This window comes from Thamnophis elegans, chromosome 4 (assembly GCF_009769535.1).
Source record: "Thamnophis elegans isolate rThaEle1 chromosome 4, rThaEle1.pri, whole genome shotgun sequence".
Taxonomy (NCBI): Eukaryota; Metazoa; Chordata; class Lepidosauria; order Squamata; family Colubridae; genus Thamnophis; species Thamnophis elegans.
The window spans coordinates 58,612,218-58,684,306 of NC_045544.1; the positions used below are offsets into that span (position 1 = coordinate 58,612,218).

General features: G+C 37.8%; 3 protein-coding genes across 5 annotated transcripts in view; all 3 read right to left on the bottom strand.

Moving 5' to 3' along the window:
* Positions 1-22,001: 22,001 nt before the first annotated feature.
* On the bottom strand, positions 22,002-32,257 carry SOD2 (superoxide dismutase 2). 2 transcript variants are annotated; one of them, XM_032215816.1, is made up of 5 exons: positions 32,041-32,257; positions 29,541-29,743; positions 27,988-28,104; positions 23,981-24,160; positions 22,002-22,728 (listed from the first exon to the last, which is right to left on the bottom strand). In XM_032215816.1, the coding sequence occupies exons 1-5, from the start codon at positions 32,073-32,075 to the stop codon at positions 22,586-22,588; spliced, it is 678 nt and encodes a 225-aa protein (XP_032071707.1). In that variant the 5' UTR covers positions 32,076-32,257; the 3' UTR covers positions 22,002-22,585. The 2 variants fall into 2 exon arrangements, with proteins under 2 accessions (XP_032071707.1, XP_032071708.1); XM_032215817.1 differs by having other exon boundaries at positions 32,137-32,255.
* Positions 32,258-38,534: 6,277 nt separating this feature from the next.
* WTAP (WT1 associated protein) lies at positions 38,535-58,768 on the bottom strand. Of its 2 annotated transcripts, XM_032215077.1 has the most exons (9): positions 57,696-58,767; positions 57,332-57,500; positions 54,549-54,586; positions 54,410-54,465; positions 52,053-52,111; positions 49,774-49,901; positions 46,855-47,033; positions 41,594-41,748; positions 38,535-39,747 (listed from the first exon to the last, which is right to left on the bottom strand). In XM_032215077.1, the coding sequence occupies exons 3-9, from the start codon at positions 54,576-54,578 to the stop codon at positions 39,164-39,166; spliced, it is 1,191 nt and encodes a 396-aa protein (XP_032070968.1). In that variant the 5' UTR covers positions 54,579-54,586; positions 57,332-57,500; positions 57,696-58,767; the 3' UTR covers positions 38,535-39,163. The 2 variants fall into 2 exon arrangements, with proteins under 2 accessions (XP_032070968.1, XP_032070969.1); XM_032215078.1 differs by lacking the exon at positions 57,332-57,500 and having other exon boundaries at positions 57,696-58,768.
* An 11,181-nt stretch (positions 58,769-69,949) lies between these two features.
* The window catches only part of LOC116507570 (acetyl-CoA acetyltransferase, cytosolic-like), a 46,439-nt gene continuing 44,299 nt past the window's right edge, over positions 69,950-72,089 (bottom strand). The window contains 1 exon segment of the mRNA XM_032215791.1: positions 69,950-70,269. Within this exon segment, the coding sequence (XP_032071682.1) occupies positions 70,102-70,269 (168 nt within the window). The 3' untranslated portion in view covers positions 69,950-70,101.

Genomic DNA, 72,089 nt, shown 5'->3' on the forward strand with positions numbered 1-72,089 from the left:
CCCCGCTGATCTTCTTTTGTTGACTTGAACAGGAGAATGGAGCTGGATAACAGGTTGGTGGGGTGGGGAGGGAAATGGGGATTTTGTAGTATCCTTCCCCTGCTACACCCACCAAGCCAAGTCCACCAAGCCACGTCATGCCCACCAAGCCAAGCCCACAGAACTGGTAGTAAACATTTTTGAATCCCACCACTGGGATATTGGTCCTTCTTCCAGATTCAGATGTAGCTGTTTTCAAGAATATTTTTGCAATCCTTCAGCTGTTAATCCATAGGAATGTTAGGACTCCAGCTTGAATGATTTCAGTCTTTCCCATTTGAATATAATTGCATGAATTTTGCGGTGCAATGAAAATTTAAACAATAGAATTATCCTTGCTTTGGATGACTAATAAAAGATCCATGATTCTTTAAAAGGATAATGTTTAAAATGCCTCGGTGATATTATAATACAAAACATTCTTACCTAAAACATCTGGATTAATGATCCAGAAACATTATTTGTGTGTGACCTTGAGTCAATTTTTGACTCCTGGCAAGTCCCTGCAGTTTTCTTGGCAATGTTTTACAGAAATGGCTTGCCATTACCTGCTTCCTAGAACTGAAAGAGAGTGGCTGGCCCAAGGTCACACAGCCAGCTTTGTGCTTGAGGAAGGCCTAGAACTCATTGTCTCCCAGTATATAGCCAGAAGCCTTTTCCTTTACTCTACACTGGTTCCTTAAGCATCCTTAGGTACTGTAAGAGAAAATCAAACTCAAGATGAAGTGGATGCAAATGGCCTAGAATGAATGACATGCTTCTTGTAATTCTGTGTCCTGCTCATGTACTGAGTCATCCTATTTGTCCATTGGTGGTGAAGACTGTTCTTTGCATTTGGACATTCTTGCATCAATTATATTCCTATGCAATTATATTCCTATGCATAACTTCCTTAAAAAGTATTACATTTTTTCCTACATCCATTAAATCCAGTTCTGAGCATAAAGGGATTAAGGAAATCAGTTTTACACAGAGAGACAAAAATGATGAAGAAGTAGCTTTGCTTTTTGACATTGTCATCGCACATCATTTCTGTTCCTGAAAGCTCTTCCAGAATGTGTAAAATTATTCACCTTAATAGGAAAAGTAACACACACGGTGAGTTTCTGAATGCACAAATGTAGCATATGTTGGCCTTCAGATATGGCAAAAACAAAAAATAGTAGTTGAAGAAAACATAAAACTCTCTTTCAGAGTCCCAAGCAGATATGCAGCAGAAAATGAACAAAAGGCAGATTTATTTTTGGCAGTAGAAAAGAAGTCATTTAGTTGGTGAACAGCCCACAAAACGGTCTTTTGGCAGGATATGAATGTGCCTGGCTTATGTTAGAGCTCTTAGGCAAATATATGGCCATGACAGCGATAAGAAATTATTGAAAAAATAATCACATATTCCAACCAATGAGCCAGTTTCTCCATATACAGTACTTGTACAAATTGGTACATTAAAAGTTTTATGCAATATTTTGCTTTATTCTTAAGTTTTAGAAGTTTGTCTAAAACAACATCAAAGCTAAGGGAAAAGGAACCAATGATGGAGAATCTTAATCAAATATCAAAGTCTCTAATCCAGAATTGTAAAATAACTGTTAAACATACATTTCCTATTTTTCTGTGTTTCATAGAGTACTCTATGAATTATTTTTATTTGAGAATGAAGGGTCATTCTCTGAGCTTGTGGGATGGTTTTGGAACATTTCATTACCAGGATAGGTAACATCTTCAGCAGAGTTTAGGGGGAATAAATATATAAATATTTTTATTTATTATACAATATCTTTTGAAGGTTATTCAATATACACCTGTATCCTCCATGCCTTGCAACTATATCAATTTACCAAGGCCATGCACCTTTCAAAAATGATTTGAACAACTGGTTCAGACCCTGTGCAAGAACAGCACCTCTCAGCTATTCATTAAAATAGACAGCTTTTTATCTAAGCTTCTGCTAGGGTTTAAAAGTGGTGTGTTAAGGACTTGACTCATTAAAGTGAATGCCATTTCACTAAGCCAATTCTACCTGCCTTGGTTGGTTTTACCCCTTTATAATTACATAGAGGATAGATGAATAATAGATGGATGATAGATAGGTATGAGAAAGAAAGCCTTAGATATGTTGGTTTCATATCTATGCTGACCTAAAATATGCAAACTAGACTGCTTTGCTCTGTATTGGCATTCATTAATAATGGCATCTGAGATTTGATTAGAGATTGAATCCTATTTTCTAAAATATCTACCTCATAGTGAATATGTTTACTTTTTGACTGCCCAGCCATTAAGCTAAATATTACACTAAATCCATTGTTGGCAAACCTTTTAAAATTGTGGTTAATTTGAAATTGCAGCCAAGAGCCAAGAATTACTGCACTTGTTAAGAATTTTATTTCTATTAACGCTTTATCTCCACACCCTGTCTCTACAAAATTCAAATATACACAACCTGGAGTGAATCATGACAGAAGAGTAAACAGTTTGAAATGTTTTCATCCTCACCATGGTCTCCTTCCAGATTTTGCCTTCACATTGTTGCTATGTTTTTATTTATTTACAACTCCCTCTACCCTGCTTTATTTATGCCAAATTTAAGCAGTTTACAAAAGAATCCAAATAAATAACTGTGCTATATATAAATAATATTTCAGAAAAAACAATAGTAACAACAGTCATGAATCATCAGCAATGCCCACACCCATCCTAGATACATACTGTGCATCATCAATTCTTCTGTTAGAAATAACTTCCTAAACCACCAAGTTTTCATGAATTTTCTGAATATTAATAATGTGGATGGTAGGCTGTTTTGTAGGGATGGTGCTAGGAAAGGATCATCAGCAGAGATTAAAAAAAATAACAAAAAATGGGTTAATCCAAATTCTGCTCTGTGGCTGGACAGTAAGATAGTAGAGAATTGGCCCATCCCAAGAGGTCATGGATCCAAAGTTGACTCAGTTTTTTCATACCACAGCATGAACGAAAGCCCCGGGGAAGCAGTTTTCATTAACATACTGCATTCATCAGCCCAAGCATGCTGAAAACCCATTTTGCAACTGCTTTTCTTATGTTGTCCAGTTCAAGGCTTTTTGGAACAAGACGTGAGATTCTTGTTGGCCAAGTCTAGTTGCTTTTTCAGTTAGCTGTAGCTGAGATCATGTCTCAGTTATAGCTTGCGGGCAGGGTGGGGAGAAAAAGGAGACAAGAGAAAGAGTGATTTTATTTTGTTCTGAATTCTATCATTTCTTTTTCAAGTATTGTATTGCTAACTATACAAACACAGTTCTTGCAAGCTGCTCTCGGGATAATTTGATGGATATCCCCAAATTCTAATCCTTTCTACTTGTCTTTTGAATAGCCTATTAATCTCTTTCCCCTATGCTTTTTTGCTTTATGTTCATTACTATGAATTCTATACTTTTCAGACTTTGACATCTGTTTCTTTTACTACTTACCAAGATTAGATAAATATAAACATAGATCATAAAAGAAATTGCTAATTGGTTTAATTGTACCTTAAATAATACATCTATAAAACTGAGGGTCTACCTAGAAAAGCCATTGCATGACCTTCTTAACACAAAATCAGGAAAAAATAAAAGTCATTTACCCCACTAAGCCTTTTGTTAAATATACAAACAACTGAGATAGATAGAACTTCTAGAAAACAATATAACCTTTGAGACAAATCTGTGAGATTAGCTCTACTGAACTACATCTGAACAGGATTCTGCTCACACAGCCAAACTAATATCTCTGAAAAACTCACCAATAAGACACTGTTTGTCTTAATATCCAGTGTACTGAGGTGCACAATAAGCTGGTGCCTTCCTGTTATTTCAGAGCTACAATTGACAAAATTACTCTGCTCCCAGATTAATAGTTGTCCTGGGTTTGATATTTAGTGGCATTATAATCACAGGACAGTTAGAAGGTACTATGATGGGAAACATTTTTTTAAAAGTGCCATCTGGGTTCAATCAACACACTGGCTCATATTGACAGACAAGATTAAATTTTACTAAACACATAAAACTAAAACATGATTGGAAAGTTTGTGGTTCAAAAGGTTGTGTAAACCTAGCCATGTGACATACTGTCTCCAGAGAAGACACCCCTTGCACTTTTTGTGAATATGTTTATGAAAATAAAAACAAAACAATCAGGTGGTACTTAATATGGATTTGTGTATTACACTAAGCCATATGCTTTGTTTATTTTTGGCTTAGTGTGATATACAAACTAGCTTACTATGAATTGGCATAAAGGGTCTTCTGGTACTTGAAGGGTAGTCATAGGAAGGTGGAATAGACTTATTCTCCAAAGCATCTGACAAAAAGCAAGGCAGGTCCCCCATGCTCCAAGACCATGAAAGATTTTGTTTAGTGGTGCCGAGATCACATTTGCCAGATCCTTCAGAAACCTGGAATATAATCCATGTGATCCTGGTGATTTGAACTCACCTAGAGTTGATAGGAGTTTTTTAACCAATTTCTTACTCTATTTTGATCTGCTTGAAAGGAAGGCAGGTAGACCTAAAGGTAAAGGTAAAAGTTCCCCACATACATATGTGCTAGTCATTCCCGACTCTAGGGGGGGCGGTGCTCATCCCAATTTCAAAGCCGAAGAGCCAGCGCTGTCCGAAGACATCTCTGTGGTTATATGGCCGGGATGACTAAACACTGAAGGAGCACGGAACGCTGTTACATTCCCACCGAAGCTGGTTCCTATGTTTTCTACTTGCATTTTTTACATGCTTTCAAACTGCTAGATTGGCAGAAGCTGGGACAAGTAACGGGAGCTCACTCTGTTACGTGACACTAGGGATTCAACCCAACAAACTACCAACCTTTCTGATCTACAAGCTCAGCGTCTTAGCTACTGAGCCACTGCATCCCTTTTAGGTAGGCCTACATGTGGCTAGATATTTGCCCAAAGAAAGTTGCAACCCAGGTGAACATGCATACATTCAACTGTATCTCTCTCTCCCTCTCTCCCTCTCTCCCCCGCTCTCTCTCTCATGGATATCATCATTTTTTAATTTGTTAACCACCCCTGTTTTGTCCATTTTTTGTCTTTTAAGTCTACTTAAATGAGGCAAGGAAGAATTGCCCACATTTAGAGTTCCTAGTGTGCCACTACATCAGTTCACATGTGTGTATTTCCTCCTACATATACTTAATAACTTCAGTTATTACAAACAGGCCAATTCCAACATATATCATTTTATTGGAGCAATTTCTGAAATGCATATATATTATGTTTCAGGAGTCACATTACAATTAGCTGTTTTATTTTATTTGAAAAACTAAATTGTCCTCTGCATTGTTCATGAAATCTCTTACCCTTTCCTTAAAAAAATAATATTAATAAACTATCTTCTTGCCCTAAAGCAATACTCTTATTATTTTGTGCCTCTGATGAAATTATTTGCATATTTCTTAAAGCCTGTGTTGCAAGATAAGCGATCTAAATATAGCTGTCTCCCACTATGACCCATGAAGCTTCAGCAAGGCCCTCCCCCCTCCCTTTTCATTATAAGAAGATTGTGTGGGGTTTGTCTAGGAAAAATAAATTGAACTAAGAAAAACAAATCTGGTCTTTTAAATCATCTGCAAAGGTCCTAGATCATTTGGCTGTCATCATCTTTTGAGAACCACATATTGTCAGGGTGTTTGTTTACCATTCATAGATGCTTGCCCAAAATCCTTAAAGAAAACATCTGTCCAGAAAATTGCCTTGTACATATGCACTGAATTTATTTATCTGCCTAAGAAGTCCCCAGCTAAGAAGTCTATTATGTTCTATCTTTCTGCATTCCTCTCAGAGATTGAATCCTTTGTGTTGCCTCATTTTTGTTTCTGAGAGGTCAATGTTCTGGGCACCCAGTGGTAACTTTCTTATTCCTGGATCCTGAATTCTCCTAATGTTAACTGGTTGTTTCTTGAAGCAGTGAGTTAATATTACAAAAGAAGCTAACAATGTTTGAACAACAGTTTTCTTGGAAGAAATGTCCATCTGGGTTCAGTTCCAAGTGGGGAAAAAGACACTGGAAACATGGAGGCTGTTTGGAAAGATGATTTAATGGTGGACAGGATGACATGGCTTGAGCTTCTGAGCAAAATCACATGACTTGAGTTCCTGAGCAGAAAAGGGAAAGGGATGCTGAAAGTCCCTTGGTTTTATGCCCTCTCTGGGCCCCACTTCCTGTTCCTGTGTAAGAAATGTATTCTGATTGGTTGTCAATTCCCAGGGGGCAGGGGGGTCTTAGCTAACTTTGCAGGCTGTCCTGAGACCCAAGCTTTGTCTTGCTGGCTGATGTAATCTTCCCAGGTGCCATGTGGTAAGGTGGGTAGAGAGTTAATCCTATCTTTGTTATGTAGAAGAGACTGGCTCAGGCCTTAATGGTCCATTGACAAAGGTGGAGGGGCACCGAGTCTGCCTCTCTGAGTTTATATATATAATATTGATAAGGAATGAATATTAAGTTCTATGTTGTTTTTCTAACATAATTTTACACCATGAGGCAGGTACAACCAAAACCAAAATTCATATCTAAGCATGCATACATTCCCCACCCCAGCCTAGTCATTATTTCTTGGGGGTTTTATTTGCTGTTTCAATTTTTTTAAAAAAAAAACCTTCTGTCTTTTGAGCTGATCAAAGACTGTTCCAAGGTAATACTACTATTATTACCAGTAGCTCTTGGGGGGGGGGGATTTTCTCTATATCCACCCTCCCTCTCAGACTGATCTATTAAGGCCACAAGAAAATTTGAACATATTTTTGGAAATACATTTGTATTTATTAGTTTGTCAAACACATATAATATAGCAGGTATTAATATAAACATGGATATAAATGAAAGAAATGAATACAAATAGATGGGGACAGTAGGACAGGGATGTTAGGCACGCTGGTGCCCTTATGCACGCCCCCTTTATGGACCTCTTAGGAATGGAGTGAGGTCCATGGTAGACAGTTTGATGTTGAAGCTGTGAGGGTTAGAGAATGTAAATTAAATTAGACCAGACCCTTAAAAATAAGCTGCTTCAAGAATCTTTTTAGAAGTTTTTTACCCAAAACAGTCAACATGCCTTCAAGAGATGTCAGAATTACAAGAACTATGCTTCAAGTTAGATATCAAATTTGGGGAGTCAGCAGTTCCCTTTCAGCAATATCCTTGCATTATCCTAGTTTGCTAATCTGTTGGATACTTCAATTTTTTTGATCTACATTCTACAATGCTACATTTTTTAAATATATAAGCAGCAGATACCTAGATTCAGAAATTGTTAAGTGGGAGATACTGGAATCACGGAAACACCACAAGTACCTGCAGAACCATGTAGTTTGTGGGAAGTTCGGCATGGTCTAGAATGGAAACCAAATGTAATGAAGTCCCATTCCAAAACCAGTGAACACTGCATGTCCAGGTTGGGTAGTTTCCTTAGTAAATTGTGAGAAATCTGTACATTGTTATTTCTTAGTGTCAGCAAAATGCTTGACAAAATGCATCATGACAATCTGATTAGTAAGCTAATTAAGTATAGCCTGAGAGCAGTACAATTAACAGACACATAACAGGTTTGAACTTTCTTTGGGTCATCAAACATATAACAGCATCCAGAAAGGAAGTTAAGACCTGTTTTCCATCATTCTAGAATGAAAGACATGGAATAATAAAATGCAGATTCAGATTAAATGTTCAAAATAATAGAAACAGTAGTTTCTCACTCACCCAGAAGTGTCAGAAAGTACAAAGCCATGGAAAGACAAGAGAAAGGGCTAGATCAGGGATGTCAAACTCAGTTTCATTGAGGACCACATAAGGGTTGTTATTTGACCTTAGGGGCCTGGGGTGGGCGTAGCCAGGTGGACATAGCCAGCTCAACATCATCACTCGTGTTGGGCATGCCTGTTGCAGTTGTCCCGTGCTCTGTTTTCACTGGCAGAGGGTTGCAGGAGGCCGTTGCAGCCGAAAATGGAGTTTGGGAGCCCATTTTTGCTGGCAGAGGCACTGCAAGCTGATCCTTCGTTGTTTCCAGGGCAGCTCCGCAGGCCAAATCTAAGCATTCCACAGGCCAAATCCAGCCCGCAGGCCTTGAGTTTGACACCCCTCGGCTAGATAAATCAAACACTTAACCAGAATAGCTCACTGAGGGGACCTCTTTTGGTAGTACTCTTGCCTCTTGTCACATTGTCTTTGACTTTTGGAAACATCTCCTCAATTAGTGTAGTTGGACTAGGAATACTCAGTACATATCAACTCCCCACTGCTTTTATTAGCTTTGAAATAACTAAAACAACATGCCCAAAGGACAATTAGAATTAAACTGGGTTCAAGACAGTTTGGCTGCTGCCAAATAAGTCTATTTTATATACCCTGAAGGCTTGTTTGTGGTGAGCAGAGCTGAAGTCACATTCAACCAAACATGCTGGATTAGGAGAGGGAAATTATCTATGTGCTGTTTCTGCATGTTAGCTTGGCTTGACTCATGGCTTTACATTAAGAAGCATGTTTCTTTTTTAAAAGTCAAAATGAAAGTTCAAATAAATAAACAAAAACCCTAGCGCTGCTCTCAATCTGTTTCAGATCTCCAGAAAAAAACAAAACAAACTAGGAAGAAATGCAAAGATATATAAGGGAGTGGAGAGAGAGAGACAGCGTGAGTTGCAAAGTGCCTTATTCATATTTATCCTCAGCTGGCCTTGGGCTAACTGTGACTCTCTAAGTATCCACCTACAAGCAGAGGTGGTATTCAGCAGGCTCTGACCAGTTCTGGAGAACCGGTAGCGGAAATTTTGAATAGTTTGGAGAACCGGTAAATGCCACTTCTCACTGGCCCCGCCCCATCTATTCTCTGCCTCCTGAGTCCCAGCTGATTGGGAGGGAATGGGGATTTTGCAGTTACCTTCCCCTGGAGTGGGGTGGGAATGGAAATTTTACAGTGTCCTTCCGCTGCCATGCCCACCAAGCCACACCCACCAAGCCATGCCCTCAAGCCACACCCACAGAACCAGTAGTAAAAAAAATTGAATCCCACCACCTGCCTACAAGTAATCCTCAATTTACAACCATAGTCTGGATTAGAATTTCCATAACTAAGCAAGGCAGCTGTTAGTAAGTGGTGTCCAGTTTTATGATCCTTTTTGCTACAGTTGAGCAAATCACTGCAGTGATTAAGGGAAGCTGGCTTCCTCTGTTGACTTCTCAGAAGCCGTCTGGAAAGGTTGTAACATGACCCTAGGATGTTGCCATCACTTTAAATCTATACCGGTTGTACAGCAGCCAAATATGACTGCGAGGATGTTGTGACAATCATAAATGCAAGGACTGATCACAAATCACTTTGTAACTTTGAATGGCCACTAAATGAATGGTTGTAAGTCCTTTACCTGTATACCATTTCCAATGAATCAGGGGTGGGTTGCTGCAGGTTTTACTAACAGTACGCAACTCACATGCAACGCGGGCTGAACCGGGCCAAACCGGGAGCAAACCACCTCTGCAATGAATGATTAAGAAAATGACCCAATCATCCATGTTAGGCTACTAAATTCACCAACAAAAAGAAAAAGAATCTTTAACAAATTAAAGAAATTAAAACTAAATTTAATCTGCCAACAAGAAGTTCATATTAAAAAACAAGACAGTGAGCTGTTAGAATACCCCAAAATTGGGAAATTATATTCTTCATTAGCACAGCAAAAGAAGAAAGGGGTGGCTCTATATATTAAAGAAACAATAAAGGCTAGACAATTTTTTGCAGATGAAGAGGGGAGAATACTGATGGTGGAGATAACAATAAATCAAAAATAAATTTTAGTGATAGGGATATATGCACCCAATAATAAGCAAGATGGGTTTTATGGGAAACTACATAAGAAAATAATAGAATTGTAATATGAAAATATCTGTGTGGTTGGAGACTTTAATGCAATTGTGGATACAGAACTTGACTATATGAGTAGTAAAATAGGTTTAAAAAGCCAGGAAAACACTTCCAAAAGTTTTCTTTAAAATGACTGAAGAACTAGGAATGCAAGACATATGGAGAGAGAAACGCCCTAAGCAACATCAATTTTCTATTCAAATAAGCATAAATCCTGGTCCAGAATAGACATGGCATGGATGACACCAGAACTGAAAGCATGTGTACAAGAGACAGTAATAGAACCCAGTGTTTAGGCAGATCATAATCCGATGAAAATAGTATGGAAAGAACAAAAATGAAAATGGAGATGGACGTTAAACCAAGCAATATTGCAAGAAAAATAATTCATACAAAAGACGGAATTGAACTTTTTCTTCAAAGAGAACGGGAAGGAAAAGATCTCTCTACAAACTGTATGGGATAAAGTTAAAGCATACACACAGGGACTAGCAATAATGTATATGGGAAAGAAAAATAAGAGGAAGAAACAAAATAAGATAATGTTAGAAGAAGAACATAAAATATTAGAACTAGAATTACAGAGAGAACCACAAAAAAAAGGAACTGAAGAACATTAGTAACTGGAATTGAAGTAGTATTTGAATCTACTATTTTATTAGTATAATCTTGCTCTAAGTCTAACTGGGCAGGAAAATATTTTGGGGAAAATATGGGTTGGGAATGAAGTAGTTACACTTAAGTCAGTTAATTGTTTTTTAAAACATTTGGAAAATTACAAAACAAACTTAATTGACCAAAAACAACTGAATGTCACTACATACCTGGTGTTGCCTGGTGCAATCTCTGGAACTCTGGTAGGCTTTCATGTCTGAGACAGGACTAGAACTCACACTCTCCTAGTTTCTAGCCTGATGCCTTCACCACTAGATCAAACTAGCATTTCTCTAAAGTTCTGATAATCCTTACTGGACTGTTTGCTGACACCAGGACTGAAAGGTTGATGAATTATGGATTTGTATATAGATACTAAATGGGATCTGGGAAGAGGAAAGATTTGTTTGTATACTTAACTGGGGTGAAGAGTTCTTGAGTTTGTTTATATTTACTCAGAAGTTACTTCTTTATGTATTTCTTTTTCTTATTTTCTTTTTTGCATTTTTTACACTTACTAAAAAATAATGTTCTTAATAAGGTCTTTCAATTATTTCATCATTTTCACTCACCTATGGTATTTGTTCTATAGCAGTGTTTCTCAACCTTGGTGACTTTAAGCGAGCTGGGGAATTCTGGGAGTTGAAGTCCACAGGACTTAAAGTCGCCAACGTTGAGAAACACTGTTCTATAGCATAGAATATATATATTAGAATATATTTATATATGCATCAATGTACAGTATGGACAGTATCTAAAACACTGCAAAGACATCCACTTCTCTTCCCTCTAAATCAGGCATGTCCAAAATCTGGCCGGGGCCAATTGTGGCCCGTTTTCAAATTTTGAGCAGCCCACAGCCTCTTCTCCCTGCCAGCTCAGCTGTCACTCATCCCCGCTGGCCGGCGTTTTTTTCTTCACTGCACATTAATGTTAATGGTTCAAAGAATGTCAGGCTGAATGGTCAGTCCCACACATTTTCACCTCACCAAATCTGGCCTTCTTGCAAAACGTTTGGACATCCCTGCTCTGAATGGATTAATAAAATATCATGACCCAGGAATATTTTTAGTTGTAATTACTGGTATTTAATTAAGAAGTAGAGGGAGATAAACAAGATGCCCATTGCTTCTTGTCCTAGTGGGGAAGTTTCTCCTCTCACCCAGTAACTTGCACACTTAGAGAAGTTTGCTATTTAATTTATCAATTTAATATTAATGGATAAAATTTTAAGGTCTTGTTCTCCCTCCTTTTTATCTATAGAGCTGATGAACTGCTAAGCCTTTGAAACAGAATCTTTGAAACAGAAGAATAAGACAGTTAGTCAACCAAATTAAAAGAGTTTTTGATGGAGTAGGTAATATTATGTTCCATTGACTAACTACATACTTTAGCATTTCTTTATTGCCTCAGAATTTTGAAACAAAAGTTTTTGGCTTAAAAACTAATGCATATTTTCAAAGCACATCTGTACACACCTAGTGCAGCGTGATAAAATGTGTTTTAAGCTGTTTCCATTTGTTCTGTTTTCCAAAATTATAATTCAATCTCTCATATCATTCAAGGGATTCCATAATGTCTTGTTGTTTGACCTTGCATGATAGTTTTGAAAAACATATATAAACACACATGTGAGAAAGTATTTTGGCTGCAAAACTATCATTCTTTTTATATTTAAATCAAAATCACATGGAAAGTGTATTTATTGCAAAGGAACTGTTCAGAGCCTCTCAAAGAAAAAGAAATGCTTTAGCAGATGTTTCCTCTCAGAAGAAAATGGATTAGAAAGCCAGGAAGAACTCATCTTTGCCCAAATTAATCTCTGAGTGGAGAAACTCTCTGATATTCAGAAAACACAGAGACCCATACAGCATGCAATAACATTTACTATGAACCATTATCTATCATTATTTAGGCTAATGCTGCAAAGCTCCCCTCAGTTAACATAAAGATTTCAACAGATCTAATTCAATCAAAATCTCTCTGGGAATTAAGAGTCCATTACGATACATACTCTTCAGCCATTTGTCCTATTTCATTATGGGAATCCATTATGGAAACTTTATCAAAGGCAGTCACGCTCTTTGTTTTGAACATGAGGCTTGCTCTGGAATCTTCTTTCCCTACTTCTAGTTTTGCTCATTGGTAAGCTGTATGCAGTGGTGAAATTCAATTTTTTTTTACTACCAGTTCTGTGGGTGTGGCTTGGTGGGTATGGCAGGGGAAGGATACTGCAAAATCCCCATTCCCTCTCCACTCCTGCCGGTTCTGCAAGTTATTCAAAATTTCCTCTACCGGTTCTCCAGAACCTGCTGAATTTCACCCCTGGCTATATGTTACTTAATTCCTACCATCATTTCTTAGGATCTTTGTCTACCACTATGATCAGGGACGTGCAGTCAGGGGAGGCGGGGCCTCACCAGTGTCATGAGGAAAAGAAAAGAATTTTTAAAATAATTAAAAAGGCTAAGGTAGTTGCTGCCAGACTCCAGAGTCATAGTGGCTTAGTGCTAACTATAGGGGGAGGCGAGAGAACTATGGGCCTCCTTTGCATAAGGAATTTTTCACCTTTTAACCCTTGCTCAGAGTTAAGCAAGGGTTAAAAGGTGAAAAATTCCTTATGCAAAGGAGGCACGTGATTCTCCCGCCTCCAGATCGGGGAGCAGCCAATCCTGCCTTACCTAAGTAAGTTGCTTTTTTATTTAATTTTTTACATTTTCATCATGGCGGGCGGACAAAAGGAGAGTTGAAATCCACAGCTGGAAAAGGTATGTGGATCGGATGGAGGGAGGGGGGGATTCAAAATTATTGTAATTTAATTTGTAATTTTTTATTGTGAGGAATTTGTGTGTGTGTGTGTGTGTGTGTGTGTGTGTTTCTTTCTTCACAGCAGTGGGGTTAGAGGAGGCAGGGGGCAAGGTGGCGGAGCACGGCAGCGACAGAGACGTTCTCGCTGCTGTGTCCAACAGGCCATACACGTGAGACGCCTGGCCTGTTGGACACAGCGGTAGCGGGCTGGTGCTTGCTTTCTTCTGCCAGGCCCCTTGGACCCGTGTCCAGCCCACTGGAGCTCGCCGCACCGGGGGAGGAATGGGCTGGGTGGGCTGCCTGGCTGGGGAGGGGATAATCATGGCCACTCAGGCCCTGGCGGCAGGGCTTTAAAATGGCGGCAGGGCTTTAAAGTCCGCTCTATGGCAGACAGCGCTGGGACTTTAAAGTCCTGCCGTCGGGGCCTTGCCGCCACTTTAAAGCCCTGCCGCCGCATCCCGGGCAGCAGGGCTTTAAAGTCCTGGCACCATCCGTCATAGAGGGGGACCAGGTCCCGCTCTATGGCGGACGGTGCCAGGACTTTAAAGTCCTGCCGCTGGGGCCCTGCCACCACTTTAAAGCCCTGCTGCCCAGGACGTGGCAGGAGGGTCCCAGCGGCAGGGCTTTAAAGTCCTGGCGCCATCCACCATAGAGCAGGTCCCGGTCCCAGTCCTGCTCTATGGCAGATGCGGCACCGGGGCTTCAGCAGGGCTTTCGCGCTTGCCTCACCGGCCATGAAGGTCACCGCACGTCACTGACTATGATATCTGATGTCTACCATCATTACTGCTATCTGTGATGTTTAATACATATTTCCAAGGCCAAAATACCTCGTCTGTTGTCTAGAAACAGGTATGTGCCTTGGATCTATAAAAAAGAAAAGTCTTATACCTGTTGAGGTACTTCTTTTTCTTGCTTGCTTCTATATTTTGGGTTTATCTTTTAACTTTGTAAAAAAAACTTCTATCTATCTATCTATCTATCTATCTATCTATCTATCTATCTATCTATCTATCTAACTATCTATCTATCTATCTATCTATCTATCTATCTATCTATCCTTCCTTCCTTCCTTCCTTCCTTCCCTCCCTCCCTCCCTCCCTCCCTCCCTCCATCCATCCATCTATCTATCCATCTATCTATCTATCCATCCATCCTCTGTCTAACTATCTTTGTGTGGGTGCGTGTTTACAAAGTTAAAAGATAAACACAAAAATGCAGAAGCAAGCAAGAAAAAAAAACAGTAGAAAGCAAAGATAAATAAAACAAAAAACCTAAAGAAGCATCTTCAGATCTTTTTCTACAGCAGCATTCTTGAAACTATTTTGTCCCTTCTAAATTATGTTTCCCTTCTCCATTTATTCAACCCTTATTAAATGCTAAATATAGAAATAACCAGTTTATTTTTATCCATTTCCAGCAAAAAGTCCATAAAGGGTTTCTAGTCTTTCATAAAAGTAGTTGTTCCTTCCCCAATCAGAAGCCAAATAAGCCATTTCTGCACATTTTACCATCTTCACAATCCATTTTTATTGTAGATATTTCTATATTCTTTTATCTTTATGCACTTGGCTGTGAATACCATATACAAAAACCAGTCATCAATCACTCTTTCCTAACTGATTATCCATTAGCCTTGATTTTATTTAAATTTTAATTTATACCTTCTTTTCTAGGCCTCATGCAACCTGGGGCTGCCTCACCTAAGCGTTTTGAAAAATATTCTCAATTACATAAGTACTAAATTATTTAATTTATTTAATTTATTACTCTTCTTAGCTATGAATTGTTTTTCTTTTGTGCAGGGTGTGCGTGTATGTGACATACTAGCAGACGTCAAGGTAGGGTTTTCTGATACACAGAGCTCAAAAGCTTCACTATCACTGCTATAAGCCAAGTAATGTAGTCAGTAAGGTGCATTTCTTTAAGATATTCATTGTACCCTGAAATTTGTTTGTTCCTTTTTTCCCCCAGGTAAATATAGTTATTCTGGGTGCCCTCAACTAGCTATAATCCCTGGATTCTTTGGGAGAAACCAAACAATTAGTGTAAATATATAGTACAGCAATGTGAAAGAGAATAGCAAACAAGCAAACTGATACCAAATATAATTATAATGTTCTCCTTTTTCCCTAGAAAAATTATACAAAAGTTGAAAAATGTTCATGTTTTTCACCAAATGAAAACTCCTTCTGCAGCTTCTGTGAAGGGCTGCCTGTTAGGCCATTGTGTAGAGCACAGGTGTTAAACTTGTTGCGTCACCTTGCCATCATGTGATGTTTCATGACATTTTTCCCATTCGCGGAGCTGGGGTGGGTGTGGCCTACATATGACGCATCTGGCCCACAGGCCACCAGGTTGATACCCTTGGGTAGACTAAAAACCTGTCACACAACTTTCACTTCTTAGCTCACACTGCATCACACTCCTTTACCTCCCATTCAGTCCTGATCTCTCTCTCTCTCTCTCTCTCTCTCTCTCTCTCTCTCTCTCTCTCTCTCTCTCTCCCCCTCCCTCCCTCCCTCCCACCCTTCACATCAGTGTTGACTCCTGACAAGTGTCTGAACCAGTCCTTGCATTTTTCTTGGAAATATTTGCATAAGTGGTTTGCCATTGTCTTCTTCCTAGGCCGGGCCAAGAGAGAATGGCTGGTCCAAGCTACCCAGCTACCTTTATGTCTTAAGGTCAAACTAGAACTCATGGTCTACCAGTTCCCAGAGTGATGCCTTTAACCATGACATCAAATTGACTTCATTGCCTACTTTCATTTTAGCAGAAAGGCACTTAAAAAGAGATGGAGTGGGAAACATTGTTGTTAACCTATGATTAATTACAAACCCATTGCTTGCTCTGAATAAAGTTAAATCAAAGAAATCGGTGAAATACTTCAGTCTTTATACAACCCAAGCTTCTCAGGGGTTAACAGGCCAAACCCTTGCAGTTATTCCACTACTTTGTTCATTCACGATGTGGTGAGTTACTATAACTGATCCAAAATGACACACACATTTGGCCCTTTCAGGAATTTCAACAAGCTTGGAGTCTTCTGCATAGGTAAGTTGCAGCTTGTAACGATGGTGTACGTTGATGTCTGGCCCTGATTGCTGACTTTCCAGGCTACCATAGTAGTGTGTATTTCATTCCAAATTGGCTCATGGAAACTACTGATGTATTTTCAGACTGTTACTATGGCTTACTTTACAAAAGGCAAAGTAAGTTATTTTCCAAGGCAAAGGAAAAAAGAAGTTTGGATGCTAAACAACTGTCTCTCCCATAAAGACTGCAGGATTTTTGGGAGGCGTATATGTAAGTAGGTTTAGGAAAAGAGACTTGCTTTGTTCTCAGTGTCCCAAATTCCTAAGCACTGAACTGATTGGGCTGAACTAGTCTAGATATGGCACTCATGTGTATGGAAACTTCCATATATGTCCCTTGCATTTGCACTTAGTACATTTGCACTAAGATTCCAAGACAGTATTTTGCTTTGCATAAATATTTCAAGTACTCTGTGATATTGATGTTGGCAACCACTCCTATCTATAAATGGCCCTTGTTAGTAAGATGGATTTCACACTTGTGTTCTACAAGCCATATTTTTGGTGGAAAGGACCTGTCTTTTGGACTAGGTTTCTATCAAACCAACAGGACGAAGGAAATTAATGCTCATTGTATAGGAAGGAATATTACAGATAAATGACATAATAAACATGAATATATAATATACTTACCTTGTTCATTGGTTCTGAGATGCAGACTACTAAGAAAGTAGAAATATTTTCACCAGAAAGACTCTTAGCCTAAGATCTCATGATACACTAAAACTACAATAGTCCACAGGAATTGACTAATTTAGGTTTTTTCCCAGTCTGGTATCCTTCCAAAATTCTGGTTTAGAAAACTAGCATGTAAAAAAATTCCATCATGATCACTTACAGGGGAAACCAAGTAGCATTCTTGGTGTCACATTTTTTAGTTGCATACAATGGAAATGATTATATCACTACACAGTTGTCACTAAATCAGGTTGGATTTCTATTGACTATAAGTAGAGTGTTCATCTTCTTGGCCTGCTTACTTTTCTTTAAGAGTCATACAAAGATACATCTTTAGTTCTACTGATTTTTCTATATTCTGCCTTTTCTTCAATATTTCCAAAGAGGGCAATATGCATGGACCACGTGAAGACTTCATCCTGCAATTTGTAGCCCCAGGAGGAATCTGACACTTCGCCAAAGTGTATATCAAAGCAGTCTGATATCAACAGCACATTTTTGCGCCCCTGTATGATAAAAGCAAAAAGTGAATCATTCCTACCTTAAAATCTGCTCCAACCTGCCCCATTATCTTAGTGATTGAGATGGTATATATACCATTGATAGAGGTCCAGTTAAAGTGGTTGAGAATTTGGGGGGCCCCACCAAATGTTGTCCTGACTCATCAAAGCACATATGAAAAAAAAATCCTTTCATGTGTCAAAATAATAAAATAAAGTGGCAAAAAAATGTGTCTACAATTTTTTGTTTTCAGAAAACCTCAAGTTCTAGTGGAAAGGATCAAATAGAAGATGTGAATGTTTCTTCTTCAAAACAGTGAGAACAATTAACCAGCTTGCCTTCAGGCATTGTGAGTGTTCTATCACTGGACACTTTTAAGAAGAGTTTGGATAGCCACTTGTCTGGTATGATATAGAGTCTCCTGTTTGAGAAGGGAGTTGGACTAGAAGACTTCCAAGGACCTTCCCAATTCTGTTATTCTGTTAAAACCTACACAATCCCTCTCAGTCTTACAATGAAGTACATCTAGGGGGAAAACTGATGTGGATGGCCTGGATGCAGCTCCTCACTTGATTGGCAGCCTTCATGCCACCAGGGAATGAGGTTTGATTGACATTACTTCATGACACATGTAAAGCGATTTCTGACATTACCCATTCATTTTTGTGATGGGCATCCATGTCTCTGGAAGTAGAATCATCATGTGTCTGGCCCACCACTTGCCCCAAAAGGTAAGATTTGATTCAGCTAAGATCATGGATCAGGGAATACAAGAGATTATCCCAACAGGATTCTTCCTAAATGAAAAAGACCACAGCCTAGAAAAGCAGTTCACCTAGACATGACCGACTATGATCCTCAAGCAGCATCAGAGGCCCTTGCTTCATTTCTTCATCTAAAAGTGGGAGAAGCTTAATATAGCTAAAGCCAACCAAAACCTGCTAATAATCTTGTGAAAGTATAAAAACAGTACTAGAATAGCAAGATATTGATAAAGGATATTGCATACGGAAAGAAACCTTGCCTTAAGCCTCACAAGTTGGATTGGTCAAGCATAGAGGCCAAGAAATTCCCCATCCTAAATTTAGATTTTCAAATAAATAGATTTGGTCAGTTTGTCAGCTATGTTTTTTTAATATAATATTTGCATGTGTAGCAATTCTGCACATGCATATATTTTAAAGGATCAAGAATCTTTGGTGCCTTTTCAATTACCTCTTTCCTGTTTTAAAGCTTCTGAAGTCTTACAATTGTTAATTATGTTTAAAGATATAGGCTAGACAGTGTGGAAATTTCAGTTTTTAAAAATAGTTATAAACATGGAAAGAAATGCATGATGACAGCACGAGGAAGCTTGTGTGCACCCCCAAACAGAAAAATATCCAGAGAAATATGAGCTATTTATACAAGTTGCTATAATATCCAGGCTAGACAACCATAACCAGCTAAAGAACTCCCTCTACTGATGGAAAGTTCATACATTTGACTATGCAGTGTCTGCGTACATTTATTTACTAGGTAAAGCTTGCAAATAACAGAATACGCATTATCTCAGCTGGTAAAGTATTACGCAACTCTTGATTTACTTTATTTACAATCCTGAAAAGTCTCTGAACTTACTTCCAGGGATCAGAAGACTGCTGCCTTTAGTCAATTTATTTGCAATTTTATTCAATTTAAACATAGGTAAGAATTTGTGTGTAGTATTTTGTAAATTATTCTGCAACAAAAGCCCTATGGGACGTTAGTATTTCAGTTGGTTTAAACTTATGAGATCATACATTTCTGTTTACCAAACTGGTTTTGGAACATCAGTTGAAAGAATACACTTTAAATAAACAAGATCCTATTGTGCTTGTAGTGGATGAAACAACTTTATACATGAATGAACAAGACAATGCCATTTAAATTTTTTTTTAATATGATTATTAATGGGTAAAATATTAGAAAAATCAGAAATTCCAATTTCGCAGATTCAATGCTTTTACAGCTGAAGCCACACTTTGTTGTTGTTATTCGCAAAGTCATATCCTACCCATCGCGACCCCATGGACAACATTCCTCCAGGCTTTCCTGTCATCTACCATCCTCATTTAAGCTCAAGCTAACTGCTTTAGTGACTCCATCCAGCCACCTCATTCTGTCGTCCCCTTCTTCTTTTGCCCTCAATCTTTCCCAGCATTAGGTTCTTCTCCAGTGAGTCCTTCCTTCTCATTAGGTGGCCAAAGTATTTGAGTTTCATCTTCAGGATCTGGACTTCTAAAGAGCAGTCAGGGCTGATCTCCTCTAGGATTGACCGGTTTCATCACCTTGCAGTGCAAGGGACTCACAGGAGTCTTCTCCAGCACCATAGTTCAAAGGCCTCAATTCTTTGGCACTCAGCCTTCCTTATGGTCCATTTTTCACAGCATACAACTGGTGAAACCATAGCCTTGACTATATGCACGTTTGTTGGCAGGGTGATGTCTCTGCTTTTTAGTATGCTGTCTAGATTTGCCATCGCTTTCCTCCCCAGGAGCATCTTTCAATTTCTTGACTGCAGTCCCCAAGATACACACCCTTGAGATCCTCAATCCCAAGAGGATTTCAGAGAAGAGACATGTTCCCATTTTTATGCCATTTTTATTTTGTCAACACTAAAAAGAGAACTTTCATTGCAGCCACTCACTGAAAACTTCATTTGTTTAAAAAAAGGGCAGATATTGAAAACCATCTCTCTCCCATTTGAAAAAAATCAAGAGCTTCTACTTGGTTGCAAGTTACATATTTTTTGTCTGTGATTACATACATACATACATACATACATACATACATACACACACACACACATACACACACACACACACACATATACATTAATGCCAGACCTGCTAACTGAAAAGGAATGAGGGGGGAGGTGTAATATGATATCTCTGTGAATAGAACCAGCTGTTGGCATTGATTTAGGCAAAATCTTTGGATATTGTTGTTCCAAAGCTCCTCCATTCCCTAGTAAGTCTTTATAAATAGGGTTGCTGTATTCCGGTCCTCAATTCTGGGATAGATATTTATTCTTATCTATGTCAATTGAGGCAATGGGGAGAGTGGATTGAAAGCCGTTAAAATAAAAAAATGATAAAATCTGTTTAGCCTTTAACAGGTTTCCTGTCATAAAATATAGTGTATCTTTCCATTTGCTGAGTTGGATAACTAATATTCACACTTCTTCAAGCTTATGCACACACTTTCTACATTTGTTGACCTGACAAATTAGTATTTAAAAATGCCTATAACTTATTACATTAGCCAAACAGAATTTCTAAGTATGGTACAGCACCGCCATCTAGTGGCAATGTTAAAGACTTTCTGCTACCTTTACATAATAGAAAATCAACCATCTCTACATACTGTATACTGATTTGTAAATTCTCAAAGGGATGGAAGTCTACTATACTCAATCCAAGAGCAACAGACATAGCCATGGCCTCCCTGTTTGATGATCAGGTTGCATAAACACTTGAGTTAACATTTTGTACTCATTCACCCTCATGGCTTTACAGAAATGACTTAAGGAACACTTATAAAACACACAAAATCCACATCTTGTACTTCCTAGACAACTGAATCCCCTCCCTGCTTCTGATATATAAGTGATATGGATTAATGTTTTTTAGATCGTTATAAGGTGCACAGAATCATTTTCATGCTCTAATTTTTGGTCATTTATATATATAATTTACATCTGTTGATTCAAAAAACACTTATTTCGATCTTATATTTTTCATCCATACTCATTGCATTATCTATCCTAACATCTGCTGCAAATTTGGATTCTCAGCCAACAACACAGCATGATCTGCATACAAAAATGCACACATATTCATGTCCCCAAACACATCTCTGGTATCAAAATATTACTGACACAAATCAAACCTTGGCTTGTTCCCTGCTCACAGCTGAACCATTTGTCAGGCATTCTATTTAGTCTATTGTATTCTGCAACCAACTTTCAATATCATATTTATGTGCAATGTTTTATAATTTAAGCCTATTCAGCTTGCCTTATATCTAAACCTACAATTTTTTCATTTTCACTTTTTCCATATTTTATAAAGTATATAAGAATGTGACATTCTGAATTTTTAACAACCATTTTCCCAAGCATACTCAATACACCAATCCCCATAGTTTTCGCATTTAATCCTAAAGTTCTTTCATTCTAAAATGGTCCATTAGCATTATACATGTTTATTTAATGACTTAAGAGTCATTTTGCACTTTTATTTTTGGAGCGTCTATACAATAGTGAGATATATAGTAGACATAGCAATAAATGGATATATTTCACTCAAAGACACAAAGTGCAAATTACATCTTTAATCCAATCAATTTATTTTATATACTTGATACTGATTTTCCTCCTTTCAGAAGCTCAAATTTCACAAGTTAACTTTCTATATTTACCAACTTACAGAGATTTTGAATCTTTATAATGAACATGCCAAATTTTTATCATTAACATGAGTGTAACAGTATAACTTATTTAAGTACCGTGAAGTTCTTGATACATAACTTTTCAAAAAATCTAATTTATTAAATGTTCTCTAAATTTTATTTCCTGGACTCTTCCTCAAATTGCAAGAAATTATTCAAAAGCATTCAAATTCCCATGTTACTAAAAGGAATTTAATTTGTAATCCATTTTTAAGTTTTAGAAATTTACATTCTTTCAGAAAATCGGCTAACTCGTTTTTTAAGAGAGACAATTAGCACTTCAAACCTACACGTTTGCCACAATTAGGTTCAAATTAGCTTGATAGAGAAGACTTTCTGGTGATGTGATATTTTCAGTGATGGAATAATTAGCAATTGAACTGCAACATATTATGAAAATAATCTGAGGATCACTTAGATCTTGTTTCTGTAAGATTTTCTGTTCTATTATTTGCAAGCTGTATATCTTGAAGATACATTTTCCCAGTTGATCACATTCCATATAGCTTTGAGATAGTCAGGTCTAACATTTTTATATTGAAGATAATATGCATGTTCCCATACATCAATTCCCAATAGAGGAGTCAGTCCTAAAAAAAGAGGAAAAATATTGCTAAAATACTGCAAACTTTAACAAGTTATTGCCACAAACATACCCCCAATCCCAATTTTAAAAAAAGCCTATAGGACTATTACCCAAATAAACACTGACCACCCAGTTACTAGTACTAGCTTCTTTCAATGGCATATAAAACATACTTTTCAAAATGAACCTATTTCCTGACAGGTTTAATTACTCTCATTACACACCCATCATGCCTCTTGGAAGGAACTACAGGTAGTCCTTGACTTATAACAGTTCATTTAGTGACCGTTCAAAGTTACAATGGCACTGAAAAAAGTGACTCACTTAACAACTGTGTTACTAACTTAACAACCGCTGTGATTCACTTAAGTGTGGCAAAAAACCTTTGTAAAATAGGGCAAAGTTCACATAACAAATGTCTCATTTAGCAACAGAAATTTTGGACTCAATTGTGATTGTAAATCAAAGATTACCTTCTTCCTCTAGGAAACAGTAGTGTTTCTCTAAATACGCTATTGCAAATTATAAAGGTGTAGAAAGAAGAGTTATTTTGTTAATCCTAGAAAGTTGTAAAAATTGTGTTTTTGTCTTAAGACAGAAAGAGAAAGCAAATGCTCCTCTTATAGATACAGAAAATACCTCCTAAAATATTCTTATTCAATGCAAAACAGGTTCAGGTTCAAAACAGGTGGTCAGCCACCACAAGACTGAAATGAGAAGCTGGAAAGAGAGACTAAGTTATTTCTTACCTGCAGGGAAGAAGCAGTTTGGAAATTTTTCCACCAACAGGTATTATTTTATATCAATGTCTGAACATCAATATGCCTACAAACATTGCTCGTGTCTGGTTTACTCTGTTTTCTTATCCGAACTGCTATGCAAGTGAGACTGTCAGAAACTAGTTCGTCTCATGAATAAAGCAAAAGCATTCACTAGTGAAACACAAGCAGAATCATCAAGGCTCATATTGCAGCCATGGTGGCACAGTGGTTAGAATGCAATATTGCAGGATGACTCTGCTCCCTGCCTCGAGTTTGACCCAGACCGGCTCAATGTTGACTCAGCCTTCTATCCTTCCAAAGTTGTAAAATGAGGGAGTGTTGGGAGCAATATGCTGACTCCGTAAACCATTCAGAATGCTGTAAAGCAGTATATATATACTGTAAGTCTAAATGCTAATTGCTATTGTTTTATTCCTTCTGCAGCTAAAAATGGTCTTTAACAGATGTAGTCAACTTCCACCTAGAGAATCTTACCTGTGGTTCCCTGGAGAGGGTCCTGATTGGAACAGGCAGCAATCTGGAGTCTATTAGATTCTTTATTAAAACCGAGCCATCCCCAACCTGAGCCTTGGACACCAACTGAAACAGCTGTAAGTTTCTCCTTAAAACTTGCAAATGAGCCAAAATCACGTTTAATGGCTTCCAAAAGCTCTCCTTAAAATGAGAAATATATAAAGAGTCTGCATTTACATAGCACTTGTCTTTTTTTAAATCAGGTAGCCCAAACAACTATTTCAGATTAATTCCAAAGACAGTTGGTGTAAATAAATCAACATAATCTTAACCAAGGTGAAGAAAATAAAAGCAGCCTTAAAAAAGTACATATTTTGTTATGTTCCTCCCATCAATTCAATGCAATATTAATCATAGTAAGACATCCATTATCATCCGGATTATAATTGTAATTTATCAAGCTGCCTCCTAATCAAGATTAGAGAAGGATATGTTAGTTAATGGTAATTGTTTAGCAATGCTGCTACTATAATGCTGATCCACCAGAACAGTAAGCAGCAAAAGTCAAGAGCTATTTCGTGTTTGTAAAAGAAGGGATATCAGAGGTGGTATTCAGCAGGTTTTGACCAGTTCTGGAGAATCGGTAGCAGAAATTCTGAGTCATTCAGAGAACCGGCCTCTAACTGGCCTCGCCCCCATCTATTCTCTGCCTCCTGAGTCCCAGCTGATCGGGAGGGAATGCAGATTTTTCAGTAACCTTCCCCTGGAGTGGAGAGGGAATGGGGATTTTACAGTATCCTTCCTCTGCCACACCCACCAAGCCATGCCATGCCCACCAAGCCACGCCCACAGAACCGACAGTAAAAAAAATGAATCCCACCACTGGGTTCTATATCTAGGAGGAGCAGCATCTGGGTAGAAGCCAAATTTGGGCAAATCATAATATCTAATCGGAGGCAGTATAAATCTGGTATGGACATCTCCATAAAAGGAGCAACGAAGAACATATTTTGTAGTTTCCACTTCTTTGGAATCACAGGGGCAGAGTCTTGGTATTTTTTTATCTTTACCATCCAATACTGCAGGAGGAGAGTTTGACATCGGCAAGAAAGTTTTCTGATGGCTGGGTATTTCTAGCCATGTAAGGTAGATGGCAGAAGAGACAATATATCTATTGCATACTGGTGACAGGAAGCCAGGGGCCTTCTCTAGGTCTGTTTGCCTCTTTGTATCCTTTATCCCTTGCTTCAGGGCATGTTTCACCTGATCATATTCCATTTTAAGAACTGAGGCGGGAGATTAGCCAAGATTTAAAACATTAGATTCAACAGCCTTGAATCTAACAGATTGAAAATTGTCCTAAAGAATGAAAGATGCTAATTCTTGAAGATATAACTTGAGTTTTAACCAAATGTTTATAGAAGTTGGGCACTCTTGACTCAGCTTTTATCTTACCTGTCTATAGTTAGAATAGAATAACAGAGTTGGAAGGGACCTTGAAGGTCTTCTGTCCAACCCCCTGCCTAGGCAGGAAACCCTACACCACTTCAGACAAATGGATATCCAACATCTTCTTTAAAACTTCCAATGTTGGAGCATTCACAACTTCTGAAGGCAAGTTGTTCCACTGATTAATTGTTCTGTCAGGAAATTTCTCCTCAGTTCTAAGTTGCTTCTCTCCTTGATTAGTTTCCACCCATTGCTTCTTGTCCTACCTTCAGATGCTTTGGAGAATAGTTTGACTCCCTCTTCTTTGTGGCAACCCCTGAGATATTGGAACACTGCTATCATGTCTCCCCTAGTCCTTCTTTTCATCAAACTAGACATACCCAGTTCCTGCAACCGTTCTTCATGTTTTAGCCTCTAGTTCCCTGATCATCTTTTTTGCTCTTCTCTGCACTCTTTCTAGAATCTCCACATCTTTTTTACATCATGGCAACCAAAACTGGATGCAGTATTCCAAGTGTGGCCTTACCAAGGCATTATAAAGTGGTATTAACACTTCACGTGATCTTGATTCCGTTGTAGATGTGTAGAGAGCTGTTCAGGTGAATTTAGACTGTACCCTCTCCAGAGAGGTGAAACATGAAGCTGGAGGGGCAACCAGAGTCCCTTAAAAGAACTGGGCTAGCAACGCAGCCTGAAAGAGCTTAAGTGCAGCTGGAACATAATAGTCTCCTTTGGATCAGAAAAAAACAAGGGACTGTCAGATCTTTGTCCAGTACCAGCAACATATTCCCATGGATTTTCCTCAAACCAGTGGCACAAATGACAACTCCTAAATACTTAATGTGAATCACTTGTTTTATTATTGGCCATTAATGCTCCATAAACAAAGCTCCGGCCTTTTGGTGAAAGCCATAATCTTGATTTATTTCATGATTATCAATTGCTGTATTGGACCAAAAGAATTTATGAAAGCAAACTAAAATATTGGTATTAAAATGACATAAATGTTAATACCAATGTTTTGGTTTGCTTTCATAAATTCTTTCCTGATTTCTAATTTATATTTTTTGAAAACCATATAGAGCCGTGGTGGCGCAATGGTTAGAGTGCAGGCTACTTCTACTGATCACAGGCTGCCAGCAGTTTGGCAGATCGAATCTCACCAGGCTCAAGGTTGACTGAGCCTTCCATCCTTCTGAGGTGGGTAAAATGAGGAGCCAGATTGTTGGGAGCAATATGCTGACTTTGCAAACTGCTTAGAGAGGGCTGTAAAGCACTGTGAAGCAGTATATAAGTCTAAGTGCTATACAGAAATATTTTAGTTGCCACTAATAAATATGTCCCAGCATGGCATCTGAAAAGATGCCCCACCTCTAGGCCCATGAATTTGCAGACACTGTAAAACTAGCTCTAATATTAGTAACATGAAGAATTTTCTTTGTTAATAGACCCTGAGAACATGGATATCATCGAGGCAGAAGACAGAACTTTTGTATCTATATAATTATTATTTCTCATACCAGACATTATCATTGTGTCAAGCTAATCCTGAAGGCTGCAAACAGGAGTGTGAGAGGGGTTCAAAATGGCAGAAGTAACTGGGCAAAGTCCCACTTTTTTAACATGTGTTGCACACACTATAAAGGTAAAGGTTTCCCGTCCAGTCATATCCAACTTTAGGGGGCAGTGCTTATCTCAGTTTCTTAGCCAAGGGAGCCAGTGTTGTCTGAAGACCCTTCCGTGATCATGTGGCCAGCATAGCTATATAGCGAGGTGCATGAAATTGTTACCTTCCCACCAAAGTGGTACCTATTTATCTACTCACATGTATATGCTTTCGAACTGCTGGGTTGGCAGGAGCTGGGGCAGGAATGGGAGCTCACCCCATCCTACAGCACTCTGGTTCCAAACTCAGGCTGTCAGCTTTCCAGCTGACAAACTCATGTCTTTAACCACTAAGACATTGTGCCCCCTTTTTATACATTAGATGCCTGTAAAAAGGGGCAGGATTTTAATTATCTGGCCTGTCTGCCATTTTGCTACTGTTGATCCTCCCTGTGGACACCCACGTTGCAAACATTAAATAAGCATTTTGGAGTGAGGTAGGTCAAACATTCAGATCTGATTTTTATTTGCCGCTGATAAAGAACCCAATTTGTTTTATTTAAAACTTAAGTAAAATTTCTAAAATAAACCCAAAGTTTACTTAAGCCTGTATCAATATTACTAAAAACTACCATAAGGTAAAAGTAAAGGTAAAGATTCCCCTCCCACATATGTGCTTGTCGTTCCCGACTCTAGGGGGCGATGCTCATCTCCGTTTGAAAACTGAAGAGCCAGCGCTGTCCAAAGACATCTCCATGGTTATGTGGCCGGCATGACTAAACGCTGAAGGCGCACGGAGTGCTGTTACCTTCCCACCAAAGGTGGTCCCTATTTTTCTACTTGCATTTTTACATGCTTTCAAACTGCTAGGTTGGCAGAAGCTGGGACAAGTAACTGGAGCTCGCTACATTATACGGTGCTAGGGATTCAAACTGCCGAACTTTCTATTACCATAAACCAGTTCAAATACAAACCTTTTGGCTCTCCTCCACCTTTAGGAGACAGATTTGTCCAAAAGATGCTATGATTAATGTGACCTCCCCCATTGAACTTCAAAGCTGGTTGAAGAGACACCTGGGCTGTTACATCCCCTGAAGATGGAAAGAACAGAGAAAAAGCAGTACTAAGTTCTAACCCAAAACATCTTATGCAAGTGCCTTCCATTTAAGAATTCACACATGTATTCAAGTACTGTCATGCACATCCTGAATTAAAACATGTGTTGGCATTCTTCAATTCAGCAAAATCTCTAAACTGTTAGGAACTTAACCTGGCTCCCTTTAGCTCTGGGTTCCAATACTCCAAATCCATGCTTCTTCATATCAATTTCAAGGAATTGTAATTGCTGCTTCCTGACCCACATCTGAATTAGGGGAAAGATAAAACAAAACTTGCTTTCCCAGCCTTTTTTTCTTGAATGTATCTTTAATTAGAAATGGAAATAATGCCAAAAAGGAAAACTCTTATGCTGAAAGCTTGTTTTGATAAAAAAAGAATCATCAGACTAATCAAATTTTCCTCTGATGAAACACAGAATGCAACTTGAATTACAATGCAAATATAAATCGGCTTTATGCAAATTGATTTTTATTTTCTGCTTCATGCAGTTTGAATAAGATTCTTTTTATTTATCTCTAGACCACACACCAAGAACAATGCTTGGCTACATCTTATGAATAAAGATTTTTGGATAACTGTATTTGCTTTTCTTGCAACCATCAACTAAAAGCACTCCTGTCCCAGTTTAATTATTAAACTCTTAGGGACTATATCTCTTCTCCGTATTCTATCTGTAAAGCTTCTATGAGCAATTATTGAGAAACATCATACAAAGTCCTCATGAATAGTATGCCGGTACCTTAGAAACAAACTTATAAACTTAAGTTACCTTCCAAATGGCAAGGATTGAGAGTTATATTCAATAACTTACTATCTGGGACAACATAATCCTCAATAACATGAGGGCAATTGTATATACGTTTAGCTAACTCCACTGATATTACTGTATTAGTTTGCAATCTCATGACAGTGGAAGGCACAAACGACAAATGGCTTCCTCTGCTTACTTGCACAAGTAAGGGAACAATAAATTTCAACTATGATTTCCTCATAACCTAAATATGTTAAGGCTACTATCAATTGCTAGCTGATATGATACAATACCTTCTCTTTAACATATTCATTTTGCATACAACTCCTCAAATTGATTTCATTATTGTTTGTCAGTCTTTTAAACTCAAATTTGACATGTGGATCCTGGACTCTACAATGGCCCCTATTGCACTCCAGTTGGGTAAGAGAAGATAGGAACAAAATTACTGCATTTATATGCCATGTTTTCCTCTGAGAATTCAAAAGAGTTTGTGTGAGGGTCTGACTCACTGACAGTTCAAAGAAGATAGCTTTCACCTTGAATAATTATTCCTCTTAGCACAGAGGAAATAAATGTACATAGAACAGTCATAAAGAGTCAGTTTTAGCAGGAATAAAACTAGAAAGATGTACAGTGATATATTATTCCCAGTACCTTTTGCCAAAGCCTCTTTGTATTTTTCTTCAGCAATATTCAGATTATTTACATATGCAGCATGATGTTTGCTGTGGTGAAGCTGCATAATTTCTGCACTGATATGGGGTTGCAAAGCACCATAATCATAGGGCAAGTCAGGGAGAGTGTGCTTTTTTCTGGAGGCCAGGCAACCAAGAGAGGTAATCAGCGCAGTGTTATTTCTGAAAGACAATAAATAAATTATATAATAAACATGCATTGATTTTCATTTTGTAGGATTTTTTTTGCTATCACCCAATACATTTAGTTGTTAAAATTTTCATAATCATTATTATCTATCATTTATTGCCACAATTACCCATATCATCATTACTTCTATTTCCCTGTGAACTGAAGAGAAACAAAACCTAGTCCAAGACAATGACAGGGCTACAGGGATCACCCTAAGTATGGTTTATGTTAATATCACACAATTAATTTGTTCAATCTCATTACACTCATACCTGAGATAGAGATGAGGTATGGGAAAGAGGTAACTGTCCTCTGAAATGCAACATAAGCATTAAATTCAACAAGCAAACAACTGATCTCAAGCTCTGCAGCCATCTGTAGATATCATCTCCAGCAGTCTCTTATTTACATATAGGTTGCCCCCGATTTACAACTACAATTGAGCACAAGAATTCCACTGCTAAGCAAGAGAGTTGTTAAGTGAGTTTTGTCCCATGTTACAACGTTTCTTGTCAGTTGTTAAGAGAATCGTTGCGATGGTTAGTAACATGGTTGTTAAATGAATCTGGCTTTCCAAATGACTTTTTCAAGGTCCCTGAGGCACTGCAACTGTTATAAATACATGCCAGTTGCCACGTAAGAGAAGAATGGTGCAATGGTCCTTAAAACTAGTCATGTCACTTTTTTCAGTGCAGTTGTAACATCGAATGGTCACTAAGCAAATGCTTGTAAGTCGAGGACTACCTGTATTCCTTTGTTTGCAACAGCTTCTTCTAATTTTACCAAGAGTGTAAGACGTGCCCTCCTCTCCATGGGAGATTCTTTCATATCTTCTGCACTGTGATACACATTTCTTTCAAACTGAACTACATCTAATATTTGTTTTATTCTTTAAATGTATTTTACAAATATGAACTGTATTGTGCATGTGGATTGGGAACACTAAGCACTGACTATCATTTATCACTTATTACTGCTAAAAATAAAAGTCTGAATTTTATTTTTCATTAAAGTTGATATTAGATTTCTTTTGTGCTTCTGGTCAAAATTATGTTCTTAATCAGTAAATAAAGCTGTTGCCATCCCATCCCTCGATTCATTTATTCATTCTTTTTCTTTCAACATTTATACAGGTGCTTATCTTATATCAAATCCTGGGTAGCTCCCAGCAAAGAGTTAAAACAACATAATAAAACAACATACATATCTCCACAAACATTAAAATGTGACACCAAAGTTAAGCTATAAAATGCAATTATTGTTTTTGTTTCTCTTTTATGGAAGAATATATGTAATGTTTACTAATAAACTGTCAAAGGGGAAAGTGCTAGAAAAACGTTGTCAGGGTTGCTACACTTGGCCTCTAAATCCAGATTAACACAAAATGACAGCACATGCAGAAAACTCGTTTTAATTCTGGGGGTGGAAACTTCCAAAAAGCAAGTATTAAAGAAGAGCATGTTCATGGAAATCTATGTCCAATGGAACATCATCAGAGCACTAAGCTACCTATTTGCCAGTTGGTATGGAGTCCGAATAGGGGCGTTGTAAGCTGGAGGTGAGATAGAGAGAAGATCCCCACCTCCACGTTGCTAGTCCTCTCTGTTTTTTAGTTTATTTAATCTTCCTACTTTTTGTACTATCTTTTTTTAACTTTTTAATTACTTTGTAAGTCACCAAGAGTCACCGTTAACAGTGACATGGGTAGCATCCAAATTCAATGAATAAAAAAAACTCCGGTTTATAGAGGGAGGAACCAATGACTTTGGCTAATGACAATAATTTACCTAACAAGGTTAATGTGCAATTGCCAAAGCCGGTTCCAAAATTATTGAAAAGCATGTCATTAGCGGACTGTCAGTGCCAGGGACAAATAACAGTACATTTAAGCTGCACAGTTCCTTTGGACACAGAATAAAACCTATATGCAAAAGTTTAACGGGGTAGCTTCATGCTTTGCCCAGCGCAGACCCTTCCAGCTATACTGGCTTTCACTGGGACGATAAGCCTGCAACTCAAATGAACGACGACCCAGATAGTTGAGGGCCTGACTCTGTAAACCGTTTAGAGGGAGGTGTAAAGCACTATGAAGCGGTATATAAATCGAAGCGCTATTGCTATTAGCTCGGGGCAGCCGTCTTCGACTGAATCCAAGCGTCCTTCCAGCAGTGCTCTCCTCCTCCTCCCAAACAATCCACCCTCGCGTCCTGCCCATTCCTAATCTCCCGCCTCTCGTCACGTCCTTGGCCGGGAATTCAAGGGCTTTCCGACCCCGCAAGGTTCTCACCTACGGCCGGCCGCGACAGCTAAGCGGCAGAGCATGACGGCCGCGGGGTTCACGAGACAACAAGGACGGCGCACAACAAAAAAGAAAAAACACCACCGCGGGGGGACGACGTCGCGCACGCAGCTCTCGGCGTGCCGCGAGCCTTGGGCCCCTTTTTTTCACTACGGCGCCTGCGCAGATCCGCCTCGCCCTCCTCCTCTTTGGCGGAGGGCATCTTCTCTTACCGGGCCTATAATGTGAGGTGCCGAACTCAGAGGCGGAAGCAGTGGCCTGGAAGGAATTGGGAGATGGGTGTGGCTGACTTTGCTTTGCCACCGAGTTGGAGTTTCTTTTCCAAATATTTGTTCGGGCATTTGTTTGTTTGTTATTTACTTACTTATATATTTATTCATTATTTATTATTATTATTATTATTATACAATTGTATCACAGCAGCCAGTTGTTTCGCCGGATTTGGCATTGGTTACTAGTCGGGCCCCACCCAGGGGCCTAGGACGTTGTAACGTACTTTCGTAATATGCGTGCAGATCCAAGCAGTGCGGCTTTTTGCATTTGACTGATGGTGATTTTGTCAATTTTTAACTGTTTTAAATGTAATTGTTGTTGTTGTTGTTGTTTGTTTATTATTATTTATTTTATTATATTATTATTATTTATTTATTTATTCACAAGCAATGACCAGTTTGGATGCCTTCTCATCGCAGGTGAGAGAGGGAGGTTGGCTCCCAGAATTCCCCAGCCACCAAGCTAGCCAAGCAATTCTGGGGATTGAAGTTTAGAATTAGAATTTAGAATTTAGAATTTATTAGAATTTGTAGGCCGCCCTTTTCCCTGAGGGGACTCAGGGCGGCTCACACAAAAACTGGGAAGGGGAAATACAGACATTAGGACAAACAAGTAATAAAATAGCAAGCAACATACATTCATCATTCGGGAGGGGTAACTATCCTATCCCCAGGCCTGACGGGCGAGCCAGTTCTTCAAGGCTATGCGGAACCTGTGTTAAAGGTATTAAAGTTGAAAAACACTGTACTAGGCCTTTTCAGTTAACAGAATAACAAAAGGGACCTTGGAGCTCTTCTAGTCCAGCCTTCTGCATAAGCAGGAGATCCTATACCATTTCAGACAAATCTCTTCTTGAAAACCTCCAGTAATGGAGTACCCACAACTTCTGGAGGCACATCGTTCCACTGATTAATTGTTCTCACTGTCAGGAAATTTCTCCTTAGTTTAGGTTGCTTCTTTCCTTGATTAATTTCCATCCATTGCTTCATGTCCTGTCCTCAGGTGTTTTGGTGAATAGCTTGACTTCCTCTTCTTTATTGCAACCCCTTAGATGTTGGAACACTGCTATCGTCCTTAGTCCTTCTTTTCATTAAACTTTACTAAACATAGCCAAGTCCAGCAATCATTCTTTATATGTTTTAGCCTCCTGTCCCCTAACCAGATGTAGCCTGTTGTGGCAATACAACTTGCGCTGGAGAAAGTAAAACTTTTCACTCCATCCACACCCTTCCTGCTATAACTGAATGGTTTGTGATCTGGCCTAGAGCAGGGTTGTCCAAACATGGCAACTATAAGCTGGCTGGGGAATTCTGGGACTTAAAGTTCACAAGTCTTATAGCTGCCAAATTTGGAGAGCCCTGGGCTAGAGCTACCTGACCAGCTACCTACCAGACCATAACTGACTACTTCCATCCTAACAACTAAATAATGAGAATGTAGCAAAACTGTCCAGTGTCTAGGGTAACTTTCATAATACATTAGAAGTTATTTCATGTTACCTTTGCTGCACAAATATTACTAAAATGCAGCTCACTCCCATCTCACAGAGGTAACAGCAGAAATTAATTCAGGTTTCTATAGTAATGGAAATTAATGGCCGTAATTTCTGCAGCCCTGATTGATTTAGCAAATAAAAAATTTCATAGTTCTCTAAAGTCCCCCAAACAGGCAGAATTTTTAATTCTCTCACAATCCAAGAAGATGTTCAGGGATTTTTGTGTGTGTCCATGTGCAATTTTCTTCTAAAAGCATTGATAAGCATGGTGACTATGGTGACCAGAATTTAGTCGATCCATCAAGTCCTGCAACATTTGCTTAATATAAAAAGCTAGAGAAGATGACACAATTCCTTTTCCCCCCTCATTCTCTGGCTAATTGAATTGTGGTTACTGAATTAACTCAGCTATCTGGATTTCCAAGGCACATTGAATCAAAAATGTCACTCCAAACTAGTTGATTTTAGCATACCACAATACATTAAGTATCCCAGCAAGTATTGTTAGTCATGGTTTCTGATATAATGTACAATTGGGTTGAGTAAACTGTGGTTAGGTTACCTCTCAGAAAATGTACTGTGTGAAGACCTCCTGTATCTCTTTGATGTTACTTCCTTGGAGTCTGTTGGAAGTGCTGTTTCCTAAATCAACAGGATAGTTAAATAACAAATAATGAAGACTTTGGTCCTATTTAAAATAATAGGCAACAAACAATCTGAAGTTAAAAGTCAAGCTGACTTGACAGAACAGCAAGAACCCTTTCAGAGTCTCACCATTTCTGGAGGTATCTTTTTGGAGTCCAGAATAACTTGGTGGAGTCTAGACCAGTAAGATAAATTTTCCTACCAGCATAGTTTCTCCTTCTATGCTGGTAATCCCAGTGCATAGGATTGAGCATCAGGATCAAACCTCCATCTGATCCACTATAAGGACAAGGCAAACTTTCAGAAATGCATTAGTGGACTGCTAGAGATGACATGGAAACTTACCCAGCTCAGGACAGGTATCCCAGGCACGAGTTATTTCTGAATCTTGAGTTCTAGATCCTTTCAGATGGTCCAACTTTGCTCAGATCTGTCAATATGGTAAAAGTAGGGATTGGCTCAAATTCTAGTGCAGGTAGAATATCTTAGGATTTTAGAAGGGGAAATGATTAGTGTGGGATACAAACAGGGACCATCTCCTTTGAGATGCGCAGGATGGTAATTTAGCAACAGGAAGAAGATGGCCATTGCTTTGCAAGGGTTGGCACCAAAGTGTAGTTCTGTACAATATGAACCACATGAATGACCTTGGAGGAAATACACAGAAATGGTTATAAAAAGAGAAGCCCACTTTAAGTCTAGGAAAGAGAAGAAACGTGGTAAAGAAGCTCAGTTTGGCTCCACCATAATTTGCTGGGGTATAGGAGACAGGGAAAAGAAAACACAATCAGCTTTTCAAATTTGATGCCAACACTCTTTAAGATAGAGCAGGTCAAGAAACAGACGCCACAAGCTTAAGTGGAACAATATTGATATAGTCCTTAGTAGCAGAATTTTGAAGTTTTTTCTGGCTTTCTACAAGTTCATGGGAGACAGATAAAGGAAGATCTCTTATGGGAGAGTTGCGTGGGCAATACAGTTTTGCTAGTAGCAAACGCAACTAGCAGAGGCCAGACAAGGAGTTCAGCCTTCCTTCTAATCCCTGGACTAGGATATCATTCCATTTTCTTTATCCTAGCCAAATTTGCTAGGATTTGCTGAGATGATGTTGCTGCTTCTCAGCTCTGCCCTCTACCACAGAAGCAGCCGGTCTTCTGTGTTCTGTGATAGCGACATGGAACACAAGGTCCTAAGAAGTGCCAATCTCACACCATCCACCCTGCTGCCTCCCTATCTTTGCCTGTTATGTGCGGAGGAATGCCACTGGGTATAGAAAAACAGCAGGCTTCAAGGAGAACAGAAAGGCCAAATAAGATGTGTGAGGGCAGCTAGTGTGGCTTGGTGGTCAGGCAAGTGACTTAAACATGAAAGGATATCCAAAGCAAGAGGGCATGGACACTGTAAAATGTTGAAGTTGCCCTTGGCAACTTCACAACATTCTGAGTGATTTGCATTGGGTACAACCTGGTTTGCAATGCACAGAATTGCAATGCACAGAATTGTTGCCAGACTCTGCTCTTGTTCTGCCTGGACAAGACAAAAGGTGGCTGTCTAGACAGTGAGTGTGATGGCTCTCAAATTTGCTCATTACTTCAGTTGAAAAAAACCCGGTCTTTAGACCAACCAATTAAACGAACTTATGAGAAATTCAATAGCAAAACAATATTTTATATGTTAAAATTACTTGGAATTTGCTGCTACAGTTTAGTAATGACCATTAGCCTAACAGGCTTTTAAAAATAAATACATTTATAAATGTAGGCAATCTTTGGCTGCATGCTGTTTTCAAATCACATTTTCCTGAAGTTTTCTTGCTTTTTTTCTTTCCAATAGCTTTCTCTAAGCTAAGTATATTTAATGGTGGAAAATAGCTACAAGTTTGAATGCATGACATGACCTATCATAGTAAGATGTGGTTACATGGATTTACCAGAAAACAAAATGGCAAAGCTCCTTTCTACCTTTAGCTTATGATACGATTGCCCCCCCCCCTTCGCTCCCTTCAAGCCAGGCAACCATCTTCCAAACTAGCTGCTTGGTTATACTTCCCCACACTTAATTTTCTCAGAATGCCTTTGGGTGTTTCCATCTTCTAGTGTTTTGCAACTTGCTTGTTTTCTATATACATTTTTACTTGAACGTTTGGAAAGAAAAAAAACAAGATAGGTCAAGAAGCCTGGTAAGCATCTTAAGTTGCTGATGGATCTACAGGAATATAGAGTGCCATATTGGAAGTTGAGATCACAGATTTCTCCTGTGCGCTGCTTGGAGAGTCCAAGCATGAGTTATCTTCTGTCTATTTGGCCAGAGACTGAGAAGTGAAAAGCTTTGGCCATGACTCTTCCTCTTGGCTGAGCCCCATTTTTCTTCTCAGTCTGGCTAGAGAGACAGAGTTTCTCATTATTCTTGCTTGGATTCTTCCAATTGGTGAACCTGAACAAAAAGTAAGAAAGGCTAGTTTGAGCTGGGGACTTCTCCCCTCTCCACCGAGTTGCAAAGCTGCATACATTTTTACTTGAAAGGAACTTTTGGAAAGAAAAAAACAAGATAAGTCAGGAAGCCCGGTAAGTAAGTTGCTGATGGATTTACAGGAATATACTGTGCCATATTGGGAGATGAGATCAGAGATATTTATATGATTATTACAGAAAATAAGTTGTCAAACTTACCCAGACATTGCTGATTTTCCAGGATGTTAAGGAACAGAATGCAAGATCAGTTAGACCAGGGGTTTTTGAACTTTCTTAGAAAAGCCTATTAAAATAATTTACTGGAAGTTCTGTTGCCTGTCTCTCAACACACATAATGCTGTGTCGACATAAGCACAATTGCTCTCTGGGGGAGCGTTTCTGAATATTCTGATATGTCCTCTCCTTCCCACAGTATTTTAGAAAAACTGTTATGGATTCTCTTGTTTAAGTGAACTTTTTTGCCCTTTGTTTCTCACAGAATTCCGTCATGTTCCCCTGGAAACTTAGGGTTCTCTTGAACATTCAGAAAAACACTGGTCTGGACTGGACTACATTGTGCAAGTACCATGAAGCTTAAAAGCAAATGTATCATTTATACAAAGTTACTTGACAACTTAAGATCCCCCCAAAATACTAATTATTGATGCTTTTAAAGTACAATTTTACATTAGAATGATGCACGTTTATATTAAATATATCAAAATTGTAGCTATCTCTAATTCATCAATTGTAATTGGGGGGGAGGCGTATGTGTGCCCTCAAGTCAGTGTTGATGTGTGACAACCGTCTGGATAAGTTCCTGCAAGATTGATAAAGATTTCAGAAGTGGCGTCCCTTTTCCCTGGATTGCATGACAGATTGGCCCAAGGTCACCCAAATCGTTTTGTGCCTAACGCAGAACTACAGCACAGTTCTAGATTCTAGCCTGGTGCCTTAACTACTATATGGCTCTCTGTAGTGGCTTTTAAGGATCCATAATGCTTTTTATAATATATTTATATTTATTCTATAATGGTTATAATTTACCATTCATGACAAGGCTATAATAGGCTACATTTATAGACTTATTCTTACATGCAGAGGAATACACAAATTTCAAGATGTGTATTCCTCTGCACGTAAGACATTGTAATTGCAATATATAGACAACTTGACTACGGTCACATTGAGGCATGTCAGTTGACAGGTAGATGAAAACTATTGTGAGATAATCTCCAACAATTTTCATTAAACTAAACAGAAAATTTATTGTGATAGAAGTTATATTAGATAACCAGTCCAAATAGAATATAGGCTTAAACAATAAACCTCAGGTTTAGAAATTCAGTTTTTCAATAGAAGAGGAAATGTACCAAATGTACAAAAGAAAGAGAAGTGCAACTAAGGTTTTCAGATACAGAATATTTTCAGTATTTATGTTCTTCAGATTTTATTTCCTCTTTCTGTCCAGAAAGTAGGCTGCATCATTTTCATCATGTAAAAACATCAATGCAAGATCCATCCTTTGTCCCAATATATTCAGTACATTAAAGAAATATTTTTAAAAGATTTTATGAAAACTTATCCAATGCTGAATAAATAAATGCAGCAGCATCAAATAAATTACATTATTAAAAATTTTATTTGGGTTTGGTCAGTACAGGTAAGATAATATTGGAGTCACAGAGCAATATGCATTAACAGGAGATACAACAGTTCTTAAAACTGAGTAACTATGCACACAAAATTCTTAAACATTGTCACCTAAAGAGAACACACAGATGCATAGTGGCAAAAGTGGAACACAAACTACTATAGGACTCCCTCACCAAGTTTATTTTAGTTAGAAAACTACTGTACTGGGCAAACTTGGCAGTCATTAACCCACAACTATTATGACAAAGTTTTGAGTGTTATAAACAGTATGAGTAAAGAATGCCCTTACACAGCACAAGTTCTAGATATACACAGATTTGTACATACATCATTGTGTTATACCTGGAAATAAAATTCCAATTTCAACTTCACATTAACTCAAAATATACCTTGAGCTTACACAAACATCCTTTTAGCAACATTCAACGTAATCAATTGTTAAAATTTCAGAAGTGGCAGAGGTATTGAAGCAGAAAACCCACAAAGGCAGAATTGTGACATATATGCACTAATTTGAACAGTTCTGGACAGTTTCTTCTCCCAATTAAGTGACACTATATAAAAAAATGTTGGGTTTTTTTGCAGAAAAAGGTTACAAAACCGAACCCTGCACATTTACGTTAGAGTCCAAACCATTCTGAACATGACGAGACCCCGAAGTTCTGTTACCTTTCACACTGACTGTTTTCTCCTCTTGTGGATCATGATTAGAGTCTGTATCATTTGAATGGTGAGTAAGAGAATTTTCACTACCAGTGGGAGAGTCTACACTTTCGTACCCAGTACTGAGTTGATTTATATAACTACCAGATCCTCTGCCAGTTCTATCTTCAGAGTGGTTGGAAAGCTTATTACCATTGCTTGGTGAGGGTGGAAAATCATCCTCTGTTCCACTACCTTCTCTATAAAAACCAGGCCCCGCTGTCCTCTGATGTGAAGAGCTGCCATTACTTGGTCCATTGGCCAGGCGACTGCAATCTTTGCTCATGGTTTCACCCTGATCTGTAATTTCACAAGATGGAGTCCGGCTGGTACCTGGAGTTGAAGCTTGTAACTGCTGCTGCTGATACTGAACCAATTGTTGGCGAGTCTCTTTCAATTGTTGCTGTAGTACTAGAATGGTACTCTGCATACCTTCTACTTCCTCATCAAGCTGGATGATGAAATCATTCAGTTCTATATGAAGAAAAACAATTTAAAGCATATACTTAATCAGTAGTATCTGTCGCTTCAAACTGGGCATAACTAAACAACATGCACAGTTTCAGATATTAATACCTTGCTTGATCAACACATTTCATCGTAGCCCTTTAAAAAAATAAATTTAATATAAATTTTGAATCTATTTTCTGGTGCATGCACGCACACACCTGTGAGCAATAAAGTCAAACAGAATATCTTTAAAATGAAAATTCTAATCCCTATTTTAATTTCCATAATCCATAATGCTTTTTATTTGTTTAAAGCTTTGGTAAAGCTCGTAAACAGATTTTTGCAATTATGCCTAAATTCAGCATAAAGGAAATACATGAAAAATACACTTGTAAAAAGGTCAACAGATATGCAGAAGTCCCAGTGGTGGATCTGTTATTTAAATGACTACATATTGCTGCTTATAACTGCTTTGAATTAAGCAATTTTCTGTCCAAAAACAATCTACAAATCCTAACATAAAAACTAGTACTGAACTCAAAATATATGCATTAATAATGTTCATAAATAAGATTTGCTTACTGTATACAAATAAAAGAACTTGGTATTAGTAGCAAGATATTTTCCACCTTTCTGCAAGAAACGTATGTTCACATATTTTCTTTTTTATAAATTCTAAGTTACTTATCAACTATCTCCTACACAGTTCCTTCAGTATGTCTAGGTTTTTTTTTAGTTCCCAGGATTCTTAGGCAGCACAATCTAATTGATCTGGATAGAATCGCATTGCAGTTGCTCTTTACTATAATGACATATGATATATTTAATTTAAATGTTAATTAAATGACGTATAAGTTCTCTGTGGCATTTAACAAATAAATATTAAGAGTAATATAGTATAGAAATCTTTTAGCACATTGTAACACAGAGACAGCAAAAGTAAATTTTAAAAAAGATTTTTGAAGTTTGTGTTGTATTACAATTTAATAACTAACCAATTTAACTAAGTTGAACTATGGCTTCTGAAGACCCCAAAAGATGAAACAGCAATATGGAGATTAGCATTAGTAACTGCATCTGATAATATTTTGAAATTATGCTCATTGAAACAGCACTGATTATCTTCCTTTTGTATCTAATATAGCAAAAAGACATCATTTTAGCGCAATTTCATTTGTTTACTTGTATCTTAGATATAGCATTTATATAACTAAATATAAAAAATGCATTCAAAATAATTTTTTAGAAGAATTAAATCAACGTTTGCTAGCCAGGAGAGCCTATTACTTAGTGAAGTTTTAAAAACAAGTTTCCAATGGCTAAAAAACAAAATGTAACGAAGACAATATTACACAAAAGTCTTCAATTCAACCACACATTTACATGGAAGCAACACTAAAGAACTGCCAAATTCATTTTAAATTAAGTGCTAACTTTCTGTAACTGTCTTCTAAGGCACTGAAATAACTTTACAGTAAGAAACTAGAAAAGCATACCTTAAAGACTAAGAATTTATGTACCACCATTAGGACTTCTGCTTTTCAAAAAATAATCAAAATATTATAGAATAACCACACATGCTTAATTTGTATTATGATTTTGCTCAGTGGAAAAGAAAACTTTTGCAAAGGAGGACAAAATCAAACAAGTTAAATGTACTATAGTTAATTGTGTGAAAAAGTCATGCTTAATTCTCACCATAAAATTTAGTTGTGCTGGTAACTATAACAAGTTTTATGAGCTTGAAATTCCTTCCAGAACATTTTAAAGGTGTTCCATAGTAGAAATGTATAATACCCACAATGTTTGACTTTTGAAGCTTACACAAACACAGTACAATTCTCTATTTTCTTTTTTAAAAATCCCTTACCATCCTGACTGCTTTTAAGCTCCTCACTATATTTCTTCTGTAAAGCCAACTCTGCCTCAAGTTGTGCAATACGTCCTTGGGACAGTTGCCTTCCAAGCTCTTGATTCTCCTGGATAAGCATTCGACACTTCGCCATTAACTTTTTGCCTGTTTGGCTGTAAAGGAAAGAGCCATCTATCATAAAATGAAGACAATTTTCTTTCATCTCCCTTGATAAAAGCTGCCACTGGGAGCACTATTTCTGTAACACATCTTTCTATAGTATCTTGTTGCCAGTTGCCATTGAACATTGTTTATTGGTCTTCTGGCCCCACATGGCCAAGCTGAAAGGCAAGTTTCTACAGTTTAATAAGCAAACTATAATTATGATCAAAAGGTATCTATTTCTTTTATTTTCTGACTAGGCAATTTCAGTAGAAACTGGACTCAATAAGGAAGCGTGGGCAGAAATGATGAAAACATCAACATTCAAATTTTGGTTTCTAGGAACAGAAAACAGAATGGATTTATGTAATGAAAAGCTTAGTCATGTCTGTAAGTTTAACTCCATATCTTTGAATTTATCCAAATTTGGAATCACCAAAAACAAAGTTTGAACATTTCATGTCTTTCCTATTGGCCTCATGCCAGATACTCTGCTGCAGTGTCAATTACAAGCAGTGTTTCTGGCAAAGTAAAGCTCTTCTGCACCTCCCTTTTATATACACTGAGCTACTCACTACTTTGCATAAGCAGCCTATGCTAGCAGAAGCAGCAACACCCACCTAAATGCCTGTCAGCAATCTAGGAATAGTCATATTGCGATAGGCTAGTGTAAGACCAATATAAAAGTTGTAATAAATTTTCTAAATGCCAACATAATCTCTGCCAATAGTATACAAGTTCACTGCTGCCCCTAGACCAGTGGTTCCCAACGTGGAGCCCACACCCCACAGGGTGGCAATTTGATTTTTAATGTGGGCAATTTGAATCTTGTTTAAACCAAGTTAATAGCCTTTTAGGATTCCTCCTCATGAGTAGAGTTCACTTTTTGAGTAAAATAAGAATTGTATGTCGGAGGGAGGGAAGTCAGAATTTTAGAGATGCTTAGGTGGCGCATTGCCAAAAAAAAGGTTACCCTAACCCAATTTAGTTACTTGCTGCTTTAGTTATAATTGTTTGTTTGCTCTTTTTTTGGCCAGGAAATCCATTCCTTTTAATCTCCAGCTTCTGCCCTAAAACATCTAAGAGTAACATACCTTTCAGAGCTTAACATTTTATTTAATCAGGAAGTTATTTCTAATGTTTGAACTCTTTCTTGGATTATTATTTGAACTTGTTGGTTCAAGCCTAAATCTCTAGAGTAACTGAAAATGTGACCTATATAAAAGTCCTTCAAACATTGGAAAATGATATGTTTTACATTGCCTTTTTAGGCTAAAAGCTTTGTCCTCATGGAACTTTGGTATTGCTTTCCAACTTTATCATTCATTGTATATATCTGTCACATCCTTCTTGAATTGTGGTATCGAACTGAGAACTATTTCTATTTGAAATAGTTTATTACACGTATTTAAAAAAATTGTATAAAGCAGTCAAGCTTAGTAGTAAAGCAGCAAACATTTGCAAAATTATTTTATATTTAAACTAATTTTAAAAACTGAGCTGGGTAAACTAATGGTATGATTCAATATAAATAAAAAAGTTATGATCTGGCCAAAAGCACCATTAGAAGGCAAAATGCCTATCCTAAAAGGCTTAATAATTCAAGAAAGCACCTTTTCAACATAATAAGCACATTACAACCATTGGAAGATAACTTTACACATATTATTTTGAAAGAGAAACATGGTTTAACAGACTGCCAGAACTAAAATCCCAAAAGAAAACACAAAAACTGGGTACATATATCCAATTTAGTTTTTTTTCTGTTAGGAAGTTATACTTTGCAATATCATGCCTACTTTCTGAGCTTAGCAAATATATTTGAAGTTTTTATCACATAATCTAAGAAAGCTAATTTCAGCATTCTTCCATTGGATTTTTTAAAAAAAACAAATTTAGTAAGTACTGTTTCAAAATTGTAACTCAATGCAGAATTATTAAATTATCCCACTTTTTGTCTGATTGGAAAAAAACTGAGACATTCAACAGGCTGACACAAAGGTATCATACAAAGTAGTTTCCTACATAAATTATTTTTCTACAGGAAAACTATAAATATAGCATAATGCCCAACAGTGCATATTGTACATGCGTGGAACCCATTGTGAATCCTGGCCTCCAAGGATGTATATTACAGCATATCTAGCTTATTTGTTTCTTTCTCATACATAAACAACTTGGATGAAGTAAGTGAATGCAAAATTTGTCACAAAGCTATTTTAGATATTTGAATATGCCTTAATTTTATTTTAATAGCAACCTTCATTGAATATTAAACTCTCTTTAAAAAGCAGCATTTTATGAAGGTTAATAAAAAAGACATATCCCAATCCTAAATTCCTGTAATTAAGTGGATGATTCTTTGGATCCTGATTCTTGAGAATAAGAAATTAGACTACAATAGATTTACCACTAATAAAATACATAAATGCTGAATATTTAGAATCTGAATAACATTTTAAAGGTTTTTTAATAACTTAGGGCAACGCTCTAACTTGTAACTTGAACTAGATTTTATGCATATTAACTAAGTTAATTTATAAAAGACTGAGATAAGCAAAAATCAAACACATTAATTAATGTAGGTAATAGTTTCATGTTGTCCAAAGCATCTGGAGGATGCCAAGAAAGACTAGCTTAAAAGTTTCAAAAACTAAACAAATATAATTTCAAAATGTAATGATATCTAATGAAACACCAATATTGTATCTTATTCATGTTCATACTGTGAATATGATTTTCTCTTGCTGCAGTTCAAAAGCCTGTAAACAAGGGCAATGCAATACAATTCTTAAAACACTGTTGAAAAAAGGTAAGATTTTGAGCACAAACTTGCAAAGACATAGGATCTACAAAATATTATATGCAGATACAAGAATATTCTTTCCTTAGTACTTCAGAATCACTTTCACAGTGTTGAAAAATACACTACCATTTTGAAGCATAAGCAGAAATAAATTATGTCACAACACAGAAGACAAACAACTTAAGGAAAATATTTTTAAAACAATAAATTAACACTCATCTCTTGAACCAAACGCTTTCAATCTGGGAGCCTCTGTGTTTTTTGTTTCTAAAGTTTCAAAAAACTTGTTTCTATCTCTGATATATGGTAGCTAGGGGTATTGAGGATTTCAGTTCAAAACATCTGGTAGCAACAGCTTAAAAAACACTGTTACAATTTCATAGAAACAACAATAAAGGAATAAGCATAACTACTTGAGTACTTAAAAGTACCAATTTCACATTTAACTTCTGATTAATCTATTAATCTGATTAAGTATGTGCATATCAAAGATTGAATTAAGACTATAAATTAGTCATTTACTGAAACCATTTTTTAAATGGCAGGTGCCTATTTTAAGTGCAAACAAAATAGACAAGCTGGATATGTATAGAAACTAAACACTATCTTTCCTTCTAAATCTGATCAAGTTGGGAATTCACAGGCAATTTGTATGGCACAATTAAAACATACCTATGAAGAATGGTTTCTGATTATACATTCAACAAGTTTTACAAAGACAAGTGTAACATTTTAGGATACTTTTTTCTGCAGAAATCTTACCTCAGTTCTGTTGATAGACCTTTAAAAGATCTTCCATACCATCCCACCAAGATGATCTCCAAAAGCCTTAATTAGTGTGAATGTTTTTCCCCTTTTGATGAAATACCCATGATTTGTATACTATGACGTTTTTATGTTGAAATAATTTTACCACAGGTATATGCATTTCGTAAAATGGTTGTTTTAGATTAATTACTGAATGTGAATGCTGTCCAGTTGAGATACCCTATGCAATAGTCCTCAATTTTTTCAGTCAACCTACTAGAGAAGACTATACAAGTACTAAGACAAAGCAAGTAATTTTAGAAGCCTTTCCACTGTAATCTTGAGAATACTGAAATGTCCGGTAAAACTATTCCTAAAATTCACTTAGACGTGACATGGCGCCAGACAATACCAATGATTTTGAACTGTTGTAAACCGATGGGATGTATGCAATAAGCTTTGACATTATCTTTCTTTCAGAGAACAGGATAAAACATGGTAGCAGCCTGTTCTCCATTCTTTTATGTTCATATTTCACTGGAGCTTCGTACAGTGGTTCAGCCAGCTGTCTCTCAATTACTTGACATTACCTATTTTAAAGCAGTTTAAGGAAGAGTGCAGCTTTATGTGAAACTAAATATACAAACGCATCATGCTAGCTAGGCAACTGACTCTGGTATGCCTTGTATAGTTTCCGTATATTTTCTCAGGATAATATATATGGCAATTTTATACTGTCAAGGATAGGATAGGAATCGCAACTAGTTTTTGTTTATATATTCTAGTTGAGATTCACATGTATACAACTGTTCAACAATATAAAAATTGGTAATTAAATTGCATCTGTTTGTACAGCACTAGATTTAGGAATTTACATTTTACCAGCCATCCACAGAATTTGTTAATCCAAACCACGACAAGTTTCACTGAATTCCTATAAAGCCCAAATGCTAAGCAAATCAACACTTAAATGTGTGTATGTTCTCACATCTGATTAGCAAAAAATGTGATTTAAACAAAATTCACCTCATTTGAGTTTTGACCCAGCAGTTCAGTGAACAAGGAGGAAGTCCACAGTCTTAATGGCAAAACTGACTTAATCAGTCTCTACATCACTAGGTTTAGGATTAAGAGCGAAGCACATTCCACTTATATGTTTTACTGGAATTTGATATAATCAATTCATGATTTAAAATCTCTAGGTTCTCCTCCAATTTGTCTGTAGACATAGTGTGCCACAGACTTTAGACTTCTGCTTCTCCCTCATTTTCTTCAAACAGAACCACTTTGCAAGTGTCTACATGTTCTAGAAAGTACACATTTTCTGTGGTGGCCACTTCTTCAGAACAGTCCGACGCTGTCAGGCCTCTGAAGCAAAGGGGGGGAAAAGCTGAAACACAAGGTTCATCTGGTAAGTTTTACATTAAGCAATACAAGCTGGACAGAATAAAATGTAGCTTTTGGCTCAAAACGTCTGAGTCTTGGTGTGGAAACGAGTACGTGGTTGTCCCACCAAAGCATTCTCTGTCAGGGAAGTCTTGACTGGGGAGTATGTTTTGTTTACCTATCAGGTGTAAATTTCCAGGCACTCAGTTCATTTTGGGCTTGTTCCAGTTTGTCTTTAGTCTGTTCCAGTTCACCTTTCATTTTTAGGAAAAACAAGTTGATGGCTGGGTCCACCATTGTTGATCTCAGTTGAGCAACACTTGGTTGCTGGACTTGCTTGAGGTACTGTATCTGATTCTGCATGAAGGAAAGAAATATTAAGTCAATATATACTATCATCGTCCACACAATCTGAAAATAAAATTATATGATAGAATTTATATAGGGTGCTGTAAACACCATAATAATTCATACAACAATGCATGAACTAATCAAAAATTTAAAGAATGACACTGCAATACAGCTCCCCTCCTTCTGCATGTACATGCACTATTAACACATGTGCAAAAGGTCAGAGGTTGTATGTTGGCAATGTTTCCATTTTACATACATACATACATATAATTTTATATTTTATAAAATCAGATTTATAAATAAGTATTAACAACATTTAAACAATTTTTAAACTGAGAAATTTACAGTCTTTTGTGAAGGTTAGTTTTTAGTGGTGGCAGCATCTCATAATCTGAAAAACCTAATTCTTACATATTGCAAGCAAAGAAATGTAAGCTTTGATTTTAATGAGGCAGAATAAATATTATTGTAATGGTGAGTTCCAATTACACATATTCCAATATATACAGTATTTATTATTCAGTAATCTATTATAGTGAAAACACATTGTTTAGAGAAACATACTAATAAAATAAATTTTGTCCTCAAAAAAATCACAAATTCTCAACGTTAGGGTTGCTGAGGATTGGAAACTCAAGAGAATTAAACATAGTAGAAGATGACCCCAAGAAACTCCAGTGAATTTAATAATATATCTTCATTTGTCCACTTTTGGAACTATCCAAATAAGGTAGAGGGTTGCAAGTGGTATCATTGAAAAGTTGGTGACATCAAAAAGGGCCAGAATAACTTTTTCAACTTTTCCTGGGTTTTAGGACAATAGTTTATGATGAGCATGGAAAGCCTCTTCAGGAAAGCTTTCCATTTCCATTCTTAAAAAATTACCCAACTCTTACCAAAACAAGTATGCTGCTAAAATTCAGTAGTAAAATTTCAGCAATGAATGTGAGGGAACACACAGCTAGGAAGTGTCCCACTCCATTTTCCATCATTATTTTTGAGCGTGAACACATACGCACACACTACAAATTGGCCATTTTGCTGCTGAATTTCAATTGTATGGTTTTGAGATGCTAGAGAACAATTAAGGTACAAGAGACACCCAGACTACAATCTACCAGATGCATTAAACAATCAGTAGGGCTTTATTCTAACCAACTAAAACCATCAAGAACTTTCACTTAAATATATGAGATTTCAGATAATTCTATAAACAAAAGTGAGCTATATTCATCTAGTATGATACAATTGCAACAAAAATGTGAATGCTTTGCAAGCGTGTACTGATTGCAAGTTTTGTAAGCATCTATTGTGAAAATGTGAAAGGATGCTCAACAAATATATGAAATGCAGTAGAGTTGTGTATACATGTCTGTAATATTATAAGGGATCATGGATTAAAATGGATTAGTGGACTGGTAACAGTAATAAAATATAGCTTTGACTGGAAGACCAATCAATGGTATAGTAAATTCTAAAGAATCATTGGCAAAAATCTCCATGCTATCACTATCATGGAATACCAAAAACTATTCCAGTTTTTTCAGTTAACATACTTCACTAACTGGACAGGAAATCTTGTTTCTGAATTGTTACAGATATATCCCAGTGACCACAAATTAAATGAAACCAATTATGTGAAGATTTTCATTATGCACAAATGAATAACTATGCATAAATGAACGATTACTATGTCTGAATCTTTCTACATTATTTGGAACATCAGTAATATTACCTAAGTATACATGGATACCATTCTCTTTATTTTCTACTACTGTTAGGCAATCTTGGTAGCAAGAGCCACATTTATCTATCAGAAGTCCAGAGTTAGGCCTATTTCCAAAGGTACATTTTTAGACTGGAAGTAGATGCGCCAAATGTTTATATGGTAACTTGAATTTCCTAAGGCTAATTTGAATTTACTGTAAACAATTCAAAGTTATGGTGCTGAAAAATAAATTATGACCAATACCAACATTTACATGTTTCCAGTGCCTCTCAGTCAGGGTATGGGAGAGTGGTTAGGACACAAACAAAAGTGGAGGGTGTGAAACTGATTAGTTTTGCCAGTTTTGAGCCCCCTGTACCATAGCCATTTGGGTCAGTATTCCAAAAGGCAGTGGAGTAGAGAAAAGGAAGGTATAAGTGCAATCACGTGATTCTCCAGCTTGGTGACCACTTCACTTATTGACAGAATTGCATGCCCCAATTGTGTTTGCTACACTGGGACTACCAGTAACCTCTAAATGGACAGAGAAAACACACCAACATTTGCTATCAAATTTTAGTAGTGTAGTTTGGGGGTGACTTCAAGGACTTTAGATTCAGGGCTGCACACAATATTACCATCTCAAACAAAAAGAAAAAGCAAGCTTACGTTTTAGATCAATATGAACATTACAACAGAATTGTGTAATACAAATTAATGATTTTTATTTATAGGTTCTCTAATGTTAGTGATCAATCTAGCGGAACTCTGTATTGAATGTTGTGTAATCATGTCATCTATATTAAGGGTTGCTATTGAATTATAGTAGCTCACAACTCTTTGAAAATTAGTAATATGTCAATATATTTCACATCACTAGAACAGGCTTCTGATAAAAATATAAAATTCCAAATCATGCTAAATAGTAGGAATAATTAGCACAACAAATGAATAGAATTCTGTTTAAAGCATTCAAAAACAAACCAATAGATTTCAACAGGGACAATCTCAAATGATCTGATTAATTTCACTTACAGTACACTCTTGCATTTCTTGTTCTTTAGTTGCTAGTCGCATCACCAAGATATTTTCCCTTCGAGCAGATTCTTGTTGTTGTTGCTTCAGTTTTTCTTCGGATTCTCTCAAACCAGTTACATCATTGGCTAGGGTAAAAAAGTGAAGAAATTACAAGGATTATTACCAGAAACCTTCAAAATAGTAAGATAAAAAGATAAACAATAAGATAAAAATACTATAAACAAAACAAAGACAAAATAATGTGATTCATAAATACATTCCCCTTTGGAAGAAAATATAAGAAAGATATAACTTCTATAAGAACACAGGTAACACCACAACAAAATTCACTCTATGACTATTTTCTACTGGTCTTTTAAGAGTTCACAAAAGAACAGAAAATAGTAATGGCATGACAGTGTATCATACAAGCTATATGACTCTGTCATAATCCTCCTTTTCAGTCCTAATGTCCTAAATCACCTTCAAATGTAATCTTTTATACCCATGGGGGGAAAAACAGCTTGTTTTAAAGAGAGCTTACAAATATGAGTCGTTAATTTTTAACATTAATATGTGTGTTTATATACATCAACTACTTATTTCTTTTATATGGCCCAGTGCAATTCTTCTTCACTCAGTACATCCCAGGACAAGCCAAGAGGTTGGACATGTCTGTTGTATGAGAATGTGAAGATCTACAAACTCTAATCTGCTCATTTGCATCTATCAGTTCTACATGAAGCACAAAAGCATCAATAATAAATGCTGCCAGAATTTTCTTCTACTTGCATTTTACTTTGAATTTTGTCAGCAGATTCATATTAAGGAAAAGGAAGCAATTTTTTGGTACATGAAATTGTAATTTGTCCAACTCTAGGGGCATTGTATGGCTGCAAACACAATCCGTCCCTAATTATTGTTTCCAATATTAATCCCAGGTGAAGCCAATGTTTTCTCCCTAAAGAGATAGTTCTGGGACAAGGATGAATAACTTAAAATAACCTAAACTCAAATCCCAAAGATATAGCACAGTTTAACAAGCTCATTATTCTATGAAGGTTTCTTGTTGATTGTTGTTAAATCAGAAGTAAACAAGCTTGACTATCCAAAGGAAGAAAACATAATCCTAAAGTCTGTTGGTGCCCTAAAGACTATTTAATAATTAGATTATCTTATTTATTAACATATTAAGTTTGTCTATACAAGAATAACATATCACTGCTTTTGTCTAATAAAAAAACATAGGAGCCAAGTAGTAATATAAAAGTTGCCCCATATCAATTTCAGAATTAGAAAGTGAAATATAAATCAGGTTTAATGAAAATACATGTATTGCAACACATATAAAATGTACTATCAAGCAGGTAGTGCTTTCATGTATACCTTATAAGGAAATGACTATCCAAAAGGATAATCCTCAAAAAGCTTTAACTAATAAAATAATGAAATTTAAAAATGTGCTATGTATAACAGTTTCATTTAACAATTATTGGAAAACAATTGATAAAATCAGATAAATTATGTGAACTATTGTGTACACATTTATCACATGTCAACTGAGAAAATATGCTAATATCTGAAATTGGCAAAGCCTTGCTTCAATAAATGTATTCAGAGTAACTGGTGAACTGAAAAATATTACAAAAAAATATCTAGCCTAATGAATATGTCCAGGGAAAGCCTTCTATAATTTCATATCACAAATTCTTGATTCAGACAGTGTATAAATTTTAATGTATCATTAGAGATTGAGTATAGATAGTCCTCAATTTATAACCACAATTGGAACCAAAAGAATTATAATAAAACAGTGCAGTCATTAAGTTATGCCTCACGTGACCACACCTGATTTTGCAACTTTTTTATTGGACATTAAGCAAACCACCTGGGATGGTTAAGTGAGACATCAAGTGACTACAACATGTGATCTACCTCCAGTCCCACATTAACTATACCTGTCAGAAGCTAGCTGGGAAGGCCACAAATGATCATGTGACCGGAGGATGACATAATTTGTAAATGTGTAATAGTTGCCAAGCACTGGAATCACAATGATGTGACTGTGAGGATGATGCAATGGTTCTAAATACAAGGATCTTTCATTAAGTCACTCCTTTCAGCACTGTTGTAGCTTTCAACAGCCACTCACTAAACAAATTGTTGTTAATCGAGGACTGTCTATATATATTGCTATGTCCATATGTTGTCCAATAATTCAAACTCAATTTTTATTATTCTATTTTTCAAAGAATATGGCAGAGTCTAATTATATATTCAGCTGATTTTCAACTTACAGTTTAGATCAGTGTATTTGCCCTCAAGAGCTTGCACATATGCTTCATACTGCTTCCATCTAACAAAGAAAGAAAAACATTTCTGGATTGCATATATGATAAAAAAAATAGCAGCATACAATTAAACCCATTTTACAGCTTTCACTAAATACTTTAATTATCATGATAAGATATGTATAATTTAATACCTAAGAACACCCTTAGCAGTTACAGGAAACATACACCAACAAGCCCCTACTTTAAGTTGCAATCTGCTTTCAAAAATAATCCTTTCTTTTGGTGGATTTGCACATCATCTTAAGTCATCTCTGGCTATTTTGATCACTTTTTAAAATATATACATACCCACACTATTCTTTTTCAGGGGATAAGCAACATAATGTTAAATGCAGAAAAGGAGTAAGAAAACAAAAGTAAAATAAAGACATAACTGAAAATCAAAAGATAAACATAATGTATAACAAAATCATTTGCCTTACCTCCCCATATTTTTCTATCCTTGCAAACTGTATCTAATAGATTTCAATAGCTCAGTGAAATTGTTAACTGCTTTTAATCTACCGGTATTAGGGCACAAGATGGGTCAAAAGTAATTCTATAAAACAGGGGTCCCCAACCCCCCACTAGTCCATGGCCTGTCATGATCCAGTGCCACACAGCTGGGGGTAAGTGGCAAGCAAGCAAAACCTAAGCTGCCACCACCACCCCACCCCAGTCCATGGAAAAATTCCACAAAATTGATTTCTTGTGCCAAAGGTTGGAGATGCTGTTATAAGCAACTGACTCAAGGTCACTAAATTGAACTGAATTGAGTTTTTTTCCCATGTTTCGTTAGCCCAACCCAAATATGTATTACATGTACACAATCATACCTTTAAACTAATTTCAGATATGCAAAGAGAGAGAGATTCCTACACCTGCATTAAATTACTTGTTTTGGCTGAGTGCAATGTGAAAATCTAACCACTGTGCTTTCCAAATTATCATGTGAGATAAATCATTATGTATTATGTAAATCCAGATTAATAAAAACAATAGTGCAATATGTGGACCCTATATCCATTACATGGGTAAAGAGTTGATTGAATAATGCTTCTGTCCTGATGACTTTATAGACACTTCAACATAGTGTTCTTTAGTAAGTGGCTTGACATTGTCTTCTTCCAATTTGTCTTTTTCAAAGTCTTCATCTAGCAATAGCTCTTAGCTATTCTAACAGTCTTCAATTCAAATTTTAACCAGAATTATGCAGTACTTCAGGATTTAGAAGAGGTGCTCCAAAATATGCTTGTTTTTGGCCTGTACTTCAAAAGCATCCCCGCAGCAATTGTACAAACTCATAAAACATAGCTGCTTTAACAAATTGCAGAAAGATCCTAATTTGTGAATCCACATTTCAAAGGACGTCTTCTAAACTGAATCCTATGAACACTGGTTATTTTTTAAAGAGGTTAGCCAAAAAGGGCTAGAGGCCACTTATGATCAAAACAGTAGACGTCTGGATCAAACTGCAGGTAATTCTTGCGTAATGACTATCCGTTCAGCAACCATTCAAAATTATGATAGTGCTGAGTAAAAGGACTTATGTGCTGTACCTGATGTTATGGTCATTATAATATTCCTGTGGTCACATGATTGCAATCATTTACAATGGGTTGCCAAGTACCTCACAACCATTTGATAACCATTTGCAAACTTCTGTGATAGCTTCCCCAGAAAGTCAACAGGGAACTAGCAGGGAAACCCACTACCGCCTGCTAAAAGAACTCCCTCTGGTTGCTTGAGACAGGCTAAAAAAGGTCTGCCCTGAGATCCAAACAGGGTTTCAGCACAGAGCATTTGCAGCATGGTGCATTTGCAGAAATCAGAGGATGTCCTCATCTTTGGGAGTTGGCTGTAAACATCTTTCTCAATCTGTCTCTTTGAGAGTGAAAGGGCTGCCCATCACAGATTCAGACTCATGTGGGGAAAGTCCCTCTGTCGGGCAGCTGTTTAACAGTGAAAGTACTGCTCAATGGAATATTTTGACCCCATGAGGTCATCTCCCTTTGGTAGGCAGCTCTTTCTCTCCACCCAAGAGATCGCTCAATGATCACAACCTGTCATTGAGCAAAACAGCCACATGACATCTCGCCTAACGACCACTTCACTCAATGATCAAAGATTCTGGTTTCAATTGTGACCCTAAGTCAAGGACTGCCTATAATGGGATACTTACTTTTCCTTTTAAACATTTTCATATGCAAAAATGGTTCATTAGTCCTTCTTATTCAATAAGCTATTGTGAAGATCCAAATTATTCTATGTAAGATATGAGAAATGAATTTTTGCTATTATGAGACAGAGCATGATTTTACCTTAAGATCAATTCCTCTCTAGGTAGAACCTTGAAGTCTGTTTCACTGAGACGGGCCTGCACAAAAATAATTTCATTGAATTATTTCATCTAGCATTGACAAAGGAAAAGTAATAGAAGAATACATGTTTCCAGATTACCTTTTTTGGAAGTGGCTCTTCATTAGTCATTGTGAACTCTGTAGAAGAAATAACACTATTACTATTTTATCATCTTACAAGTGTAACTAAATGTATATACACCTTAAAGTACAAAAGTTCCAATCAGTTTGAGTATATGTAATACATTTTTACAATAGCTTTGGAAAATGGTAAAAACTTTAGTTTCAACAATGTACCCCATTGTAACTCTTGAGAAATGTATCAGTTAAGCCCTATTGAACTCTATATTGTAAAAATATGTTCATTTTGTGGATAATTAAGACATTTATTTTCAATAATAATGAACATTAAAATCATTTCTGAGATTGTATATGTGAAAACTCACTACTGCTTGTGTAATACAGATTCATCCAGTTACAGATAAATCTGTTTTATTAAATGTATGGTTTTTGCCATTTCAGGAAGTAAACAACCCAGGATCATATTTAGTGACTTTAAATATTACTATTTTTCTGCACCACATAGGTTAATTTAAAACTAACATTTTCCATAACTAGTACAAAGCTATTGTTTATAAATGGGAAAATATATGCTTTAAATAAATATCTTAGAGAGTATGTTTTGCTCAAGTTTTAGAACACTGATAGTTGTAATGATCAGCAACAGACTAGAACAATGAAACTTTAATTTACAAGATGAGGCAGTCTGATCTATTTCACAGAACCAAAGATGAAATGGCAACAAGCATGCAGCAATTAACAATTCTGTTGTTTTATATAACACCATATAAATTCAATCTGAGGACTCTATAAATAATGCTTTACTTAAATTATCAGCAAAGATAATTTAATAATCTTATTGGTTTTTTTATAAATTGCAAAAAACAAAAACACTAAGCACAATTTTATAGAACCTTATAAGAAAGCAGTAAGTACCTCTGAATGATAAGTCTCAATTCCTGGACAAATCTATATAGGATTTTTTGGCAACACTACAGAATTGGCTTACTTTCTAACAGGATGTTTTGACTTCCCAGTCTACTCTCTTGTAGTTTTCCATCCAATTACTGAGGTCTGACTATTTTTAAGGGTTTCCTCCCAAAAAGGATCAGCCACAGTTCACTTTTTAATCGTACCATAAAATTTTATTAACTCAGACTTTCTATAATTTGTTTCAAACTAATTACAATAACAAACTATTTTGTGTAAATCTATTATTTTCAACTTCATTGATTTTTTTTCTACTGCAAATAAATATTATCCATTTTTCTATTAGATGACTTCTAATTCTAAAACAATTATCTTCTCTTTGCATGTATTTGGACCATATTTAGGGACTTGAGATATTGTTCTGCATAAAGCCTTCATGTCTTATGTACAACCCTAAAATTAAGAGCATGATCTGACCCCAAAGTTGTACCTACAGCCCCAAAAATATGAGTACAATAAAAATTAGAATATGTATTGTTTGATATTACTATGCTGTAGTAAATTCTGCGAAATAAATACTCAGTAGAGCAAGCCAATTTCAATTTAAGATGAAATGCTTTTCTCAACCTCTTTATTAAATAAAATTTAAAAAAATATTTTAGTGGAAAATATTGTCCTCTCTTCATAATAATCAATGGAATAGATATAATAGCAACTATGATTAAAACACTTTTCAATATAAACAGTTGTACAAATACCCCATCTCATATCAACATATTAACTCTACATGTACAACTGACTTTCTACATATGGCATGCAACTAATTTTTACATGGGCAGGTTATTCATAGCCAACTGGATTACCACTACATGTAACATATTCATTGCATTCTAGCACATCAATGATGATAGTTCTTTCTAAGCAACCTGTAGAATGAACAAAAATATTCTGTGTCTGATATGCCTTCCCCAACTTGGGTCTTCTGCAAGTGCATTGGGCTACAATTCCCATTTCTAGCAATTACCATGCTGAAACAGATGATTTATAATTTAACATAGGAGGAGGAAATCATTTTGAAGAGTCATTTGCTATGTGAAAAATAATCACACCTTAGGTTTTATATAACTTTTGTCTACAGGGTGGCAAAACTGCCAAGTAAAATACCAATAGTTCAGCAGAGCATGTAAAAATAATGAAATCTACAGTCAGTTTAAGGTTTTAAGAGTAAATCTATATTTTCCTCCAGAATCACTGTTAACATCCTAATAAAATACAACATAACCTATCCTATTTTTTATTGAAAAGAATTGTTAAGACATAAAATGTTGATGAACTTAAAACCATTTTGCAAGCTAAGGTCTTTAAAATACAAGCATGTGATCCCGCAGCCCAATTCAACCTAATTTACTCAAAATATTTGGACACTCCCGTGCATAAAGACTCTATAATTTGTAGACGAACACGCAGACACGTGACTTTATATCTATATTTCAAGCTTTTCAGGCTATAAATATTTTTAAAAACCCGCACGTTTGGAACTGATCTGCAAGCGAATAATGTAAGAACAGCAGCTTTAGATCCTCCTCGCCTTATGGCCGTTTAGGTAAACAAATCAGGATCTTCCCGAAAATATAGGTCGCCTGTCTAAAATGGGCCTTCGGGAAAATCGCAGCAATCGCGGGAGGGGGCGGCTGAGCAAGCGACAAACAAGAAGATGCTACAGGCATGGGGCGATGTCGGAGCCCGCGAAGAGCTGCCGCAAGGGGCTCGGGGGGTCCCGCCGATGCACACCGGATGGCCTTCGCAATCTCTTCTTCGTTCTTTCCGGCGGTCTTTCGTTAAGGCTGGAGTCCGCGGCGATTCGCGCGGGAAGAAGAGTAGGCCACCACTCACCTCTCGCCGATGGCGGCGCCGCCAAGGCGTCGTGTTCAGAGCGCTCCAGATACTTCCAAGGACGGCCTCTCCTGTCGCATCGATAAACTTAGGAACCACCGCCCTGAAACGGTCACCACCGCCGCCACATTCCGCTTCCCGCCCGCTCTTTATTCGCTGGTTCGCTGCACTACAAAATGGCGCCCGAGAGGGAAATGAGAAAAGCCGCCTCGCCCCTTCCTTCACTCCCACCTCGTACCCAGCCAGAAGGCAGCGCCGCCGCAGCGCGGAGCCAACCGCTGCCACTCAATTCCCCGGTCCCTCCCCCGCCCGACTGCCACCACTCGCGCGCCCTCTCGCTCCCTCCCGCCTCCTCTTCACTTACCGGCCCAGACAGCCTGGCAACAACTGACTCCGCAGCAGCCGCTGCGGCGCTCGCTTAGCGCCGGGACTATACTTCTCTGCCGCTTCTTTGCCACTACCCCCCTCCGCGGCGCGCGGGCGGCGTTAACTTCTGTTGCTTTCTAGTGAGACAAACAGCTGTTGCTCGAGAAAAGGGACAGAAAAATGAATATTTTCCGGAGAGGGCGGGGAATGGTAAAGAGGTGGGAAACGGTCAAATCGGTCTACTCCGTCTGTCAGGATGCGCAGTTGCAAAGCATGATGGGTACTTGCGGAGGGGGGCTGTCGGCGGAAGGATTCAGAATCATAGTATATAACCACCTGCAAGAGTGAGGTTGTTTTGGCGGAAGGAGACATGCCACAGAAAATAGAGTCGAATCTTCATTTCTGTTTTTCGAATTGCAGGTGGATCTTGCAAAATGATTCAAGGATTGTAGCTCAGTTCTTCTACGCCCAGTGCAATACTGTTGCTTTTCGCTGCGTAGGAGTGATCCTTTTTTTCAAGATTATCGATTCGTTTCTAATTCAGTTTTGCACGTTTTTGCCGTTCTGGAACAGCCGGAAAACTATTAATGAAGTGTTTCAGGAATGATCAACCTCCTCCTACGAGTCATTACTAAGAAAACCTTTTTCTACAGGCTATGGTGGCCAGTACTGCACAAATAGTTTGAGTAACGTTGAAGAACTGGGATTAACTGGGTTTATAATGCTAAGGCATAAATCATGTTTCTCAAACACCTACAGATAGGTTCGCACAAGTAGTAAGCCAAGGATTTTTGACAGGTGAGCTTTGACAAGAAGGGTTGTAAACAACTTGTAGAAAGCGTCGTAATTGTTTTTTTTTTAGTTGATGAAGTTGTGTAAACAAACCAAAAAACAAAGCTTTTAAAGTTTATGTATTTCTGGTAAAACTTCAGCATCCGTTGGGGTACAGGAAAGGTTGATTTTTTTTTATAATTCTAAATACTCGTTTATAATTGCACATACTCTTTCATTCCGGTGATGATACTGTTGAAAGAAATGTCCTTCTGGGTTCAGCTCCAAGTGGGGAAGAAGACACTGGAGACATGGAGGCTGCTTGGAAAGATGGTTTATTGTTGGACAGGGCCACATGGCTTGAGCCCTGAACAGAAAAGGTGATCAGATGCTTCAATGTTGGTGAAGAAGAGAAGGGCTGAGGAAGGGGCTTGCTAGGCTTTTTATACCCTGTTTAGTCCCACCTCTCTGTTTCCTGTTCCTGTGTAAGAAATTATTCTGATTGGTTGTCAGACTCCCATGGGGCCATGCAGGGGGCTACTCTCTAGGCTGTTTTTGAATCCAAGTGTGGATGAGCTCTCAGATGCCATGTGCTCAGCCGAGTAAAGTTCCAATATTATCATGCCTTTCTGTAGCTGCTGCTGAAGTCTTTATTATGTAAAGTGAGCTAGCCTGGCTAGTCTTAATGGGCCTATTGACAAAGTGGGGGTAGGCAGGAAGCTACAGGCAACTATTCTGTCTTTTAAAACATGCTTCTTTTCACATCCAGAGAAACATTCTGCCTTTTCAATATTTCCTAGGATATTTCATTTTTTCTGGGAGAGGGTTGGATGATAACTTCCCACAATACAACAAAATATAAGAAGCCCCTTGCAGTAAACCTTATATTCACATTATGACTTCTGACTGAAGAATCAGTCCAAATCAGTCCATTTTATAAAATTAGGGGTTCCCAATACTTTCAGTGTGGTCAATACAGAAATACCCCAAATCCTATTGATCTAAATTAAAGATCCTCAAGTAGGAATAGCATATGTAAAATACAAAAATCTGAACAATCACTAATTAGCAGTTAAGATATTTTGTGTCCTGTGTTCTTTTTCACTGTCAATGATTGTTCAGATTTTTATATTTTAGATGCAGTAGCTGGTTGCCACCTGAGTGTAGGACTGTAGCATTGCTTTCTGTAAACAACAAGGATATTCCTCTTTTTAAACCTCAGTTCATTTATTTTCCTCTATTTTTACAAGCACTTGCAAATTTTGAATTCTACATTTCTAAACTCAAACATTTGTGTATGTCTGTGTGTTGGCTATAAAGAACAAACTTTGAAATTCAAGTACTGTTAGATCTCTACCTAGGTAATATAAAGGCTATTATGTGACAGTAAATTAACACATTTAATTGCTTAGTCAAAATCAATGTGAAAAATAAAATTGGAAGCTTGTTCAATACATTACTTAAATTATTTTTATTAAATTATTAAATTTTATTACATTATTTTTATTAAATTGTTTTTTATTAAATTAATACATTATTTTTATTTCCAAGTAAGCCATCAATAACTTAGTTTATATCTACTGTAACGGCTACAATGAGTTTGGTGTAGTTTACAGCATAGTTTTTGAATTAACCAATGTAACTTGTAAAATTGGCCAGTGAAATTTTTGCCAGAAGATGCTTCCCATCAACTTCAGGATTGTTTTGAGAACACAAATTGAGACATCTTTTTTTTTACTCATTCAAGGCTTTTTTATTTTTTATTTTTTAATACAAATTATACATATTATAGGAACAAAGAGTTGTCCGAGTCTCTTCTTTTACATGTTCTCAATTACATAGTCTTTTTTACATCATAGTTTTGTTTTCACTTTCAGCCAAATTATTCTCTTCCATTATTTTCCATTTCTACAGTTATTTTTTTCTTAATACATAAACAATATCTTCAATTGCCCCTTCAAAGTTACACCAAATTTTCATTCTTATTTTCTCCATTGATATATTTTGCTATAAATAGCATACGTCCTCTAATTCAATTTAAGCATAGAGAGCATTTCTTTCAATTTTTTTCTACCATTAACAATATACTACCATTTTTTATTTCTTAATTAGTTACATAAAATCTTACTACTATTCTCTTTAGTCTACTAATATAATTCCTTTTCCCTTTCTTCCTCTTAACAGTTTTCTTTTGAGCTCCCGAAAATCCCAGTTTTAATTCTTTTCCTTCTTTTCCCCGTTTCCCCTAACAACTTCTTTTTCTTTCCCCTATTTTTGTAGTTATTATATCTTTTCTTCATCGTATTTACTTTTATTATTCTAGTAACTTTACACAGGCTTTCCCCTTTTCTCCCCCTTTTCTTATTTTGTGATTTCTTTTTTGGGAGATCTCCCCTTTTATCTACTTTCCCTTTGTGACTGTAAATCCCAGTGAAATCTTGTATCTGCATTTTATTTTCAATTTTTTTCCACCTTATCTTCCTCTACCTCATTTATGTCCCCTTTTACCTCCTCTTATTTCTTGTTCTGTATGTTCCCTTTGATTTCCTAGCTTTCCTTTACCAATTAACGTTTCACACGCGCTTTTCAACATCACAAATAATTCATCATACATCCAAATCTCCATTATGCAAATTTAACTATTTTAACCAGTTTTTTAATTTTTGGGTTATACCAACATTTAGTTGCAAATTTAGGATCTTCCAGATTTTGTTGCCCAATTTTAAAATTAATCCAGTCCAATCCACGTTTTTTTTCTCTTCCACAGCTGAAGATAGTTGCAGTCAAAACAATCTTGCAAAGGCAGCTACTCCCCAATTACTCCCAAGGCCTCAAAGTCTCTTTCTGAATCCAAGGTCCCACTATGGCTACAACTCTTTTTTTCCCCTTTTCTTTCAAAGCACTTTAAATCCACACAAAAATAAAATTAAAATAAGGAGAAGAAGAATTTCCCTCTGTTATTATTATTTTTCTTCACTAGCCGGTGTAATATTTTCTGCTCGAAGATAAATGGCTCTCTCCAAACCGAGTACAATCCCACAGCTAGCTGTCAATAAAAACACTTAATCCACAAAGTATAGAGTCAGATAAGGAGAAGAGAGACTTCCTCCTGGGCTTTTTCCTTTTAGATGTTAATTTTTCTTCCCTTCCAAATTGAGACAGGCTTTGGTGCTTAGCCTCCTCTGCCACTTTTTTTCAATAACATTCCTTAAGATTAAGACCAGCTTTTACTTTTTTCCTGTGAGTTGGTCAGTCACTCACTGATTTCAACACTTCACTCCAGACACTGCTCCAGTACAATAACTTAGTCCAGGTGCCCCAGCTTTATAGCGGTCATTAAGTTATGGCCTCCCCCGCTGCCGGTTTGAAGGGTTTTTCTCCAATTTCCCGAGGAATTGCAGGTTCCTCTAGGTCATCTCTTCTTCTCCCCTGTCCCTCTAGGACAGGTTTCAGTCCAAAGACTTCCTGACAGCGGTTTGTTCGGCTGGATTTCCGCGAGGTTCAGCAGAGCCTGCTTTTTTCCAGCCGGTCTCACTACGACACGTGGTCCTTCTTCCCAATTTGGGACATCTTTTACCACCCTGATCTAGAGGAGCAGACTGCAGCTGTTTTGTGCTATATCAAACACTGCACAGATGCTATCATTGTGGATAAACGTATTAGGATCTATCCCAATCTAAAATCCTGGATGACCAAGGAAGTCCAGCGCCTTTTGCATGACAGGACCAAGGCCTTTAGGTCCGGTGATGGGGCAAGATACAGTGTTGCCAGAGTTAGTCTGAAGAAAGGTATTCGGAAGGCCAAGACTGATTATAAGAGGAAGATTGAGGATAATTTTTACAGTAATAACATGAGGCAGGTGTGGCGAAGTACTCAACAAATTACCAACCATCAACCAACCAATGTCATCCTTTCTGAGGGGGATGCTTCATTGGCATAGGAGCTGAATCATTTCTTTGCTCGCTTTGAAGTGGAGACATCACAGAGAACAAAAATTCAGCCACCAGCCCATTGTAGCCCCCACCCCATTGTGGAGGAACAGGAGGTGAGGAGCATTCTGAGGGCTGTGGACCCTAGAAAGGCTGCCGGTTCTGACAGTATCTCTGGCCGAGTGCTTAAAGGGTGTGCTGATCAGTTGGTTGGAGTCTTTACCAGGGTCTTCAATTGGTCTTTATCCCGGTGCACTATTCCATCTTGTTTGAAGGCTTCCACCATTGTTTCGCTGCCAAAGAAGTTCCCTATCAATAACCTCAACGATTACAGACCAGTGGCACTCACTCCTATCATCATGAAGTGCTTTGAGAAATTGGTCTACGCATACAGAAGAAATAGATCTACAGAGGATGCTACAGCCATCATCATTCTTCACACTGTTCTGACTCATTTGGAACAGCAGGGGGGGCTGCGTGAGAATGCTTTTTGTACATTTTAGCTCTGCAGTTAACACAATACTTCCACATAGACTAGTGTCTAAACTTATGGATCTTGGACTTTCTTATTCAATCCGTCTTTGGATTATGGATTTCCTGTCTGGCCACTCTCTCGTATTTCTTCACCCCTTATTCTTACTAGCGATATACCACAGGGTTGCATGTTGAGCCCCTTACTTTCTATACTCTTTATATGCATGACTGCACTCCCGCTCACGCTAGTAATACTATTACTAAATTTGCAGATGATAGAACAGTGGTGGGACTCATCTCCAGGGGGGATCAGTCTGCCTATCGAGATGAGGTAGACCGGTTGCGTTCATGATGTGGACACCAATAAGACTAAGGAGCATATAGTGGACTATAGAAGGAATACATCAGATATCCAGCTCTTGCTTATCAATGGAGACCGAGTGGAGCAAGTGGCCAGTTATGGGTGTTATCAAAAAAAGGGACCTGACCTGACCTGGGGCACTCACATTGCAGCACTGGTCAAAAGGGCCCAGCAAAGATTATACTACCTGAGACTTCTCGGGAAATAACAACTGAATGAACCTTCTACTGCTGCTCCATAGAGAACATTTTAACTTACTGCACCTGTGTATGGTTCGCCAATTGCACAGTGGCAGATAGGACAGCACTCCAGAAGGTTAACATCATTGCACAGAGAATCATTGGTTGCCCTCTGCCCTCTTTGAAAGAGCTTTATAGCTCCCACTGCCTTAAGACAGTTCAAAACGTACTTAAAGATCCATCTCAAAAAAGTTTTATTTATTTTATTTAGTGCAATATTAATGCAATATCAGTTTTCAATTCAATTGTATAGAGCAGTGATAGTTAACCTTTTTGGTGCCGAGTGCCCAAAGTGCATGTGTGTGAACGCAAATGCAGTATATGTGCCCCAATCCCCAAAATGCAACGCAGGTGCTCCCCACACATGCGCTCACCCACCCCCCTGCACATGTATCACACACACCCACGCTCCGTTTTGGCTTCCAGGTTGGTTCAGGAGGCTTTCCAGGCCCAAAACGGGGCACCACGGGGGGGGGACTTTCACGGCACCCCTGTGCCCCATTTTGGCTTCCCCGATCTCCACAGGTTCCACCCTCCGCAGGTGCCTCTCTGCGGCAGAAATGGAGGAGAAAGGTAGGGCGTTTTGGGGGGCAACCTGTGGAGATGGGGGAAGGCATGGACAGCATAAATGGAGGAGAAAGGTAGGGTGCGCTGGGAGGGAACCTGCGGAAGGTGCCACCTTCCTATCGCACATGCGCAGCAGAGACCCAAAGACCAGTTGGGTGATGGGAAGCACGCACACTTTCATAGTGGAGCTGATCTGGGGCAACGGCTGGTATGCCCGCAGAGAGGCTCTCGTGCCATAGAGCACACGTGCCATAGGTTCGCCATCATGCTATAGAGTGTGAAGGATGTATGTTTGTGTTTTGTTTTTATAGTTATAATGTACATTGAAGATGGCATTTAATTTTGTTGTACGAGGTACAATGACAATAAAGTAAACTAAACTAAAGCATGTTTTATATCTTAAGCATTTTCCAACAACCAGTGTTTTCCCCACCCCAAGTGTGTTCCACCTATCCTTATAGGGACAGAAAACTACACTGGAATGAAATCATGCTTTTTGCCTTGAAAATATATACAGTAACTAGAATGCGAATACAGTAAAATAAAATATAATTCCGTTCAAATTAAAAGCTTAGTCATATATTTAATGCCACTGACGATTTAATGTGAGTGAGCTCCCATTACTTGTCCCAGCTTCTGCCAACCTAAAAGTTCGAAAGCATGTAAAAATGCAAGTAGAAAAATAGGAACCATCTTTGGTGGGAAGGTAACAGTGTTCTGTGTGCCTTTGGCATTTAGTCATGCTGGCCACAGGACCACTGAGACGTCTTCGGACTCTTTGGCTTCGAAACAGAGATGAGCATAGCCCCCTAGAGTCGGGAATGACCAGCACATATGTGCAAGGGGAACCTTTACCTTTAATGTTCACAGGAGTATGTTATATTAAATTATATAAACTTGTAAGGGAAAAGTAAGTATTACATTTGGATAACAATATTTCCATGTTGCTTTTATTATCTAAGTTTTAATTTTATACCACTTTTCTTGTGAGGTTCCTCGATTTTTACATAAAAGGATGAAAATCAGTTTCATCTTTTAATAGCCAGTGATTGTTAGAAACCAATAAAAATATGATTTAGTATTCCCTGTTTCTCTATAAAATGCAATTAAAATATTGAAAATCATATGAAATATGTTTAATAGTATTTTTATGAAGAGACGGACCAATGAAGACAAGTGTTTAGGACACACAAAGATCATAATGTCCTGATTGGCTATGCAACCCCACTGGGAAAAAATGGCAGAAAATTCCAAGATGTAAGGAAACCTAGAGTCCACAGTTGCTCAGATTACAAGGTTTAAGTTTAAGCCAGGTTCTCCTTATCCATGTTCCCATAGACTCCAAACACTGAAAAGAACCTTGACAACATCATTTTGTTGGCCAGGTTTGGAGACATACCACTGGGTATTATCAGCTTTACTTGAGTTCCACATAAATGATGGGACGTACTATGTCATGATATTATGTGTTCCCTTTTGGACACCTATGTTGTTGTGATAGATTTCCTAAAGGATCAAAAAGTTAAGTTTTAGGCTGTGAATAATAGTGCTGATTAATTCAATCAGCAGGCATACAGTAGGTAGTGAAAGTATAATCTATATGATTCTAAAAAATGAAAAGAGGTTAATATTCGTTTTAGCAATTGTGTATATTCTGAATGTTGGGCCTCTTTGGACATCAGCATTGTAACTATTGATGTACAATACTATTATTCAAGCAAGAAGAATCTGCAGTTGCACGCTACACTGCATGCACAAATATTAGTCAAGTGAGTATGTGGACCATATCATATTTATGCATATTTTCCATCTCCAAGCAGTATAAACTTGAATGCTCAGTGGATAAAAGCATATCAGGTGATGTGTATTTGTGTAATGAGGGAGGATGTGGCCTAAGCAGATCAACACCCTATATCCGGGAGGGCAAACCTATGATATGTGTGCCACAGGTGGCACACGGAGCCATTTGTCAGGGCACGCAAGGCGTTGCCCTGTCAGCTGGCCAGCGCGCATGTGCACACTGGCAAGCTGAGTTCAGCCTTTTTTAAAACCATTTTTCACCCTTCCCAGGCTCCAGAGGCTTTATGGGAGCCTGGGGAGGATGAAAAGAGCCCCTGCGCCCCCCCCCCCCGAGCGCAAAAAAACGGTCCTATGGGCAAACCGGAAGTTTGGGAACGGACTTCCGGTTTCCTTGTCATTTTTAGTCCTCAGGGAAGCCTCCTGAAGGTCCCTGAAGCATCCGGGGGGCCTCCGGGAAGGCAGGGGGCTGTTTTCGCCTTCCCCAGGCTCCTATAAAGCCTCTGGAGTCTGGGGAGGGTGAAAAAAGCATGCAAAAAATGGGGGTCACGGCCCGCATGTACACATGTGCAATGGGGGGTCGTGCGATGCATTATGGGGGCGGCATGCCTGTGCATGACCCCCCTGAGCTCCCCCCTTATGGCACGTGAGCCAAAAAAGATTCACCATCGCTGCCCTATATTGAGATGTATAATTATTAGACAGCTATTTTCTTCAGACAAAATCGGCCAAAGAAAGAGATTTAACTGATTCTGAAAAGTCAAAAATTGTAAAAAATATTTCAGAGGGATGCAAATTGAAATTTGCTAAGATATTGGAACTTGATCACAGAACCGTCAAACATTTTGTGGCAAATGGTCAACTGGGTTACAAGAAATGTGTTGAGAAAAAAAGTTGAATGCTCTTTTTATGTTACTGCCCAACATTTGAAAAGACTCAAACGTGAAGCTACCAGGAACCCGTTATCCTCCAGTGCTGTCATATTCCAGAACTGCCACCTACCTGAAGTGCCCAGAAGTACAAGGTGTTCAGAACTCAGAGACATGGCCAAGGTAAGGAAGGCTAAACCCGACTTGGTTTACATCAAGTGAGGAAGGGGGCATGTCATTATTCTTTGATCTTTAAGGCTTTTACTGGCTAGCCACCCAGTGGAGTTCTTCAATGCCTGTGATGGAGCATTGTCCTGCATAAAAATCATGGCCTTCTTGAAAGATGCAGACTTTTTCCTGTATCACTGCTTGAAGAAATTGTCTTCTAAAAACTGGCAGTAGGTTTGGGAGTTCATTTTGAGTCCATCTTCAACCCGAAAATGTCTAACTAGCTCATCTTTAATACCAGCCCATACCAATACCCCACCTCCAACTTTCTGGCGTTAAGTTGAAGTGGAGCTTTGTGCCTGTAACTGACCAAGCTACGGGCTCATCCATCTGGTCCATTGAGAGTCACTCTCATCTCATCAGTCCATAAAACTTTTGAAAAATCTGTCTTTAGATATTTCTTGGCCCAGCTTGCCATTTCAACTCATGTGTGTTGTTCAGTGATGTAAACCCTATTGAGGGCTTGTGGGGCCTTCTTAAATGGGATATTTATGGTGAAGGAAAACAATACACCTCTCTGTACAGTGTCTGGGAAGCTGTGGTTATTGTTGCACAAAAAGTTGATCGTTAACAGATCAAGAAACTTATTTTTTTAAATGTCAGAAATGTTTATTTCAACCTTTTGAGTTGTTTGTTTATTCTCACTTTAACAGATGCAAATAAACAAGTGAGAGGGGGAAATTTTGATTTTTCATTTACTTGCCTAATAATTCTGCACATATCTTCTCCTAAGAAAACCAAAACCTCACTTTTACTTTCTTAAATATTCTGGTTTGAGGTTTATTAACATTTTGGATTAACCCAGAGCAGCGTAGTTCTTCAATAACAAAATTAATCTTCCAAAATACAACTTGCCTAATAATTGTGCTCACAGTGTAGTTGTATCAGCACCCTTCATCAATGTTACTAATCCTTAATTGGGGGACACTGATTCTTTCAACATTTTGCTGGAATTCAGTCCAAAAGGGTTGCTGATTTATTAAACTTCTAAACTGTATGTTTGACGACATGACTAGGAATTAATCCCTACTTGGTGTAAAGCAGTTATTTCTAGCAGTGACTCGTGACATCTTTATAATTTAGAATCAGGTTATATATTGCAAATTGGGACTTTCAAGGCTTTTATTTATTTAAGGCCTGTTTTGTCAGCAAACTGAAATACATAGAGAAGAAATAATTTGAATTACTATATAATAGGTTTCAGCATGTTCACCTTATGGTAATCAGAATTAATTATAAATACCCATGAGGAAGAACTTTCTTGTGAAATATAGAAAATGATTTGATACAATGGCACCAAAAAAAGTGACATGGCCCGTTTTCACACTTATGACTGCTGCAGCATCCCCACAGTCATGTGACCAAATTTTGTGTGCTTGGCAACTACCGTGCATTTAAAATGATTGCAGCGTCCTGGGATTGTAATTTGCAACCTTCCTAGGGAGCTTCTGACAAGCAGAGACAATGGGCAAAGCCATAATTGCTTAATGACTACATGTTTCACTTAACAACTGTAGTGATATGCTTAATCGTGGCAAAAATGATTATAAAAAGGGTTATGACTCCCTTGACTACTTTGCTTAGCAATGGAATTTTTGGGTTCAATTGTGGCCATAAATCGAGGACTACTTGTAAAGTGGCCTTAAATCTCTTGCATTGCTTCGGAGTGGCCAAGACACATGATTGCTCACTGACAGTAAGATTAACAAAAAAAGGAGGTAGAGTATGGATCCTTCAATTCGTTTTAGTTTTCTCTCATGATAAAGCTTAGTAAGATGACTCAAGAAATGAAGTTTATTTAGATATCTGTGACATATACTAATTTTATTTGATTCTGAGAGACTTGAACCTGGGTCCCCTATATACTTTGGGAGACTTGAACCTGGGTCCCCTATATACTTTGTTAATTTGCCTCTTTAGCTCAGCATTTTGTAACCCAAATATGCCCACAGGTTGTAGGTATTGCTGATGAAAAGGAAGGTATTCGGACAGAATGGTTTAGGTTTCCATGATCTTCAGTGTGTATTCCCCCATTTCTAATCGAATGATTGGTATTATGGGCAGCTTTTTGCAAGCAAAGAAACTTTTTGTATTTTTGTACAGGCAATCCTTGACTTACAACAGTTCATTTAGTGACTATTCAAAGTTACAATGTCACTGAAAAAGTGACTTATGACCATTTTTACACTTACAACTGTTGCAGCATCCCCATCAGGAAAGGCCAGGTGATGCAAAGCACCCTCGACATGAGTGATGTCGAGTTGGCTACGCCCATCCAATCACATGACCACCAAGCTACGCCTACCCAACTGGTCATTAGGGCAGAGAACAGTTGTTACATTATTTGAATCCCACCAATGCATATTTTTTATTTGTATCAGTAGTATAATGCAGAATGTAAAGGGGAGGAGGTTGGAAAAAACCTGAGAGCTTCAGCAGTAAACAAAGTCAAGTTACAGCCAAACGCTTAGCTTTTGGTGCATTTCTTGTAAGTATTTTGCTACTGGGAATAATGCAGCAGAATGCAAAAACCTCTCCCTTGTGTACACACAAACTGTAGTCGTAGTTTTATGCTAGTATTGGAGAAGGAGGAAAAACTATAATGTAATGGCTATTTTTCTCAAAGGCAGGATGAAATTATCTGCAGGGGTTAATATTAGGGTGGGTGTGGATGGTATGCCTTCTGCTTCAGGGATGGGTTGCCGCTGGTATTACTGCCGGCTCCGCATGCGTGCACATTTGCACCTAAAAATGTCTGTGCATGCACAAAACATTAAAAAAGGAATAAAAATACATTTCTGCAATGAAACTTGTTCTGCGCATGCGCAGAACCGAAAATCAAATGGCGGGGCTGTAGGAGAACCAGTTCGGGGGAGTGGCAGGCCTGGGTCACTGTGGGTTCCAGCGACCCAGGCCAAGTTGCTAACCACTAGGAACCCACCTCTGTTCTGCTTCTAAAAGATTCAGTGGATCCCTTTTCTTCATTAGAAATCAGAGGCAAGAAAAGACAAAGTAGATCATTGAAGAAAGTTTTACTTAAACTGATAGCAGGATGCTTAGATCTTGCCTAGTATCAATATGTAAGTATTGCCTAATATTGTTTCTTTATTACTTACTAATGAAGATGAGTCATGTTACAAATTGATATAAAATCAAAGAAAAGTTTCCTTTATCTTTCTATACACATAGCTATGCCCATTCCTCCTCCTATACATAAAGCTGCAACTCCTTGTTTTCCACCTGTTCGTTCTAGTGAGTGCAGAAGTGTAACTAGGATTCGACAACCAGATGCTCCAAGGGCATGACCAAGAGCAACAGCCCCACCTTCAATGTTAACCTGCCAAAAGAAAGAAAGAAAGAAAACATCAGAAGCATATGTTAAATCAAATTTAGAAGTTTTCCTTTCCTACTTTGGAACCTAATGTTTAGAACAAGAATTGAAACCTCTGACAATATATTTTATAGTGAAGTGGGCAAGACTCATTTTCATGCTGAGATCAGAGGAAAGTGTCTCTGACTGAGCCATTACTTACACAACACACTTGTCTGTTTCTATTCAAACTTACCTTTTAATTTTCTTAGTATTTTTTAAACCAATGCCTGATATTTGGCTATTTAATTTTTATTCCCAGTCACTAAATTTGTGGAAGGAATGTTCTGCAATGATCACCAACTTTACTGCTCACCTATGTAGTACTGGAGCTATCATAAAATTGTGATTGTAACTTCTATAATATTGTCAGAAAAATCACTCTGATATCCAGTCTGAATATTAAACAGCAATTACAAGCCACTGATTCTGATTCCACCCCCTGGGAAACTGGAGAATAAATCCAATCCTTTGTAGGATAAATTCTTATCATACACCCCTTTAATCTTCTCTTCCACAGCCTAAATATATGCAATTCCTTCAATTGTTCCATGTAGAACTTTGTTCTCTGGGCTTCCTGTAATTTTTTTTGATGTCCTTTTTGGACTGCAATACCTAGATAGGTTCCTTTGGAAGTGCTACTAGAAGTCTACAGCTCAACATAAGCTTTGTTTCCAAAAGTCTATGACATTTTATTTGAATACTAGCATCACAGAGTGCCAAATTCTATCTGATGTTCAATAATTCCTTGTGTGTCCAATCAAATAATCAAATCAATTCCTTGTGTTTCCAAACAAATTTCTTTTGCCAATCTAATCGCTCTTGGCCAATAAAGAATTCTAATATATCTTTACATTTAACAAGCAGATTTTTAAAAAGTGAAAAAGTGAAGATGTGCCAGTGCCTGGAAGCTGTCAGGGTCTGGATGGGAATGAACAAGCTTGCGCTCAACCCTGACAAGACCGAGTGGCTTTGGATGCTGCCCCCCAAAGATAGTCCAGATATTCCACCTTTAAACCTGGGGGGTGAAATCTTACACCCCCCAGAGAGGGCCCGCAACTTGGGTGTTCTCTTGGATCCGCAGCTGACACTAGAACACCATTTGTCAGCTGTGACCAGGGGAGCTTTTGCCCAGGTTCGCCTGGTGCACCAGTTGCAGCCCTACCTGGACCGGGAGGCACTCCAAATGGTCACTCACGCCCTCATCACCTCAAGACTCGACTACTGTAATGCACTCTAAATGGGGCTGCCCCTGAAAAGTGTTTGGAGACTACAATTGGTCCAGAATGCAGCCGCGCGAGCTATTTTGGGTGTACCTAGATACACCCATGTCACACCTATCCTCCGTGAGCTGCACTGGCTCCCTATTGGTCTCCGAACACGCTTCAAGGTGCTGGTTACTGCCTTTAAAGCCCTACATGGCCTAGGACCTGGATATCTCCGTGACCGCCTCCTGCCACATACCTCCCAGCGCCCAATAAGATCTCACAGAGCGGGCCTTCTCTGGGTGCCGTCGACTACGCAATGTCGTCTGGCGGCTCCTTGGGGGAGAGCCTCCTCTGTAGCTGCCCTGGCCCTATGGAACGATCTACCCCCTGAGATCTGGACCCTCCTCGGCCTTCCAAAAGTCTGTTAAGACCTGGCTATTCCGGCAGGTCTGGGGCTGTTGATCTTTGACTGATCTTCAGCCCCATTAAGATTGAGTGCATGTTGTGTCCCTTTTAATTTGCCTTGTTTTCTATTTTAAACTCTTTTAACATTTTTTAAATTGCTTTTATGTAAGCCGC

Bases quoted from the DNA above. Each gene is read 5' to 3' on its own strand.
- WTAP (XM_032215078.1), bottom strand. From the start codon at position 54,578: ATGACTAATGAAGAGCCACTTCCAAAAAAG. The intron at 52,112-54,409 runs GTAAAATCATGC...TTTCTTTGTTAG, and splicing joins AGAGAGGAATTGATCTTAAG to ATGGAAGCAGTATGAAGCAT. The intron at 49,902-52,052 runs GTAAGTTGAAAA...TTTTTACCCTAG, and splicing joins CAAATACACTGATCTAAACT to CCAATGATGTAACTGGTTTG.
- SOD2 (XM_032215816.1), bottom strand. From the start codon at position 32,075: ATGCTCTGCCGCTTAGCTGTCGCGGCCGGCCGTAG. The intron at 29,744-32,040 runs GTGAGAACCTTG...ATTGTCTTTCAG, and splicing joins GCTGTCGCGGCCGGCCGTAG to AAATAACACTGCGCTGATTA. The intron at 28,105-29,540 runs GTACTGGGAATA...TTCCATCTTCAG, and splicing joins CAAAGAGGCTTTGGCAAAAG to GGGATGTAACAGCCCAGGTG.